The sequence below is a fragment of the Triticum aestivum genome, chromosome 1D (assembly GCF_018294505.1).
Source record: "Triticum aestivum cultivar Chinese Spring chromosome 1D, IWGSC CS RefSeq v2.1, whole genome shotgun sequence".
Taxonomy (NCBI): domain Eukaryota; kingdom Viridiplantae; phylum Streptophyta; class Magnoliopsida; order Poales; family Poaceae; genus Triticum; species Triticum aestivum.
In genome coordinates, this window is record NC_057796.1 from 92,238,002 (window position 1) to 92,310,090 (window position 72,089).

At 47.6% G+C, this 72,089-nt stretch overlaps 3 protein-coding genes across 3 annotated transcripts; 2 read left to right on the forward strand and 1 right to left on the reverse strand.

Moving 5' to 3' along the window:
• Positions 1–26,602: 26,602 nt before the first annotated feature.
• Positions 26,603–45,133, forward strand: LOC123180526 (bifunctional protein FolD 2). Its single transcript, XM_044592592.1, has 6 exons — positions 26,603–26,614; positions 42,643–42,764; positions 42,861–43,044; positions 44,201–44,358; positions 44,462–44,674; positions 44,760–45,133. Exons 2-6 carry the CDS (start codon positions 42,672–42,674, stop codon positions 44,988–44,990), a joined length of 879 nt encoding a protein of 292 aa, XP_044448527.1. The 5' UTR covers positions 26,603–26,614; positions 42,643–42,671; the 3' UTR covers positions 44,991–45,133.
• On the forward strand, positions 34,957–36,359 carry LOC123180527 (putative serpin-Z5). The gene is made up of 2 exons (XM_044592593.1): positions 34,957–35,471; positions 35,890–36,359. The coding sequence occupies exons 1-2, from the start codon at positions 35,070–35,072 to the stop codon at positions 36,181–36,183; spliced, it is 696 nt and encodes a 231-aa protein (XP_044448528.1). The 5' UTR covers positions 34,957–35,069; the 3' UTR covers positions 36,184–36,359.
• A 550-nt stretch (positions 45,134–45,683) lies between the features above and the next one.
• On the reverse strand, positions 45,684–49,772 carry LOC100270649 (histidine--tRNA ligase, cytoplasmic). The gene is made up of 6 exons (XM_044592591.1): positions 48,349–49,772; positions 48,008–48,187; positions 47,387–47,779; positions 47,009–47,290; positions 46,270–46,410; positions 45,684–46,193 (listed from the first exon to the last, which is right to left on the reverse strand). Exons 1-6 carry the CDS (start codon positions 49,705–49,707, stop codon positions 45,891–45,893), a joined length of 2,658 nt encoding a protein of 885 aa, XP_044448526.1. The 5' UTR covers positions 49,708–49,772; the 3' UTR covers positions 45,684–45,890.
• Positions 49,773–72,089: the final 22,317 nt, after the last annotated feature.

The following is a 72,089-nucleotide window of genomic DNA, read 5'->3' on the forward strand; positions in this document are numbered from 1 at the left end:
CTTTTATGTCATTCATGTGCCTCTTAGTGCAACCGGCGATATCCTTACACATCATTTTTCCAACTACATCATTTCTGTTTATGATGTGTGATACGTCTCCGTCGTATCTACTTTTCCAAACACTTTTGCCCTTGTTTTGGACTCTAACTTGCATGATTTGAATGGAACTAACCTAGACTGGCGCTGTTTCCAGCAGAATTGCCATGGTGTTATCTTTGTGCAGAAACAAAAGTTCTCGAAATGACCTGAAACTTCACGGAGATTATTTTTGGAAATAATAAAAAATACTAGCGAAAGAATCAAGGACAGGGGGCCCACACCCTTTCCACGAGGGTGGGGGGCGCGCCTACCCCCCTGGGCGCGCCCCCTGCCTCGTGGGCCCACTGGAGCTCCACCGACCTCAACTCCAACTCCATATATTCGTGTTAGGGGAGAAAGAAATCAGAGAGAAAGATTCATCGCGTTTTACGATACGGAGCCGCCGCCAAGCCCTAAACTCTCTCGGGAGGGCTGATCTGGAGTAAGTTCGGGGCTCCGGAGAGGGGAACCCGTCGCCGTCATCATCATAAACCATCCTCCATCACCAATTTCATGATGCTCACCGCCGTGCGTGAGTAATTCCATCGTAGGCTTGCTGGACGGTGATGGGTTGGATGAGATTTATCATGTAATCAAGTTAGATTTGTTATGGTTTGATCCCTAGTATCCACTATGTTCTGAGATTGATGTTGCTATGACTTTGCTATGCTTAATGCTTGTCACTAGGGCCCGAGTGCCATGATTTCAGATCTGAACCTATTATGTTTTCATGAATATATGTGAGTTCATGATCCTATCTTGCAAGTCTATAGTCACCTACTATGTGTTATGATCCGGCAACCCCGAAGTGACAATAATCGGGACCACTCCCGGTGATGACCATAGTTTGAGGAGTTCATGTATTCACTATGTGTTAATGCTTTGGTCCGGTACTCTATTAAAAGGAGACCTTAATATCCCTTAGTTTCCAATAGGACCCCGCTGCCACGGGAGGATAGGACAAAAGATGTCATGCAAGTTCTTTTCCATAAGCACGTATGACTATATTTGGAATACATGCCTACATTACATTGATGAATTGGAGCTAGTTCTGTGTCACCCTATGTTATGATTGTTACATGATGAACCACATCCGGCATAATTCTCCATCACCGATCCAATGCCTACGAGCTTTTCACATATTGTTCTCCGCTTATTTACTTTTCTGTTGCTACTGTTACAATCACTACAAAACCCAAAAATATTACTTTTGCTACCGTTACCGTTATTTCCATACTACTTTGCTACTAAATACTTTGCTGCAGATACTAAGTTATCCAGGTGTGGTTGAATTGACAACTCAACTGCTAATACTTGAGAATATTCTTTGGCTCCCCTAGTGTCGAATCAATAAATTTGGGTTGAATACTCTACCCTTGAAAACTGTTGTGATCCCTGTTGGGGATCGTAGCAGAAATTAAAAAATTTCTACGCATCACCAAGATCAATCTATGGAGTCATCTAGCAACGAGAGAGAGGAGTGCATCTACATACCCTTGTAGATCGCGAGCGGAAGCGTTCAAGTGAACGGGGTTGATGGAGTCGTACTCGTCGTGATCCAAATCACTGATGACCGAGCGCCGAACGGACGGCACCTCCGCGTTCAACACATGTACGGTTGGGAGAGACGTCTCCTCCTTCTTGATCCAGCAAGGGGGAAGGAGAGGTTGATTGAGATCCAGCAGCACGATGGCGTGGTGGTGGAAGCAGCGGGGATCTCGGCAGGGCTTCGCCAAGCTCAGCGAGAGGGAGAGGTGTCACGGGAGGGAGAGGGAGGCGCCAGGGGCTGTGGTGTGGCTGCCCTCCCTCCCCCCCCACTATATATAGGGGCCCTGGGGGGCGCCGGCCCCTGGGAGATCCAATCTCCAAGGGGGGACGGCGGCCAAGGGGGGTGGCTTCCCCCCCAAGCCAAGTGGGGCGCCCCCCACCCCTAGGGTTTCCAACCCTAGGCGCAGGGGGAGGCCCAAGGGGGGCGCACCAGCCCACCAGGGGCTGGTTCCCCTCCCACTTCAGCCCATGGGGCCCTCCGGGATAGGTGGCCCCACCCGGTGGACCCCCGGGACCCTTCCGGTGGTCCCGGTACAATACCGGTGACCCCCGAAACTTTCCCGGTGGCCGAAACTGGACTTCCTATATATAATTCTTCACCTCCGGACCATTCCGAAACTCCTCGTGATGTCCGGGATCTCATTCGGGACTCCGAACAACTTTCGGATTTCCGCATACTAATATCTCTACAACCCTAGCGTCACCGAACCTTAAGTGTGTAGACCCTACGGGTTCGGGAGACATGCAGACATGACCGAGACGACTCTCCGGTCAATAACCAACAGCGGGATCTGGATACCCATGTTGGCTCCCACATGTTCCTCGATGATCTCATCGGATGAACCACGATGTCGAGGATTCAATCAATCCCGTATACAATTCCCTTTGTCAATCGGTACGTTACTTGCCCGAGATTCGATCGTCGGTATCCCAATACCTTGTTCAATCTCGTTACCGGCAAGTCACTTTACTCGTACCGTAATGCATGATCCCGTGACCAAACACTTGGTCACATTGAGCTCATTATGATGATGAATTACCGAGTGGGCCCAGAGATACCTCTCCGTCATACGGAGTGACAAATCCCAGTCTCGATCCGTGTCAACCCAACAGACACTTTCAGAGATACCTGTAGTGTACCTTTATAGTCACCCAGTTACGTTGTGACGTTTGGTACACCCAAAGCACTCCTACGGCATCCGGGAGTTACATGATCTCATGGTCTAAGGAAATGATACTTGACATTGGAAAAGCTCTAGCAAACGAACTACACGATCTTTGTGCTATGCTTAGGATTGGGTCTTGTCCATCACATCATTCTCCTAATGATGTGATCCCGTTATCAATGACATCCAATGTCCATAGTCAGGAAACCATGACTATCTGTTGATCAACGAGCTAGTCAACTAGAGGCTCACTAGGGACATGTTGTGGTCTATGTATTCACACATGTATTACAATTTCCGGATAACACAATTATAGCATGAACAATAGACAATTATCATGAACAAGGAAATATTATAATAACCATTTTATTATTGCCTCTAGGGCATATTTCCAATAGTCTCCCACTTGCACTAGAGTCAATAATCTAGTTACATTGTGATGAATCGAACACCCATAGAGTTCTGGTGTTGATCATGTTTTGCTCTAGGGAGAGGTTTAGTCAACGGATCTGCTACATTCAGGTCCGTATGTACTTTACAAATATCTATGTCTCCATTTTGAACATTTTCATGAATGGAGTTGAAGCGACGCTTGATATGCCTGGTCTTCCTGTGAAACCTGGGCTCCTTGGCAAGGGCAATAGCTCCAGTGTTGTCACAGAAGAGAGTCATCGGGCCCGACGCATTGGGAATCACCCCTAGGTCGGTAATGAACTCCTTCATCCAGATTGCTTCTTGTGCTACCTCTGAGGCCGCCATGTACTCCGCTTCACATGTAGATCCCGCCATGACGCTTTGCTTGCAACTGCACCAGCTTACTACCCCACCATTCAAAATATACACGTATCCGGTTTGTGACTTAGAGTCATCTAGATCTGTGTCGAAGCTAGCGTCGACGTAACCCTTTACGACGAGCTCTTCGTCACCTCCATATACGAGAAACATATCCTTAGTCCTTTTCAGGTACTTCGGGATATTCTTGACCGCTGTCCAGTGTTCCATGCCGGGATTACTTTGGTACCTTCCTACCAAACTTACGGCAAGGTTTACATCAGGTCTGGTACACAGCTTGGCATACATAATAGACCCTATGGCCGAGGCATAGGGGACGACACTCATCTTTTCTCTATCTTCTGTCGTGGTCGGGCATTGAGCCGTGCTCAATTGCACACCTTGCAATACAGGCAAGAACCCCTTCTTGGACTGATCCATATTGAACTTCTTCAATATCTTGTCAAGGTACGTACTCTGTGAAAGACCAATGAGGCGTCTTGATCTATCTCTATAGATCTTGATGCCTAATATATAAGCAGCTTCTCCAAGGTCCTTCATTGAAAAACACTTATTCAAATAGGCCTTTATGCTTTCCAAGAATTCTATATCATTTCCCATCAACAGTATGTCATCTACATATAATATGAGAAATGCTACAGAGCTCCCACTCACTTTCTTGTAAACACAGGCTTCTCCATAAGTCTGTGTAAACCCAAACGCTTTGATCATCTCATCAAATCGAATGTTCCAACTCCGAGATGCTTGCACCAGCCCATAGATGGAGCGCTGGAGTTTGCATACCTTGTTAGCATTCTTAGGATCGACAAAACCTTCCGGCTGCATCATATACAATTCTTCCTTAAGAAATCCGTTAAGGAATGCCGTTTTGACGTCCATTTGCCATATCTCATGATCATAGAATGCGGCAATTGCTAACATGATTCGGACGGACTTCAGCTTTGCTACGGGTGAGAAAGTCTCATCGTAGTCAACCCCTTGAATTTGTCGATAACCCTTAGCGACAAGTCGAGCCTTATAGATGGTCACATTACCATCCGCGTCTGTCTTCTTCTTAAAGATCCATTTGTTTTCTATCGCTCGCCGATCATCGGGCAAGTCTGTCAAAGTCCACACTTTGTTTTCATACATGGATCCTATCTCGGATTGCATGGCTTCAAGCCATTTGTTGGAATCTGGGCCCGCCATTGCTTCTTCATAGTTCGAAGGTTCACCGTTGTCTAACAACATGATTTCCAGGACAGGGTTGCCATACCACTCTGGTGTGGAACGTGTCCTCGTGGACCTACGAAGTTCAGTAGTAACTTGATCCGAAGTACCTTGATCATCATCATTTGCTTCCTCTCTAGTCAGTGCAGGCACCACAGGAACATCTTCCTGAGCTGCGCTACTTTCCGGTTCAAGAGGTAGTACTTCATCAAGTTCCACTTTCCTCCCACTTACTTCTTTCGAGAGAAACTCTTTCTCCAGAAAGGACCCGTTCTTGGCAACAAAGATCTTGCCTTCGGATCTGAGGTAGAAGGTATACCCAATGGTTTCCTTAGGGTATCCTATGAAGACGCATTTTTCCGACTTGGGTTCGAGCTTTTGAGGTTGAAGTTTCTTGACATAAGCATCGCATCCCCAAACTTTTAGAAACGACAGCTTAGGTTTCTTCCCAAACCATAATTCATACGGTGTCGTCTCAACGGATTTAGACGGTGCCCTATTTAAAGTGAATGTAGCTGTCTCTAGAGCGTATCCCCAAAATGATAGCGGTAAATCGGTGAGTGACATCATAGATCGCACCATATCCAATAGAGTGCGATTACGACGTTCGGACACACTGTTACGCTGAGGTGTTCCAGGCGGCGTGAGTTGTGAAACTATTCCACATTTCCTTAAGTGTGTACCAAACTCGTGACTTAAATATTCTCCACCACGATCTGATCGTAAGAATTTTATTTTCCTGTCACGTTGATTCTCAACCTCACTCTGAAATTCCTTGAACTTTTCAAAGGTTTCAGACTTGTGTTTCATTAGGTAGACATACCCATATCTACTTAAATCATCAGTGAGAGTGAGAACATAACGATATCCTCCGCGAGCCTCAACACTCATTGGACCGCACACATCGGTATGTATGATTTCCAATAAGTTGGTTGCTCCCTCCATTGTTCCGGAGAACGGAGTCTTGGTCATCTTACCCATGAGGCATGGTTCGCACGTGTCAAATGATTCGTAATCAAGAGACTCCAAAAGTCCATATGCATGGAGCTTCTTCATGCGCTTGACACCAATGTGACCAAGGCGGCAGTGCCACAAGTATGTGGGACTATCGTTATCAACTTTACATCTTTTGGTATTCACACTATGAATATGTGTAACATCACGTTCGAGATTCATCAAGAATAAACCATTAACCAGCGGGGCATGACCATAAAACATATCTCTCATATAAATAGAACAACCATTATTCTCGGATTTAAATGAGTAGCCATCTCGAATTAAACGAGATCTAGATACAATGTTCATGCTCAAAGCTGGCACTAAATAACAATTATTGAGGTTTAAAACTAATCCCGTAGGTAAATGTAGAGGTAGCGTGCCGACGGCGATCACATCGACCTTGGAACCATTACCGACGCGCATCGTCACCTCGTCCTTCGCCAGTCTCCGCTTATTCCGCAGCTCCTGTTTTGAGTTACAAATATGAGCAACCGCACCGGTATCAAATACCCAGGAGCTACTACGAGTACTGGTAAGGTACACATCAATTACATGTATATCACATATACCTTTGGTGTTGCCGGCCTTCTTTCCGCTAAGTATTTGGGGCAGTTCCGCTTCCAGTGACCACTTCCCTTGCAATAAAAGCACTCAGTCTCAGGCTTGGGTCCATTCTTTGGCTTCTTCCCGGCAACTGGCTTACCGGGCGCGGCAACTCCCTTGCCGTCCTTCTTGAAGTTCTTCTTACCCTTGCCTTTCTTGAACTTAGTGGTTTTATTCACCATCAACACTTGATGTTCCTTTCTGATCTCCACCTCCGCTGATTTCAGCATTGAATATACCTCAGGAATGGTCTTTTCCATCCCCTGCATATTGAAGTTCATCACAAAGCTCTTGTAGCTTGGTGGAAGCGACTGAAGGATTCTGTCAATGACCGCGTCATCCAGGAGATTAACTCCCAGCTGAGTCAAGCGGTTGTGTAACCCAGACATTTTGAGTATGTGCTCACTGACAGAACTGTTTTCCTCCATCTTACAACTGAAGAACTTGTCGGAGACTTCATATCTCTCGACCCGGGCATGAGCTTGGAAAACCATTTTCAGCTCTTCGAACATCTCATATGCTCCGTGTTGCTCAAAACGCTTTTGGAGCCCCGGTTCTAAGCTGTAAAGCATGCCGCACTGAACGAGGGAGTAATCATCAGCACGTGACTGCCAAGCGTTCATAACGTCTTGGTTCTCTGGGATGGGTGCATCACCTAGCGGTGCTTTTAGGACATAATCTTTCTTGGCAGCTATGAGGATGATCCTCAGGTTCCGGACCCAGTCCGTATAGTTGCTGCCATCATCTTTCAGCTTGGTTTTCTCTAGGAACGCGTTGAAGTTGAGGGCAACGTGGGCCATTTGATCTACAAGACATATTGTAAAGATTTTAGACTAAGTTCATGATAATTAAGTTCATCTACTCAAATTATTCAATGAACTCCCACTCAGATAGACATCCCTCTAGTCATCTCAGTGAAACATGATCCGAGTCAACTAGGCCGTGTCCGATCATCACGTGAGACGGACTAGTCAACATGGGTGAACATCTTCATGTTGATCGTATCTTCTATACGACTCATGCTCGACCTTTCGGTCTTCCGTGTTCCGAGGCCATGTCTGTACATGCTAGGCTCGTCAAGTCAACCTAAGTGTATTGCGTGTGTAAATCTGGCTTACACCCGTTGTATTCGAACGTTAGAATCTATCACACCCGATCATCACGTGGTGCTTCGAAACAACGAACCTTCGCAACGGTGCACAGTTAGGGGGAACACTTTCTTGAAATTATTATAAGGGATCATCTTACTTACTACTGTCGTACTAAGCAAATAAGAAGCAAAACATGATAAACATCACATGCAATCAAATAGTGATATGATATGGCCAGTATCATATTGCTCCTTTGATCTCCATCTTCGGGGCGCCATGATCATCTTCGTCACCGGCATGACACCATGATCTCCATCATCATGATCTCCATCATCGTGTCTTCATGAAGTTGTCACGCCAACGATTACTTCTACTTCTATGGCTAACGTGTTTAGCAATAAAGTAAAGTAATTTACATGGCGTTATTCAATGACATGCAGGTCATACAAAAAATAAAGACAACTCCTATGGCTCCTGCCGGTTGTCATACTCATCGACATGCAAGTCGTGATTCCTATTACAAGAACATGATCAATCTCATACATCACATATATTTCATTCATCACATCCTTTTGGCCATATCACATCACAAGGCATATGCTGCAAAAACAAGTTAGACGTCCTCTAATAGTTGTTGCATGTTTTTACGTGGCTTCTATAGGTTTCTAGCAAGAACGTTTATTACCTACGTAAAACCACAACGTGATATGCCAATTTCTATTTACCCTTCATAAGGACCCTTTTCATCGAGTCCGATTCGACTAAAGTGGGAGAGACAGACACCCGCTAGCCACCTTATGCAACTAGTGCATGTCAGTCGGTGGAACCTGTCTCACGTAAGCGTACGTGTAAGGTCGGTCCGAGCCGCTTCATCCCACGATGCCGCCGAGTCAAGATAAGACTAGTAACGGCAAGTAAATTGACAGTATCGACGCCCACAACTGCTTTGTGTTCTACTCGTGCATAGAAACTACGCATAGACCTAGCTAATGATGCCACTGATGGGGATCGTAGCAGAAATTAAAAAATTTCTACGCATCACCAAGATCAATCTATGGAGTCATCTAGCAACGAGAGAGAGGAGTGCATCTACATACCCTTGTAGATCGCGAGCGGAAGCGTTCAATTGAACGGTGTTGATGGAGTCGTACTCGTCGTGATCCAAATCACCGATGACCGAGCGCCGAACGGACGGCACCTCCGCGTTCAACACACGTACGGTTGGGAGAGACGTCTCCTCCTTCTTGATCCAGCAAGGGGGAAGGAGAGGTTGATGGAGATCCAGCAGCACGACGGCATGGTGGTGGAAGCAGCGGGGATCTCGGCAGGGCTTCGCCAAGCTCAGCGAGAGGGAGAGGTGTCACGGGAGGGAGAGGGAGGCGCCAAGGGCTATGGTGTGGCTGCCCTCCCTCCCCCCACTATATATAGGGGCCCTGGGGGGCGCCGGCCCCTGGGAGATCCAATCTCCAAGGGGGGGCGGCGCCAAAGGGGGGTGGCTTCCCCCCCAAGCCAAGTGGGGCGCCCCCCACCCCTAGGGTTTCCAACCCTAGGCTTAGGGGGAGGCCCAAGGGGGCGCACCAGCCCACCAGGGGCTGGTTCCCCTCCCACTTTAGCCCATGGGGCCCTTCGGGATAGGTGGCCCCACCCGGTGGACCCCCGGGACCCTTCCGGTGGTCCCAGTACAATACCGGTGACCCCCGAAACTTTCCCGGTGGCCGAAACTGGACTTCCTATATATAATTCTTCACCTCCGGACCATTCAGGAACTCCTCATGACGTCCGGGATCTCATCTGGGACTCCGAACAACTTTCGGATTTCCGCATACTAATATCTCTACAACCCTAGCGTCACCGAACCTTAAGTGTGTAGACCCTACGGGTTCGGGAGACATGCAGACATGACCGAGACGACTCTCCGATCAATAACCAACAGCAGGATCTGGATACCCATGTTGGCTCCCACATGTTCCTCGATGATCTCATCGGATGAACCACGATGTCGAGGATTCAATGAATCCCGTATACAATTCCCTTTGTCAATCGGTACGTTACTTGCCCGAGATTCGATCGTCGGTATCCCAATACCTTGTTCAATCTCGTTACCGGCAAGTCACTTTACTCGTACCGTAATGCATGATCCCGTGACCAAACACTTGGTCACATTGAGCTCATTATGATGATGCATTACCGAGTGGGTCCAGAGATACCTCTCCGTCATACGGAGTGACAAATCCCAGTCTCGATCCGTGTCAACCCAACAGACACTTTCAGAGATACCTGTAGTGTACCTTTATAGTCACCCAGTTACGTTGTGACGTTTGGTACACCCAAAGCACTCCTACGGCATCCGGGAGTTACACGATCTCATGGTCTAAGGAAATGATACTTGACATTGGAAAAGCTCTAGCAAACGAACTACACGATCTTTGTGCTATGCTTAGGATTGGGTCTTGTCCATCACATCATTCTCCTAATGATGTGATCCCGTTATCAATGACATCCAATGTCCATAGTCAGGAAACCATGACTATCTGTTGATCAACGAGCTAGTCAACTAGAGGCTCACTAGGGACATGTTGTGGTCTATGTATTCACACATGTATTACGATTTCCGGATAACACAATTATAGCATGAACAATAGACAATTATCATGAACAAGGAAATATAATAATAACCATTTTATTATTGCCTCTAGGGCATAATAATAACCATTTTATACTTGTGGGTTATCAAGACTATTTTCTGGCGCCGTTGCCGAGGAGCATAGCTCTATTCTTTGAGTCACTTGGGATTTATATCTGCTGGTCACTATGAAGAACTTGAAAGACGCGAAAATAAAATTTTATCCCTCAACTACGAGGGGAGGTAAGGAACTGCCATCTAGCTCTGCACTTGATTCACCTTCTGTTTTGAGTAAGCTTGCAACACCTAAACCCGCTTCTGCTATTAATTTTTATATGTCGCATGTTATTGATGAAGCCACTTCTACTATGCATGATACTTATGATGAAACTACTTCTATGCCTGATACTACTGTGCCACTTGCTGAATTTCTTGATGAACAACTTGCTAGGGCTAGAGAGAATGAAATTATTGAACCTGCTAATATTGATGAAAGTTATGATGAAGATTCTCCCCCTAGATATGAATTGCCTGTTGTGCCCGAGGGCTATCTTATGGATGAAGAAATTGCTAGAGACTTTCTTGCTTGCAATGATAGGAGTGATCTTAAGAAATAATTAGCTAAGCTAAAACAAAAAACTCTGAATGCTAGAATGAAATATGATCCTGCTTATGCTATGAATTCTCTGTCGACCCTGATATAATTACTTTGGTTGAATCTGATCCCTTCTATGGCTATGAATCTGAAACTGTTGTGGCACGTCTTACTAAATTAAATGATATAGCCACCCTGTTCATTAATGATGAGAAACCCGCTATTACTATATCCTTAAAATATTTCCATTCTCATTAAAGGGTGATGCTAAGATATGGTTTAATTCTCTTGATCCTGGTTGTGTGCGTAGTCCCCAGGATATGATTTATTACTTCTCTGCTAAATATTTCCCTGCTCATAAGAAACAAGCTGCTTTAAGGGAAATATATAATTTTGTGCAAATTGAAGAAGAGAGTCTCCCACAAGCTTGGGGAGGCTTCTCCAATTACTTAATGCTTTGCCTGATCATCCTCTTAAGAAAAATGAAATACTTGATATCTTTTATAATGGACTAACCGATGCTTCCAGAGACCACCTGGATAGTTGTGCTGGTTCTGTTTTCAGGGAAAGAACACCATATGAAGCTGAAATTCTATTGAATAATATGTTGACCAATGAAAATAATTGGACACTTCCTGAGCCAACTCCTGACCTATCCTAAGCCAACTCCGAAGAAAAGGGGTGTTCTATTTCTCAGTCCTGAAGATATGCAAGAGGCAAAGAAATCTATGAAAGAAAAAGGTATAAAAGCTGAAGATGTTAAGAATTTACCTCCTGTTGAAGAAATACATGGTCTTAATTTACCGCCTGTTGAAGAAATACATGATTTTAATCCATTACCTATTGAAGAAGAAACGCATGGTCTTGATAACCCGACACAGGTAGTAAAGGTAAATTCTCTCTATAGATATGATAAAGCTGAAATCCCTCCTACTAAGTTTGCTAGCCAATGTTTGGATGAGTTTGATAACTTTATGATTAAGCAAGAAGATTTTAATGCTTATTTTGGTAGACAATTAAAACAAAATGCTTATATGATTGAACACTTGAGTGATTATATGTCCAGAGTTAGAGGTGAACTTAAACTCATTAGTAAACATGCTTCTATGGTTACCACTCAAGTAGAACAAGTACTTAAAGCTCATAATGATTTGCTCAATGAATTGAATAGTAAGAATAATGACTAGGCTGTTAGAGTGGCTACTAGAACTGGTAAAATGACTCAGGAACCTTTGTATCCTGAAGGCCATCCTAAGAGAATTGAGCTAGATTCTTAGAGAAATAATGTAGATGCACCTAGTCCTTCTAAAAAGAAGAAAAAGAAAAATGATAGGACTTTGCATGCTTCTAGTGAACCTGTTGTTGACACACCTGAGAATCCAAACGAAATTTCTATTTCTGATGCTGAAACACAATCTGGTAATGAACATGAACCTAGTGATAATGTTAATGATGATGTTCATATTGATGCTCAACCTAGCAATGACAATGATATAGAAATTGAACCTGCTGTTGATCTTGATAACCCACAATCAAAGAATCAACGTTATGATAAGAGAGACTTTGTTACTAGGAAGCACGGTAAAGAAAGAGAACCATGGGTTCAAAAACCCATGCCTTTTCCTCCCAAACCATCCAAGAAAAAGGATGATGAGGATTTGAGCGCTTTGCTGAAATGATTAGACCTATCTTTTTGCGTATGCGTTTGACTGATATGCTCAAAATGAATCCTTACGCTAAGTACATGAAAGAAATTGTTACAAATAAAAGAAAGATACCGGAAGCTGAAATTTCCACCATGCTTGCTAATTATACTTTTAAGGGTGGAATACCAAAGAAACTTAGGAGATCCAGGAGTACCCACTATACCATGCTCCATTAAAAGAAACTATGTTAGAACTGCTTTATGTGATCTTGGAGCCGGTGTTAGTGTTATGCCTCTCTCTTTATATCGTAGACTTGATTTGAATAAGTTGACACCTACTGAAATATCTTTGCAAATGGCTGATAAATCAACTGCTATACCTGTCGGTATTTGTGAGGATGTGCCTGTTGTGGTTGCAAACGTTACTATTTTAACGGACTTTGTTATTCTTGATATTCCCGAGGACGATAGTATGTCTATTATTCTTGGAAGACCCTTTTTGAATACTGCAGGGGTTGTTATTGATTGCAACAAAGGCAATGTCACTTTTCATGTTAATGGTAATGAGCATATGGTACACTTTCGGAGGAAACAACCTCAAGTTCATAGTATCAACTCTATTGGAAAAAGTCCGTCCATTATTTTTGGAGGTTTTGAATTTCCTCTTCCTACTGTCAAAAAGAGATATGATATTCTTATTATTGGGGACGTGCATATCCCCGTTGAGGTAACATAGTGTCATTCGAAATTTCTCCGGTTCCATGTTATTCGGAATGAGTTTGTTAACAAGACTTGATCAACCTTGTTAGTGGATTCCTTTTGATGAACATGAGATGGATGAAGTTAGAAAGCACAACCTTCTGTACCCTCCTTTTATTTTCTGTTATTTAGGTAAAATAAAGTAAAAATAGTATTTTCTGTCTGTTTTTTGAATTATCCGTGCAATAAAAAATATCCCGAAAATAAAAGTTCTCCAAATGCCTCGAAATTAAAATATGATTTTTTCTGGAATATTTGAGAATATATGGCACTGAGAACACATCAGGGGGAGCAAGCACCTGGCCGCGAGGGTCCAGGGCGCGCCCACCCCCTGGGCGCGTCCCCCTGCCTCGTGGGCCCATGGTGGCTCCCCTCCACTTATTCCTACACCCACACACTCCTTCTTCCTCCCAAAAAAATCACCAACCAGCTCAAGCACGAGTTCTAGCTCATTTTGCTGCGATTTTCGATCTCCTAGCTCAAAGCACCTCTCACAAAACTGCTTTGGGGGATTGTTTCTTGGTATGTGACTCCTCCAATGGTCCAATTAGTTTTTGTTCTAGTGCTTTATTCATTGCAAATTTGTGCTGCCTAGGTGACCATGTTCTTGAGCTTGCATGTCAAATTTATATGGTTCCAAGTAGTTCTAATGCATGATATAGTCTCTAGGCACTTGTGGGAGTAGTTGCTATCAATTTTGTTGAGTTTGGTTCACTTTTACTTGAAGTTACTAAAAAATTCAGAAATTTTCAGAAAATGATGAAGAGATTTTTGAGGGGCTCTTCGAGCCGAAACTCGAAGGATAAGCAAAGTGAAGAAGAAGAGAGGCCCAAATATAATCTGCCTCGCACCGCGGAAGTTCGGTCGTGTGAATGGCCTTGTGATGATTTCTTGAGAGCAGCCGGGATTTATGATGATTTTTATGAATTGGCTGAGAATGCAGGCCTCACCGACTTCCTCCGCGACCAACGCGAACAGTATCTCTTACTCACTAATACCTTTGTGCAAAATTTTCATTTCCATTCTAGGAGGTCACCACCTACGGTGGATTTTTATTTATATGATGAGTATAAGGAGATGACCCTTCGTGAATTCTGTGAGGTTTGCAAGTTACCTTTTCCGGGTTTCATAGAGGAACCACATCGTAACGATGTGGAGGGGTTTATTGATACAATTGCTGTAGGGGAAACGAGGAAGGTTTCCGATGCACGAATCACTAGCATACACTTTCCTGTTCTACGTTACTTTGCTATATTTGCTAGTAGGTGCTTAATTGGTCGCGGAAACTGTGGAAACCTGAGTGTCCCTGATATTATTATTTTGTTCCATGCCTTGTTTCATGATGACACATTTAGTATGGGCGCTATTGTTGCAAAGCGGTTAAATCTTAACCATACTAAGGGCCCTATCTTGGGAGGCATCTTCGCCTCGCGCCTCGCTGCATACTATAACATACCTATTAGGCATTATGAGAAAGAAGAAAAATTGTTGCCTACTTTTTCTAGACTATAAGAGTATGGTAGTGCATGATTTTATTGTTAAGAATAGGGAAAGGACGATTAAATACAAACTGTTATTTGATAAGAATCACCCTGAGACTATTACCTTGCCTGCTCCTTCCTTGTTTGATTTATCTGCAGGCAAGTATCTCGTTCCGCTGGCGGCCATCCACGCCTACCGGAACCCTACATCAGCTACAGAGCCAGAGCCGGAACCACAATTTGATCCTCCACGACAGTCTGATTACCAGTGGGATCCGGAGGTGATTGCCAACCAGTGGCAATCGAGGCTTCTTCTCAGTACGACCCCAACTATAACTTTGGATATCCGCCAGGCCAGCCGTGGCAATAGACCAACTTAGGCCAAAAGCCTAAGCTTGGGGGAGTACGTATTTCTCACCGACATTACATTTATGTTCACACACTCATTGCTAGATGTCGGTGCTCATACTTTTTCACTGTAATATCCATGCTAGTTTATTTTCTTTTTATGCTTTCTTCTTGTGTGTTTGAAAACCTTAAGAAAACCAAAAAAATTAGTTGTAGCTTTTAGCTAGTTTACTTTCTTGCTTGTAGTAGTAGTAATTAAAAGAAAACCCAAAAAGATTTCCTGTTCTTCTTTTGCTTGTTGGGAGCTTTCCCGTGTAAATAGTTTTATTTCTTTTCTTTTCTTTGGGGGTCGATAGGAGAAGACCATAATGAAATTTTTGAAGTGGCTCTTATATGCATTATTGTTGATTTAACCAAGACCCCATATTGCCTTGTCTTCTCCTGTTTATTGAATGCTTGCAGATTCCAGCTTAGTCCAATGCACGTGCACTATTATTATTATTCACATCGTTCGGTCGTGCAAGTGAAAGGCAATTATGACGATATATGATGAACTGATTGAGATGAGAGAAGCTGGTATGAACTCGACCTCTCTTGTTTTTGTAAATATGATTAGTTCATCGTTCCTGATTCAGCCTATTATGAATAAACATGTTTGCAATGACAATTAGAGATTATAGTTACTTATGCCATGCTTAATTAGCTAGGAGTTTATAATGGTTTACCTTGCGTGCCAACATGCTATTAAAATGGTTGTGATGTGGTATGATGGGGTGGTATCCTCCTTTGAATGATTCAAGTGACTTGACTTGGCACATGTTCACACATGTAGTTGAAACAAATCAACATAGCCTTCACGATATTTATGTTCATGGTGGATTATATCCTACTCATGCTTGCACTCAATGTTCATTAATTTTAATGCATGTTCATGACTGTTGTCGCTCTCTAGTTGGTCGCTTCCCAGTCTTTTGCTAGCCTTCACTTGTACTAAGCGGGAATACTGCTTGTGCATCCAATCCTTAAACCCCAAAGTTATTCCATATGAGTCCACTATACCTTCCTATATGCGGTATCTACCTGCCGTTCCAAGTAAATTTGTATGTGCCAAACTCTAAACCTTCAAATGAAATTCTGTTTTGTATGCTCGAATAGCTCATGTATCAACTAGGGTTGTCCGTATCTTCCATGTTAGGCGGGTTATTCTCAAGAGGAGTGGACTCCGCTCCTCACTCACGAGAAAATGGCTGGTCACCGGGATGCCCAGTCCCATGCTTTATGCAAATCAAATCAAAATAATTGCAAACAAAACTCCCCTGGGACTGTTGTTAGTTGGAGGCACTCGTTGTTTCGAGCAAGCCATGGATTGATGCTTGTTGGTGGAGGGGGAGTATAAACTTTACCATTCTGTTTGGGAACCGCCTATAATGTGTGTAGCATGGAAGATATCGCCATCTCTTGGTTGTTATGTTGACAATGAAAGTATGCCGCTCAAAATATTATTTATCTCTATTTCAAAACCGAGCTCTGGCACCTCTACAAATCCCTGCTTCCCTCTGCGAAGGGCCTATCTATTTACTTTTATGTTGAGTCATCACCCTCTTATTAAAAGGCACCAGCTGGAGAGCACCGCTGTCATTTGCATCCATTACTGTTAATTTATATTGGGTATGACTATGATTGGATCTCTTTTACCATGAATTACAATGTTTAGTCAGTCCTTGATCTTTAAAGGTGCTCTGCATTTATGTTTTGCGGTCTCAGAAAGGGCTAGCGAGATACCATCTTGTTATATCATATTATGATTGTTTTGAGAAAGTGTTGTCATCCGAGATTTATTATTATTGCTCGCTAGTTGATTATGCCATTGATATGAGTAAACATGAGACCTAAGAGTTATTGTGAATATGGTTAGTTCATAATCTTTGCTGAAAACTTGAATGCTGGCTTTACATATTTACAACAACAAGAGCAAACAGAGTTTGTAAAAGTTTTTCTTTATCACTTTCAGTTTATCAACTGAATTGCTTGAGGACAAGCAAAGGTTTAAGCTTGGGGGAGTTGATACGTCTCCGTCGTATCTACTTTTCCAAACACTTTTGCCCTTGTTTTGGACTCTAACTTGCATGATTTGAATGGAACTAACCCGGACTGACGCTGTTTTCAGCAGAATTGCCATGGTGTTATTTATGTGCAGAAACAAAAGTTCTTGGAATGACCTGAAACTTCACGGAGATTATTTTTGGAAATATAAAAAATACTGGCGAAAGAATCAAGGCCAGGGGGCCCACACCCTGTCCACGAGGGTGGGGGGCGCGCCCCGCCTGCCTCGTGGGCCCCCTGGAGCTCCACCGACCTCAACTCCAACTCATATATTCGTGTTCGGGAGAAAAAAATCAGAGAGAAAGATTCATCGCGTTTTACGATACGGAGCCGCCGCCAAGCCCTAAACTCTCTCGGGAGGGCTGATCTGGAGTCCGTTCGGGGCTCCGGAGAGGGGAATCCGTCGCCGTCGTCATCATCAACCATCCTCCATCACCAATTTCATGATGCTCACCGCCGTGCGTGAGTAATTCCATCGTAGGCTTGCTGGACGGTGATGGGTTGGATGAGATTTATCATGTAATCGAGTTAGTTTTGTTAGGGTTTGATCCCTAGTATCCACTATGTTCTGAGATTGATGTTGCTATGACTTTGCTATGCTTAATGCTTGTCACTAGGGCCCGAGTGCCATGATTTCAGATCTGAACCTATTATGTTTTCATGAATATATGTGAGTTCTTGATCCTATCTTGCAAGTCTATAGTCACCTACTATGTGTTATGATCCGGCAACCCCGAAGTGACAATAATCGGGACCACTCCCGGTGATGACCATAGTTTGAGGAGTTCATGTATTCACTATGTGTTAATGCTTTGGTCCGGTACTCTATTAAAAGGAGGCCTTAATATCCCTTAGTTTCCGCTAGGACCCCGCTGCCACGGGAGGGTAGGACAAAAGATGTCATGCAAGTTCTTTTCCATAAGCACGTATGACTATATTCGGAATACATGCCTACATTACATTGATGAATTGGAGCTAGTTCTGTGTCACCCTATGTTATGATTGTTACATGATGAACCGCATACGGCATAATTCTCCATCACCGATCCAATGCCTACGAGCTTTTCACATATTGTTCTCCGCTTATTTACTTTTCTGTTGCTACTGTTACAATCACTACAAAACCCAAAAATATTACTTTTGCTACCGTTACCGTTACTTCCATACTACTTTGCTACTAAATACTTTGTTGCAGATACTAAGTTATCCAGGTGTGGTTGAATTGACAACTCAACTGCTAATACTTTAGAATATTCTTTGGCTCCCCTTGTGTCGAATCAATAAATTTGGGTTGAATACTCTACCCTCGAAAACTGTTGCGATCCCCTATACTTGTGGGTTATCAATGTGAACTCTGCTTTTTCTTTCTTTTTTTTACTTGCAGGTCCTGTTCCCCATGTTCCAGGAACTTGCACCACACGACCCACACGACAAGTGTGGTCACCACTACGCGATTTGCCTTGACCTCAGTAACCAACGATTTGGGGTGCTTGATTCAGTGCGTTCAGAAGCTGCTAAAGACCTTACTACGCATGCTGAATACTTCATCAACAACCTCAAAGAGACATGGAACCGTCTCTACGAAAACTCAAAGGTCCAGACCAGACATTTTCCAATCGAGTACGTTGCGACTACGAAGCAAGGAAACGGGTAATTACTATCTTTTTTCATGTGTCCTCTACACCAATGCTAACCCTCGTGCCACATCTTTCATTGAAGTTTATGATTTCTTCTCTGTTTTCTTGAGTTCACCTGATTCTTTTGTTTTATAGGCACAACTGTGGCTTTCACACGTTGGAATACCTTGCTAAGTGGGAAGGTCGACGGGTCCCTGTCGTCACAGCTGCAATGGTCGTCGAGCTCCACAAAATTTACACACGGAACTGGTTGATGAACCAAGATTTCAACACATGGTCCAACGCACGAGAGTTTATAGAGGAAGCTGTCAAGAAAGCCACCAAGAAGTACAAGTGATCACGTGGTGCTCCATACCGAACGCCTACCTTACATTTTGTTGCCGAGGAATGTAAGGTATTACCTTGTTCTTTCAAAACTATGTCCGTGTAATATGCTACGACTGCATCTTCCTGTAGCCTAGTATATAGTGGTGGCGTGTGAGCGACAGTTGAAAAGTTTGTAATATATGTGTGGATGTGAACCTACTTAGGTGTGACAGCAGATACATTTGTGTGTTTTCTGTTGGGGATCGTAGCATAATTTTTATTTTTCCTACGCTCACCAAGATCCATCTATGGAGTATACTAGCAACGAGGGGAAAGGAGTGCATCTACATACCCTTGTAGATCGCGAGCGGAAGCGTTCCAATGAACGTGGATGACGGAGTCGTACTTGCCGTGATTCAAATCACCGATGACCGAGTGCCGAACGGACGGCACCTCCGCGTTCAACACACGTACGGTGCAGCGACGTCTCCTCCTTCTTGATCCAGCAAGGGGGAAGGAGAGGTTGATGGAGATCCAGCAGCACGACGGTGTGGTGGTGGATGTAGCGGGATGTCGGCAGGGCTTCGTCGAGCTTCTGCGAGAGAGAGAGAGAGGTGTAGCAGGGGAGGAGGGAGGCGCCCAAGGCTGTAATGTTGCTGCCCTCCCTCCCCCCCTTTATATAGGCCCCTGGGAGGGGGGGCGCCGGCCACAACCCATCTAGAGGGGGGGCGGCGGCCAAGGGGGGAGACTTGCCCCCCAAGGCAAGTGGGGCGCCCCCCACCCTAGGGTTTCCAACCCTAGGCGCAGGGGGAGGCCCATGGGGGGCGCCCCAGCCCACTAAGGGCTGGTTGCCCTCCCACTTCAGCCCATGGGGCCCTCCGGGATAGGTGGCCCCACCCGGTGGACCCCCGGGACCCTTCCGGTGGTCCCGGTACAATACCGATAACCCCCAAAACTTTCCCGGTGGCCGAAACTTGACTTCCTATATATAATTCTTCACCTCCGGACCATTCCGGAACTCCTCGTGACGTCCGGGATCTCATCCGGGACTCCGAACAACTTTCAGGTTTCCGCATACTCATATCTCTACAACCCTAGCGTCACCGAACCTTAAGTGTGTAGACCCTACGGGTTCGGGAGACATGCAGACATGACCGAGACGCCTCTCCGGTCAATAACCAACAGCGGGATCTGGATACCCATGTTGGCTCCCACATGTTCCACGATGATCTCATCGGATGAACCACGATGTCGAGGATTCAATCAATCCCATATACAATTCCCTTTATCAATCGGTATGTTACTTGCCCGAGATTCGATCGTCGGTATCCCAATACCTTGTTCAATCTCGTTACCGGCAAGTCTCTTTACTCGTACCGTAATGCATGATCCCGTGACTAACGCCTTAGTCACATTGAGCTCATTATGATGATGCATTACCGAGTGGGCCCAGAGATACCTCTCCGTCACACGGAGTGACAAATCCCAGTCTCGATCCGTGCCAACCCAACAGACACTTTCGGAGATACCCGTAGTGCACCTTTATAGTCACCCAGTTACGTTGTGACGTTTGGCACACCCAAAGTACTCCTACGGTATCCGGGAGTTGCACGATCTCATGGTCTAAGGAAAGATACTTGACATTGGAAAAGCTCTAGCAAACGAAACTACACGATCTTTTATGCTATGCTTAGGATTGGGTCTTGTCCATCACATCATTCTCCTAATGATGTGATCCCGTTATCAATGACATCCAATGTCCATAGTCAGGAAACCATGACTATCTGTTGATCAACGAGCTAGTCAACTAGAGGCTTACTAGGGACACGTTGTGGTCTATGTATTCACACATGTATTACGATTTCCGGATAACACAATTATAGCATGAACAATAGACAATTACCATGAACAAAGAAATATAATAATAACCATTTATTATTGCCTCTAGGGCATATTTCCAACAGTCTCCCACTTGCACTAGAGTCAATAATCTAGTTACATTGTGATGAATCGAACACCCATTGCGTCCTGGTGTTGATCATGTTTTGCCCTAGGGAGAGGTTTAGTCAACGGATCTGCTACATTCAGGTCCGTATGTACTTTACAAATATCTATGTCTCCATTTTGAACACTTTCACGAATGGAGTTGAAGCGACGCTTGATATGCCTGGTCTTCCTGTGAAACCTGGGCTCCTTCGCAAGGGCAATAGCTCCAGTGTTGTCACAGAAGAGAGTCATCGGGCCCGACGCATTGGGAATCACCCCTAGGTCGGTAATGAACTCCTTCATCCAGACTGCTTCCTGTGCTGCCTCCGAGGCTGCCATGTACTCCGCTTCACATGTAGATCCCGCCACGACGCTTTGCTTGCAACTGCACCAGCTTACTGCTCCTCCATTCAAAATATACACGTATCCGGTTTGTGACTTCGAGTCATCCAGATCTGTGTCGAAGCTAGCGTCGACGTAACCCTTTACGACGAGCTCTTCGTCACCTCCATAAACGAGAAACATATCCTTAGTCCTCTTCAGGTACTTCAGGATATTCTTGACCGCTGTCCAGTGTTCCATGCCGGGATTACTTTGGTACCTTCCTACCAAACTTACGGCAAGGTTTACATCAGGTCTGGTACACAGCATGGCATACATAATAGACCCTATGGCCGAGGCATAGGGGATGACACTCATCTTTTCTATATCTTCTGCCGTGGTCGGGCATTGAGCCGTGCTCAATTGCACACCTTGCAATACAGGCAAGAACCCCTTCTTGGACTGATCCATATTGAACTTCTTCAATATCTTGTCAAGGTATGTACTCTGTGAAAGACCAATGAGGCGTCTCGATCTATCTCTATAGATCTTGATGCCTAATATATAAGCAGCTTCTCCAAGGTCCTTCATTGAAAAACACTTATTCAAATAGGCCTTTATACTTTCCAAGAATTCTATATCATTTCCCATCAATAGTATGTCATCCACATATAATATGAGAAATGCTACAGAGCTCCCACTCACTTTCTTGTAAACACAGGCTTCTCCATAAGTCTGTGTAAACCCAAACGCTTTGATCATCTCATCAAAGCGAATGTTCCAACTCCGAGATGCTTGCACCAGCCCATAGATTGAGCGCTGGAGCTTGCATACTTTGTTAGCATTCTTAGGATCGACAAAACCTTCCGGCTGCATCATATACAACTCTTCCTTAAGGAAGCCGTTAAGGAATGCCGTTTTGACGTCCATCTGCCATATCTCATAATCATAGTATGCGGCAATTGCTAACATGATTCGGACGGACTTCAGCTTCGCTACGGGTGAGAAAGTCTCATCGTAGTCAACCCCTTGAACTTGTCGATAACCCTTAGCGACAAGTCGAGCCTTATAGATGGTCACATTACCATCCGCGTCTGTCTTCTTCTTAAAGATCCATTTGTTTTCTATGGCTCGCCGATCATCGGGCAAGTCAGTCAAAGTCCATACTTCGTTTTCATACATGGATCCTATCTCGGATTTCATGGCTTCTAGCCATTTGTCGGAATCCGGGCCCGCCATCGCTTCTTCATAGTTCGAAGGTTCACCGTTGTCTAACAACATGATTTCCAGGACAGGGTTGCCGTACCACTCTGGTGCGGAACGTGTCCTTGTGGACCTACGAAGTTCAGTAGTAACTTGATCCGAAGCTTCATGATCATCATCATTAACTTCCTCCCCAGTCGGTGTAGGCACCACAGGAACATCTTCCCGCGCTGCGCTACTTTCCGGTTCGGAAGGGGTGACTATCACCTCATCAAGTTCCACTTTCCTCCCACTCAATTCTTTCGAGAGAAACTCCTTCTCCAGAAAGGACCCGTTCTTGGCAACGAAGATCTTGCCTTCGGATCTGAGGTAGAAGGTATACCCAATAGTTTCCTTAGGGTATCCTATGAAGACGCATTTCTCCGACTTGGGTTCGAGCTTTTCAGGTTGAAGTTTCTTGACATAAGCATCGCATCCCCAAACTTTTAGAAACGACAGCTTAGGTTTCTTCCCAAACCATAATTCATACGGTGTCGTCTCAACGGATTTCGACGGAGCCCTATTTAAAGTGAATGCGGCAGTCTCTAAAGCATAGCCCCAAAATGAGAGCGGTAAATCGGTAAGAGACATCATAGATCGCACCATATCCAATAGAGTGCGATTACGACGTTCGGACACACCGTTTCTCTGAGGTGTTCCAGGCGGCGTGAGTTGTGAAACTATTCCACATTTCCTTAAGTGTGTACCAAACTCGTGACTTAAATATTCTCCACCACGATCTGATCGTAAGAATTTTATTTTCCTGTCACGTTGATTCTCAACCTCACTCTGAAATTCCTTGAACTTTTCAAAGGTTTCAGACTTGTGTTTCATTAGGTAGACATACCCATATCTACTTAAGTCATCAGTGAGAGTGAGAACATAACGATATCCTCCGCGAGCCTCAACACTCATTGGACCGCACACATCGGTATGTATGATTTCCAATAAGTTGGTTGCTCGCTCCATTGTTCCGGAGAACGGAGTCTTGGTCATCTTACCCATGAGGCATGGTTCGCACGTGTCAAATGATTCGTAATCAAGAGACTCCAAAAGTCCATCTGCATGGAGCTTCTTCATGCGCTTGACACCAATGTGACCAAGGCGGCAGTGCCACAAGTATGTGGGACTATCGTTATCAACTTTACATCTTTTGGTATTCACACTATGAATATGTGTAACATCACGTTCGAGATTCATCAAGAATAAACCATTAACCAGCGGGGCATGACCATAAAACATATCTCTCATATAAATAGAACAACCATTATTCTCGGATTTAAATGAGTAGCCATCTCGAATTAAACGAGATCCAGATACAATGTTCATGCTCAAAGCTGGCACTAAATAACAATTATTGAGGTTTAAAACTAATCCCGTAGGTAGATGCAGAGGTAGCGTGCCGACGGCGATCACATCGACCTTGGAACCATTCCCGACGCGCATCGTCACCTCGTCCTTCGCCAGTCTCCGTTTATTCCGTAGTTCCTGTTTTGAGTTACAAATATGAGCAACCGCACCGGTATCAAATACCCAGGAGCTACTACGAGTACTGGTAAGGTACACATCAATTACATGTATATCACATATACCTTTGGTGTTGCCGGCCTTCTTGTCCGCTAAGTATTTGGGGCAGTTCCGCTTCCAGTGACCACTTCCCTTGCAATAAAAGCACTCAGTCTCAGGCTTGGGTCCATTCTTTGACTTCTTCCCAGTAACTGGCTTACCGGGCGCGGCAACTCCCTTGCCGTCCTTCTTGAAGTTCTTCTTACCCTTGCCCTTCTTGAACTTAGTGGTTTTATTCACCATCAACACTTGATGTTCTTTTCTGATCTCCACCTCCGCTGATTTCAGCATTGAATATACCTCAGGAATGGTCTTTTCCATCCCCTGCATATTGAAGTTCATCACAAAGCTCTTGTAGCTTGGTGGAAGCGACTGAAGGATTCTGTCAATGACCGCGTCATCCGGGAGATTAACTCCCAGCTGAGACAAGCGGTTGTGCAACCCAGACATTCTGAGTATGTGCTCACTAACAGAACTATTCTCCTCCATTTTACAGCTGAAGAACTTGTCGGAGACTTCATATCTCTCGACCCGGGCATGAGCTTGGAAAACCATTTTCAGCTCCTCGAACATCTCATATGCTCCATGTTTCTCAAAACGCTTTTGGAGACCCGGTTCTAAGCTGTAAAGCATGCCGCACTGAACGAGGGAGTAATCATCAGCACGCTGCTGCCAAGCGTTCATAACGTCTTGGTTCTCTGGGATTGGTGCTTCACCTAGCGGTGCTTCTAGGACATAATCTTTCTTGGCTGCTATGAGGATGATCCTCAGGTTCCGGACCCAGTCCGTATAGTTGCTGCCATCATCTTTCAGCTTGGTTTTCTCTAGGAACGCGTTGAAATTGAGGACAACGTGGGCCATTTGATCTACAAGACATAGTGTAAAGATTTTAGACTAAGTTCATGATAATTAAGTTCATCTAATCAAATTATCAATGAACTCCCACTCAGATAGACATCCCTCTAGTCATCTAAGTGAAACATGATCCGAGTTAACTAGGCCGTGTCCGATCATCACGTGAGACGGACTAGTCAAGATCGGTGAACATCTCCATGTTGATCGTATCTTCTATACGACTCATGCTCGACCTTTCGGTCCTCCGTGTTCCGAGGCCATGTCTGTACATGCTAGGCTCGTCAAGTCAACCTAAGTGTATTGCGTGTGTTCCGAGGCCATGTCTGTACATGCTAGGCTCGTCAACACCCGTTGTATTCGAACGTTAGAATCTATCACACCCGATCATCACGTGGTGCTTCGAAACAACGAACCTTCGCAACGGTGCACAGTTAGGGGGAACACTTTTCTTGAAATTATCATAAGGGATCATCTTACTTACTACCGTCGTTCTAAGCAAATAAGATGCAAAACATGATAAACATCACATGCAATCAAATAGTGACATGATATGGCCAATATCATTATGCTCCTTTGATCTCCATCTTCGGGGCACCATGATCATCTTCGTCACCGGCATGACACCATGATCTCCATCATTGTGTCTTCATGAAGTCGTCACGCCAACGATTACTTCTACTTCTATGGCTAACGCGTTTAGCAACAAAGTAAAGTAATTTACATGGCGTTATTCAATGACACGCAGGTCATACAAAATAATAAAGACAACTCCTATGGCTCCTGCCGGTTGTCATACTCATCGACATGCAAGTCGTGATTCCTATTACAAGAATATGATCAATCTCATACATCACATATATCATTCATCACATCTTCTGGCCATATCACATCACATAGCACTTGCTGCAAAAACAAGTTAGACGTCCTCTAATTGTTGTTGCAAGTTTTTACGTGGTTTGTAGGTTTCTAGCAAGAACGTTTCTTACCTACGTATGACCACAACGTGATTTGCCAATTTCTATTTACCCTTCATAAGGACCCTTTTCATCGAATCCGTTCCGACTAAAGTAGGAGAGACAGACACCCGCTAGCCACCTTATGCAACTAGTGCATGTCAGTCGGTGGAACCTGTCTCACGTAAGCGTACGTGTAAGGTCGGTCCGGGCCGCTTCATCCTACAATACCGCCGAAACAAGATACGACTAGTAGCGGCAAGAAGAATTGGCAACATCAACGCCCACAACTGCTTTGTGTTCTACTCGTGCATAGTAACTACGCATTGGCCTGGCTCATGATGCCACTGTTGGGGATCGTAGCATAATTTTTATTTTTCCTACGCTCACCAAGATCCATCTATGGAGTATACTAGCAACGAGGGGAAAGGAGTGCATCTACATACCCTTGTAGATCGCGAGCGGAAGCGTTCCAATGAACGTGGATGACGGAGTCGTACTTGCCGTGATTCAAATCACCGATGACCGAGTGCCGAACGGACGGCACCTCCGCGTTCAACACACGTACGGTGCAGCGACGTCTCCTCCTTCTTGATCCAGCAAGGGGGAAGGAGAGGTTGATGGAGATCCAGCAGCACGACGGCGTGGTGGTGGATGTAGCGGGATGTCGGCAGGGCTTCGCCGAGCTTCTGCGAGAGAGAGAGAGAGGTGTAGCAGGGGAGGAGGGAGGCGCCCAAGGCTGTGTAATGTTGCTGCACTCCCTCCCCCCTTTATATAGGCCCCCTGGGAGGGGGGGCGCCAGCCACAACCCATCTAGAGGGGGGGCGGCGGCCAAGGGGGGAGACTTGCCCCCCAAGGCAAGTGGGGCGCGCCCCCCCCCCCTAGGGTTTCCAACCCTAGGCGCAGGGGGGAGGCCCATGGGGGGAGGCCCAGCCCACTAAGGGCTGGTTGCCCTCCCACTTCAGCCCATGGGGCCCTCCGGGATAGGTGGCCCCACCCGGTGGACCCCCGGGACCCTTCCGGTGGTCCCGGTACAATACCGATAACCCCCGAAACTTTCCCGGTGGCCGAAACTTGACTTCCTATATATAATTCTTCACCTCCGGACCATTCCAGAACTCCTCGTGACGTCCGGGATCTCATCCGGGACTCCGAACAACTTTCGGGTTTCCGCATACTCATATCTCTACAACCCTAGCGTCACCGAACCTTAAATGTGTAGACCCTACGGGTTCGGGAGACATGCAGACATGACCGAGACGCCTCTCCGGTCAATAACCAACAGCGGGATCTGGATACCCATGTTGGCTCCCACATGTTCCACGATGATCTCATCGGATGAACCACGATGTCGAGGATTCAATCAATCCCGTATACAATTCCCTTTGTCAATCGGTATGTTACTTGCCCGAGATTCGATCGTCGGTATCCCAATACCTTGTTCAATCTCGTTACCGGCAAGTCTCTTTACTCGTACCGTAATGCATGATCCCGTGACTAACGCCTTAGTCACATTGAGCTCATTATGATGATGCATTACCGAGTGGGCCCAGAGATACCTCTCCGTCACACGGAGTGACAAATCCCAGTCTCGATCCGTGCCAACCCAACAGACACTTTCGGAGATACCCGTAGTGCACCTTTATAGTCACCCAGTTACGTTGTGACGTTTGGCACACCCAAAGTACTCCTACGGTATCCGGGAGTTGCACGATCTCATGGTCTAAGGAATAGGTACTTGACATTGGAAAAGCTCTAGCAAACGAAACTACACGATCTTTTATGCTATGCTTAGGATTGGGTCTTGTCCATCACATCATTCTCCTAATGATGTGATCCCGTTATCAATGACATCCAATGTCCATAGTCAGGAAACCATGACTATCTGTTGATCAACGAGCTAGTCAACTAGAGGCTTACTAGGGACACGTTGTGGTCTATATATTCACACATGTATTACGATTTCGGGATAACACAATTATAGCATGAACAATAGACAATTACCATGAACAAAGAAATATAATAATAACCATTTATTATTGCCTCTAGGGCATATTTCCTACATTTTCAGTATTACTATGCGTTTGTGGTTTGGTAGTACCAGTTTGGTGTTTTGAATGCGTCTATGATGTCTAAAAACATGCAAATGTAGTTGATCAGTCATGGTTAGTGAAAGTTATCATTCTTTCTCGTTTGGCTTTTTGGGTTTTTTGCATTGCTAACTGTATCAGCTAGCATGATAGTTTGTACGCAGCCGTAACCTTACGGTTTTTGCATGTGATCGTTTCAACTTGTTTTCCATAGTTTGCACACAATACAATATGTGTGGACTAAAATGTGTTGACTGAACACGGAAATATACGCGATGGCAGACTCAGTATAAATAACATGGCATATTCAGTAGAACTAACATGGCAGATTTAGTAGAAAAGGCATGGCAGATTCAGTTGAAACAACATGGCAGATTCAGTAGAAAATACACGGCAGATTCAGATGAAAAGACATGGCAAATGCAGTACCACACACGTGGCAACTGCAGTCATTGATTCATGGCATTTCCTTTCAGATTCTGATGCCCCTCAAGATTCATTCTCCCATTTTTACAAATTTATAAGATCTAGCTTGCAAAATATGTCACCAACAGCCAAGTCACAGTGCTCCAATGTTGCTTACGGATTGCCCGCCCCTTTCTTGAATCTGCAATCCCGATTTGTATCTTATCTCTTTTGGACGCCCCTTTGTGATGGAACGGGGCGAGTTCCTGACCTTGGTTTGTGTGCTTGTTGTTCTAGATCCTACCTCCGAGTTTTCAGATGATGGCCCCGTGGACGAAGGTACGCTTGAGGTGCGGGGGAACCTGTGTAAGGCTTCCTCAGCTTTCCTCTTCTTGATCTCATCAAGCTCTCTTTTCAGGGCCTTCCTGTGTTTTTCTGCGACCCTTGCTGTCTCATCACTCTTGCACGCTTCATCAATTAGTTCAGCATAGTTCTTTGTCAACACAACGTGCCTCACGGCTTCCATGGTTGGCTCTGGTCTCTCGTCATGCACAGCCAAAAATGCATTTGATGTTTGCGGCGCCAATGCGTCGTCAGCGTCCCAAGTCCATCGCCGTCGTATGAAATGGCGGGGCATTCGTGTCACCGCGTTCATGTCCATTACTTTTAGTATGTGACAGCACACAATCCTGTCCCGTTCGAATTTGCAGCATTGGCAGTAGTATTCGCCTTCGCTTATCAAGGCCTTCACAAAGTAGTTCCTTCCTTTGTCTGGGTCTTCAGGTTCTGAATCCGACATGCCCAAGAGAGAACACACCTTGAACATATGTTCGTCCACCTGGTAAGCCGTGTACATGTTGGCACGCTTTATTTCTTCCTGGAATCTGCAAGTTTTGTGTGGTTTTGTTAAAATCTTGTGTGATGTTTTTTGTAGCACCTTATGTTGTTGTAGGCTGTAACGTAGGAAAGGCATCTAAAATGAATGATGGCTATGGCATCTGCATGATATTTTTTCACATGGCAAATGCATAACATTTTTAATTGGCATGTGCATTCCATACCATCATGGCCAATGGAAGTACAGTTCATTAAACATGGCAACTACAGTTCATTAAACATGGCAACTACAGTTGAGTAAACATGGTAACTGCAGTTGAGTAAACATGGCAACTGCAGTTCATTAAACATGACAACTGCAGTCATTAAACATGGCAACTGTAGTTGACTTTACATGGCAATTGTATAACATTTTTAATTGGCATTTGCATTCCATACCATCATGGCCAATGGAAGTACAGTTCGTTAAACATGGCAACTGTAGTTCATTAAACATGGCAACTGCAGTTGCGTAAACATGGCAACTACAGTTCATTAAACATGGCAACCGCAGTTCATTAAACATGGCAAGTGTAGTTCATTAAACATGGCAACTACTCTGTACATATCATGGTTGCTCTGTACTCAATGGCTACTTTCAAAATATCATCACTTTCAAATAAGCTTTTAAACTGCATTGCATTCTACATGGCACCTACTACCTTCATGCTTGTGCAAAGAAGACTGTAACACAACTGACTTACTTGTTAAAAATCTTGTTGGCATATGTCTTGCTCGTCTGCCTCTCCATTGGTAAATATGTTAGCAATTTAGGCTGCTTGAGCGCGGTGTTTGCTTCTTGCTGTAGCTCAGCTCCCAGTATTTTCTGTTGCAAAGCTGTGTACTGCTTGGCAAACTGGAGCAATGAGTTGCCAGGGCTCACGTACCGCTTCAAAACAGCATTGAACCCCTCGCTGCGCTGCGTAGTCTGCAGAAACGGGAAGAAACACTGCATGAAGTAGGCCGGCACCCAGTACATTCTCTTCTCCCACAGGCTAGCAAGCGTCTCGTTGTCTTGGACTTGATATGTTTCAATCATAGCCATCCAGCTCCTTTCAAACTCCTCCACTGTCAAGCTGTGGTCCACGCACAACTCGAATGCCTTGTGTAGCTCTGGACGGTCAGCAAAGAACGGTCATAGCGTCTCCTCAGCCTTCTTTATAATGTGCCACCTGCAGTGCCTGTGCACTGCCAACAGAAAGACCTCCTCTATGCCTACACGCATGCTAAAATCCTGGTCTGCTATTATGTTCATTGGAGCAAGTCCACCCATGCACTCCAAGAAGGTCTTGAATAGCCAAGTGTATCCATCCGTGTCTTCGTTCCGAACGAGCCCGCATCCGAACTGCAATGACTGATTGTGGTTATTTATTCCTATGAATGGAGCGCATGGCATCTTGTACATATTAGTGAGATATGTCGCGTCGAATGAAATGCAGTCTCGGAAATGTTTGTAGGCTCTTCTTGCAGCACCATCCACCCAATACATGTTCCTGACACGGTCCTCATCGTCCAATCTTATCCTGTAGAAGAAATCTGGATCTTCTTTCGCTTTCTCATCGAAGTAGGCTATCGTGGCTTCTATGTCAGCCAACCTGCTTTCTCTATGGTACTTTGCCTTTAGGTTTGTGACGTCTACTGGTATGTAGGGCATGCTACTCAGAGTCCCATTTTTGCTGTGGATGAGGGATAGTATCTGGACCATTCTTGATGGACCGACGTTACAATCATGTAGCAGCTTTATGAATTTCTTCTCGAGGGGGGTGAATCCTCTATGGGCGGTCAGAAATTTTACCAGGTCAAACTTCTTTATGAGTTCGTGGTTGTGCTCGTCAAAATATTCAGTGACCACCCAACGTGCTCCATCTACGTTCAGCTTACACCGGACAGGGCATTCCGTCTTGACAATGATACCTCTCTTTCGTTCCGGAACGACAGGCGCAACACCTTTACCCTTCTTGTTCCTTCGTGCCTTGTAGCACCTCATCTCACCTCTGCTATACTCGTTAGTTTTTTTTAATTTTCCTATGGTATTCGGTGTTGACCGCAAACTCATGGAACTTTGCATATGTCTGGTAGAATTCCTTTGCATCTTCAAACGAATCAAATCTCTGCCCAACATACGGTGGCTTAGGCACCATGATTTCTGATTGCCCATCTTCTGCATCGTCTTGTGCTTCGTCATTAGTTTTATCATTCACTTCAGTATCGGCGGCTGTTTCATCTGCTTGAGTGTTGCTTGTGCTGGTGTGCAAAGGTGTGCTTGTCGGCATTGCTGGAATGATTGCCATTTCCAACACTGACTCGGCATTGTTTGTGGCATGATTGTTGGCTGGCTGGTGGAACGCTTCTTCCGTGCGCTCAGAGCTTCCCGCAGTAGATGTCCCCGCGCCGCTGTTCATTGTAGTTGAAGGTCCTGCAATAAAAAAACAGGGACGAGCGTAAGCACTTTGCTTGAATGGCATGTTTATCGTAACGAAATTCATCAACTGCATGTGATTTGGCATGACATCATTCACACAGCAAGCCGTGAACCTACATATGGCCATGCATGGCAACTGTAGTTCTCCAGTCATGGTAGCTACAGTCCAACACACATGGCAACTACTGTTGCCAAGACATGGCAACCAGCGTCTTTTAACATCAAAACTTGGATTCTATATCCATGGCAGCTACAGTCCAACAAACATGGCAACTACTGCTGCAAATACATGGCAACCAGTATCTTCTAGCATGGAAACTTGGATTCTATAGCCATGGCAGCTACGGTCCAACATACATGGCAAATATTGTTGCCAAGACATGGCAACCAGCACCTTTTAGCATCAAAACTTGGATTCTAGGTACGAGCTCACTAGGACAAATGCGATCAATCATGAATGTTGCACACAATCATATAGCAATTGGCAAATTCTGAAGACAATAGATGACTTTTTGCCCGCTACCACTTTGTAGCATTTTTGTTTGTTTTTTCCACCACCACCGTGACAAATCCACTTTTCCTCCCATGCTTTTTTCCACAAAAGCAATGCACTACTGTTTTTCTGGTTCACATTTTTTTACCTTGTTGTGCCGCATGTGCTGATCGTATCTGGTTTGTCATTCCAATTTGATGTGCTCTATCTGCAATAGCGATGTCCTGCAACTGTGAAGCTTGCCATGAGACGTTTGCCGACGTGGTTCCACCGTAACAACCTGTGATCATGTTAGCAGTCGGTCAATGCATGGCAACTATAGTTTGTTCAACATTGCTCATGTAGCGGTGCATCCATGCCACACATTGTTTGTTCACACGTGTCGTCCACAGTTGTTTTAGACATCTGCAATCACATTTTATGACACATGGCAACTCCAGTTGTCCAGGCATGGCAACTGCAACTGTCAGGCATGGCAACTGCAGTTGTCATCTATGTTCCTTCTCCTAACTCACTGTCCACAACTTCACTTTATGGACTCACCTGTGTATGACGTCGATGGCAGGTACATGATTGCCGCCTGATGCCACGTGCTGCATGAAGGTCCTACATTTTTTCCGACATAACTCGTGAGTCTTTTGCTATCCTTTGCAAGTTTAATTTTCATGTCCACACCAGTATGTTTCTTTTCGTATGCGTTACCTTGATTTGCCACATTAGCTACTTGAAGTTGGTTGCCCGTACATTTGTCAGTGTTAGCGCCCTGTGACTGAACTTGCCATGGCGCCCTCCTGAATGTGTTTTGGTCATAAGAACCTACGAAAAATGACATTGTAGGACATAAGTAGAATGTCATCTTCATCGCCGCGGACATGGCAAATGTTCTTTTTTTGTTATCATGCATCGTACCGATGCCCGCGTACTGCTCTAGTAGTGGCAGCAACGGCCCTGCAGAAATGAGTTGACTATACTCTGTTGCATCCCAAGGAGGCGTTTCCGGCCTTTGAGAAAACCAAGGATCAGTGCCGTCTTCGTGATTCATTCTTCCGCGTTTTGTTTCTACCAGTGTGTTTTCAGTCACTGCATGAACAAGAACGCATCAACAATCCGCAAAAAATGCATTCTTTGTTGTTTGCACGTAGAATATAACACGGCAATCTTATCACATTTCCTGCATAGGCAACCAACACATCATGGCAAGTAGGACATGCACATCTACTCTCTTTTCTGAAATCTGGGTGCCAGCTATCATTTTGAAGCGATGGCAACAGCCACTAAAATAGGATGGCAAGCAACAAGATAACATGGTGGCAGTTAACGGCAACGATAGGTGGCAACTGATGTTAGACACAAGTGGCAATTATTTTTCCTACCTCCATATGCCAAATTTCTCCTTTCTCTCCCTATTTTTAGTGATTCCTATGCATCCTTCATTACCAACTACTCGCACCAAGCCAACCAAGAATCTTAGCTCAACTCTAGCATAGTACATGGCAGATGTGACGTATGTTGGTTGGCAAATGCGAATACACACAAATCCGTGGGGTGTTTTGCCCCGATAGCGTGGATCCAGTCGCCATCTTCGTTGGCAAATTTGCAATTTCAAATTTCTAGCCAGAAAAAGGACAAGAAACAGAAGGAGATCGGAGATTCACCTGTTTTTAGCTGGTCGTCTTGGGAGGGCGGGGTTGGGGGTGGTTAGCGGTGGGAAGGCGCTATGGATTTGCTCTGGTTGCCATGATGGAGGTAGGGGATCGAGAGGTAGGAGAAGACGGTGGCGGGTCGGCCTGGGGATCGAAAGGAGGCCGGGATGACTGGCATGCTGGGTCGTGCGGGCAGCGCGGTCGTTTGCCCGGACGTGTGGGCGATTTTGCCACACACCGGACGTGCGGCCTGTGACTGCGTGCGTCCGGACGCGGTCGTGCGGGTGGGATCGTCTCCGTACCACACAGGGCGTGCGGCACAACCACCCGATACACCACACGTGTGGCAGTTATCGGCGTCCTTAATTTATGATTCACTGATGACATCTATTTTATTTTTGTTTTTTGGCAAACATAAATAAATGTTTTGAGTGCTTGTAAGTTTTCATTATCATATCACATCTGTGGAAGTCGTGGCAAAAAATATAAAATCGGCGCTTCAAAAAGCTTTGGAAAGTTGCATCTTTGGAGCATTAATTTTGCTTTTTTTGCCATGACTTTCACAAATGTGATACCATGATGAAAACTGGCAAGCTCTCAAAACAGTTCTTAATGGTAGCCACAAAACAATTCAGATTTTTTTTCTACATAGTTTTTTATTTTACTGTTCATTCATGCTCATTTGAACCTGAGCTAAGAAACTCCATGCTCGTAAACACGGACAAAACTGATAGTATAGCCCCACCACGTAGCAGACCCATATTAAGAAACATCAGTGGACAGCAACGCAACCTGTCCTCGGCGCGGCGAAGCGCGCGTGATCCACGTACCTAACCATTCCACAGCCCGTTTGGTAAACACTTGGACAGGGGAATGGGAGTTTGCACAAGGATGTTTATGGAGGGATTAGTCATGGGAAGTAGATTTTTACTCCCATTCCCTTGTTTGGTATACGGTGAGCATTGGCGTGGGATAAAACTCTGCTCATGAATTAACAGGGTACCCCCTGAGAAGAAATAGGTGGGAATTGGCTTTCTCAACTCCCATTCCCCTTCCCACTTAAACTCTCATGCCCTCTAATCAAACAGTGGACTTTTAATCTCCTCACCCTTCAACTCCCATTCCCCATCTTGAATTCCCTCGAACCAAACACGCTGTAAAGAAAAGATTGATATACCTAACCTACAGTCCGTACAGTTCGTCCACTTTGCGCCGTGGCACGTACCTGCTCCCGATGGCCGCCGCCGACCCAGTCCGCGACGGGCAGACGGCCCTCGCGCTCCGCCTCGTCAAGCACCTCGCGGCCGCGGACGCGGACGCCGCCGCTAAGAACGTCGCGTTCTCGCCCGTATCCATCCACGCTGGCCTCGCGCTGGTGGCCGCGGGTGCGGGCGGCGCCACGCGGGCCCAGCTGCTCAGCTTCCTCGGCGCGCCGACGGCGGACGGCCTCGCTGCCTTCGGTCGCCTCGTCGCCGACCGCGTCCTGGCCGACAAGGCGGGCTCTGGCGGGCCGCGCGTGCTCTTCGGCGGCGGCGTCTGGATCGACGCCTCGCGCGGCGGGCTCAATGAGGCGTTCAAGGAGGTCGCCGCCAAGTCCTACAAGTCCGAGACCCGCACCGTCAGCTTCATCGATGAGGTTAGTAGAGGCGATTGTTTGTGCTCTGGAACCCTAACCTCCTACTCCAGCCAAATCTTTAGTAGAATTAATATGGATCAATACTCGAGGCAAATCTGTAGTAGAATTAATATGGATCTGTGGACAATCATGAACGGGATGTCGTTGAACATTTTTTTTCGACATGACAAATCCTAACAAACAAGGCAACAATCTTCTAGTTTTTATTTATTTTTCTTTGAGAACGTCTTCGAATTAATCTTAATCAAATCATTAGAAACAATCTTCTAAACTTATTTTTTCTTTGAGAACATGTTCTAATTAATGTTAATCAGCTGGCCATTGGGTGAAAGAAACGTGTGTTTACAGTTTCACGTAAACTTCTGCACATTTGGTATAAACTGAACTGAAATCATATTGATGGTTACTGTATGTTCAGCCGGAGGAAGCAGTGGAGACGATCAACCGCTGGGTGAAGAAGGCGACCAACAACCTCATCGACTCCATGATCTCACGCAGCGACATCACCGCCGACGCCAACCTCGTGCTCGCCAACGCGGTCTACTTCAAGGGCAGCTGGCTCAATCCCTTCAACGTTTGCCACACGTCATCGGGCAAATTCCACCGGCTTGATGGGAGCCACGTCGAGGCAGCGTTCATGTACGAGCTCAAGACCATGTCCATCTCGTGCATAGACGTTCCTACTCACTATGAAGGTAGTAACATAGTCTAGGGAAGTGTGTAAGTTACTAGCTTATGTTCTTGCCCATTGTGACCAGCCTTAGTAGGAGGAATCTAACATCCCACCTGAATTAACATGCAGAGAGCAGAGAAGAGATATGTAACAACCAGCTTCCTCAACTCCCTAACCTCCAACCAAAAAATGGATTAAATGTTTCGTACATCGTACCCCTCAATTTCTCATTTTGTGCCACTAATTCCCTCCAACCAAGCAAAGCCATAGGTGTAGTATAATCCAACAGTGTTGGCGCACACAAAAGCATATGAACTCAACAAACACGATACATTTTCGGAAGGAAAAAAATAGAGTGATCTGCTCGTGGTGGGAAGTTCATAACAAAAATAATGTTTCATGACAAAATCCTGAAACATCTAGAGAAAGAGTAAATTCACACAAAAATAAATGTGCAAATATGCATTTACCTTGAAGATGTATAGAGCATCAGAAGCAATACTGAAGTTGTCTGTCAAACAAAAAAGAATCAAATTTGGAGCTCAACATACTCAAAAAATAGCTCAAAGCTTTGGATTTTGACGTGCGAGCCCCAACTATGGGAACACATGGGTCTTTGATCGCCCATCACAATCTGGACCATGTTGCGGTCACTCGTTGCAACATAGACCATGTTGCGGTCACCTTTTTTTTAGACAAATGTTGCGATCACCTTCAGCTTGCATGACGTTGCAAAACACATGGGCCTTTGGTCACCCGTTGTGTTAGAGTTGTGTCGAATATTGTGTACAAGATAGGTTACAGTTGGACTTGTAGTTGTATAGTGTTTAGATATGATATGGAGTCGTGTCCTAGGAGAACTCTTGTATCCTAGGTCTCTCATATATAGCGGGGATAGACACACGATGTAACCTATGCCAACATAATAGCACAGGAACGGAAGGGGGAGCCGGCGGCGTGTGCCGGCGGCCTGTGCCGGCGCCCGGGTGGCCGGTGTGCGGTATTGTGATGGTGTCACGGGGAGGAGCGCCCGTAGTCAGGCCCCAGGGATGTAGCCATATCGGTGAACCTCGTTAACAAATCTTGGTGTCGTGCTCGTGTGATTGTTTGGTCCTCGAATGATCGACGGTATGCCTCGGATTTATTCTAACAAGTGGTATCAGAGCTAGGTTGATTGAAGGTTGCTGGATTGTTGATCTCGAGGAGAAGCGAAAGAATTCATGGAAGCAGTCGAGTTGGTCACGTGTAGCGACGGAAAGTTTCCACTTGCGGTGAAGATATTTTTGCTTGTGCTAGCGATTGGAAGCGGCGACGGCTTAATGTGCGACAGCAGCAGGCATCTAGGGCGCGCTTGGATGGGCTGGCAACGGGCCGGTCGGGTGCTTGTGGTAGCTTCAGGCAGCGTGGCCGACAAGGCTAGGATGTGGTCAGGTGCGAGCTGCAGGCACGGCGGCAGCCCTTGCGTGGTGTGCACGTGTGATTTGTTTTGGAAACAAAAGAAGACAGAGAGAGGCACGAGAGCAGATCGATTTGGCAGAATAATCCATCAGCGATACAACATTGAAATTAGCGGCAGGCTTTGACAAGTAGCACTTGCATCGGGTTGTGTCTGACGGCAAGCAGAACATCAAGGCAGCAGTCCATTGGTTTTTTGGTGAAGCATGAGTACTAGTACTGGAGCTCTCGTGAGGGGCAAATTGTGTTTATTGCTGCTTGCACACGCGTAAGTGTACTACAAGGAGTTTGGGCTTTGCTAAATGCACGCGGATTGCATGGCATAATTTCTCGAAGCTTGGATATATTTCTCTCGCAGGGCTAGCCATACAAAGAATCATGGCGCTAATGGGTACCGGATTTGAGGTGGAGAAGTTTGACAGGACTGGAAACCTTGGGTTATGGCAGACATGGGTGAAAGATTGTTGGTGTGACAGGGATGCTTGAAGGTGTTGCGGGAAGCCAAGCCAGCTAAGACGGAATTATCATGTGATGGATGGAAATTCACGGAAGACGATTTGGGAGCCTCGACCGTGTCATGTAGCCGGACAAGTTCGGCTGGGTCAGACTAGATAGTCTGACGGATCGACGTGTGTCGGTTGGAACAGAAGACAGTGGTAGGATCGGCGACATTGACATACGAGCGTGAAGCTGATAGTGACCGACTTCTGGGACGTGGAAACACGTGGCGCATGCCCGAGGCTTGTGCGGCTTCGACAAGACTATGGCGCGGGATTGATTCAAGATGGTGTATACATGGAGCTTGAAGTCGATGAGGCGCGTGGGTGGACTGATCATCTACCATGGAGTTGTTGGAAATATGCCCTAGAGGCAATAATAAAATGGTTATTATTGTATTTCCTTGTTCATGATAATTGTCTATTGTTCATGCTATAATTGTATTAACTGGAAACCGTAATACATGTGTGAATACATAGACCACAACATGTCCCTAGTAAGCCTCTAGTTGACTAGCTCGTTGACCAATAGATGGTTATGGTTTCCTGACCATGGACATTGGATGTTATTGATAACGGGATCACATCATTAGGAGAATGATGTGATGGACAAGACCCAATCCTAAGCATAGCACAAGATCGTGTAGTTCGTTTGTAAGAGCTTTTCTAATGTCAAGTATCGTTTCCTTAGACCATGAGATTGTGCAACTCCCGGATACCGTAGGAATGCTTTGGGTGTACCAAACGTCACAACGTAACTGGGTGGCTATAAAGGTGCACTACAGGTATCTCCGAAAGTGTCTGTTGGGTTGGCACGAATCGAGACTGGGATTTGTCACTCCGTATGACGGAGAGGTATCTCTGTGCCCACTCGGTAATGCATCATCATAATGAGCTCAATGTGACTAATGAGTTAGCCACGGGGTCATGCGTTACGAAACGAGTAAAGAGACTTGCCGGTAACAAGATTGAACGAGGTATTGGGATACCGACGATCGAATCTCGGGCAAGTAACATACCAATGGACAAAGGGAATTGTATACGGGATTGATTGAATCCCCGACATCGTGGTTCATCCGATGAGATCATCGTGGAACATGTGGGAGCCAATATGGGTATCCAGATCCCGTTATTGGTTATTGGCCGGAGAGGTGTCTCGGTCATGTCTGCATGGTTCCCGAACCCGTAGGGTCTACACACTTAAGGTTCGGTGACGCTAGAGTTGTTATGGGAAATAGTATGTGGTTACCGAAGGTTGTTCGGAGTCCCGGATGAGATCCCGGACGTCACGAGGAGTTCCGGAATGGTCCGAAGACGAAGATTTATATATGGGAAGTCCTTATTCTGTCGCCGGAAGTGTTCGGGGGTATATCGGTATTGTACCGGGGCCACCGAAAGGGTTCCGGGGGTCCACCGGGAGGGTCCACCTGCCCCGGAGGGCCCTATGGGCCGAATATAGAGGGGAACCAGCCCCTAGGTGGGTTGGGCGCCAAACCCCCTAGGGCCCATGCGCCTAGGGTTGGGGGGAAACCCTAAAGGGGGCGCCCCCCTTGGCTTGGGGGGCAAGCCTCCCCCCCTTGGCCGCCGCCCCCCCTCTAGATCCATCTGGAGGGGGCCGGCCCCCTCTCCCTTGCCCCTATAAATAGAGGGGGGTGGGAGGGCAGCCGCACCCCTGACAAGGCGCAGCCCTCTCCTCCTCCAACTCCTCCTCCTCCGTAGTGCTTAGCGAAGCTCTGCCAGAGAACCACAAGCTCCATTGCCACCATGCCGTCGTGCTGCTGGAGTTCTCCCTCAACTTCTCCTCTCCCCTTACTGGATCAAGAAGGAGGAGACGTCCCCGGGCTGTACGTGTGTTGAACGCGGAGGCGCCGTCCGTTCGGCGCTAGATCGGATCTTCTGCGATTTGAATCGCCGTGAGTACGACTCCATCAACCGCGTTCTTGTAACGCTTCCGCTTAGCGATCTTCAAGGCTATGAAGATGCACTCCCTCTCTCTCGTTGCTAGCATCTCCTAGATTGATCTTGGTGACACGTAGGAAAATTTTGAATTATTGCTACGTTCCCCAACAGGAGTCATGTTGAAGGTGGAGCTGGATTGAGGGGCTACGGCGTAAGTGCACAGAGAGTCGAAGCCTATTCGGCAGTGGGGAAAAAGCGAGGGACACGTAGCTCGGACTGGAGCCCAGTAGTCTGATGGAAGCGTGAAACTCGTCATCGGTCGATGATGATCGGTGGTACTCTGCAGTGGGGGTTGAGTGGTGTGGGTTCGTGACCCTTGAGACTCGACCGAGACAGCGGAGGCTCGACGCGGTAATAGCGGTGAGGCGTGTGGTATGCACGGGGCATGGAGACGGGCCAGGGCTCTAGTGGTCATACATGTGGTGAGACAACTGCGAATTTGACTCGGTATGACTACAAGCAATGGTGAAATTCCTTCAAGTTTCAGACATGGCGGTCAAGAAAGGAGCAGTGATGTTGAGTTCAGGTAACTTTTATGTGTGACACCCAATATGTGAGTTGTTCACTTTCACGCAGGTCAGTGATCGGTGTGTGATGGCGTTGACGGATACTCTGGAAGTTGGGAGCACGGACTAGAGTAACAAGGAACTTAATTTTGCTCGCGTGTTGACTGTGGTCAAGAAAAGAAGGGACTACAAGTTACAGGTGGAGTCACATGGAGTCTTTGGAGTAGCAGCGGTGCTCATGGGATAAGCTCAAGTTCAATGTACATGGAAGTTTGACGCATTGACGAATTCAAGGTGGTGAAGAATATTCGCCAAGGTGAAGTTTGTTAGAGTTGTGTCGAATATTGTGTACAAGGTAGGTTACAGTTGGACTTGTAGTTGTATTGTGTTTAGATATGATATGGAGTCGTGTCCTAGTAGGACACTTGTATCCTAGGTCTCTCATATATAGCGGGGATAGACACACAATGTAACATATGCCAACATAATAGCACAGGCACGCAAGGGGGAGCCGGCGGCGTGTGCCGGCGCCCGGGTGGCCGGTGTGCGGTATTGTGATGGTGTCACGGGGAGGAGCGCCCATAGTCAGGCCCCGGGGATGTAGCCATATCGGTGAACCTCGTTAACAAATCTCGGTGTCGTGCTTGTGTGATTGCTTGGTCCTCGGATGATCGACGGTATGCCTTGGATTTATTCTAACACATTGCAACATGGACCACGATGCGCTCACCTCCAGTTTGCATGACGTTGCAAAATACATGTGGCTTTTGTCACCCATTGCAACATGGACCATGTTGCGGTCGCCTCCAGTTTGCATGACGTTTCAGAACACGTGGGCCTCTGCAAAACACCGTTCACGCGTGGTGAGGGCACGTTGCCACCGCAAAATAAGCAATGTTGCAACCCCCAACGACCTCTACAACCATCATGCATCGGCGAGCACCCTTACAGCACTGATAGACACACGTGCGGCTTCGACGAGATCCCACTTGCAACACTAGCAGCAGGTAACATGCTTGCATCACCCTCAAGCAACACTGGTCGACGATTTCGCATAGCATTCGTCGCCTCTCACCAGCACCTCTTACCAGCAGTGTGTGCAAGAGTTCCACTACCGAGTGAGAGAGAACAAGGAGGGAAGGTGCATGATTCTTGGGAGCACCAGTTCATCGAAGGGGATGGCGCTCCGAGGAGAAAGAGGCAACGCTCCCCGAAAGGAAGGGGCGCTTGGGGAGAGAGGGGCAAAGGGGATCGAAAGGAAGGAGGCGGGAGGCTCAGCTGGGCCGGGAAGATAAGATAAAAAGGGCATAAGCGATGTGTTTGTCCCACGGGGACACATGGAGTAAGGGGAAGGAGACAGATGATACGTGAGAATCAGTTGGTCTAAAAGAAGCATTTTCCTAAATAAATTTGTTGTTTTTTGTGTATACATGGGTTGTATATGCGTTGGACGCTCACAGCAAATCTATGGGTTCACTTCATATTATTTTTTAAGAACAACATTCTGTTAACTTCAATTGAGAAATTTTTCTGCTTTTGTATTGTATAATATTCTGTCACATGCTTCATATGTTTTATTTTTTTAAAATTACAAATCGAAAGCACTTTACATTTACTTTAGCATTAGGTTCTAGTTATTTTATTTTATTTTATTTTATGAAACACAGTACAGAAGCATGGCCCAGGGCCTATTTACGTAGAAAGCCCAATTAGAAATAACCATGTAGGTAGTAGGCTCAGAATTATCTAACCCACACACCACTGGAATACTATATACTCCCTCCATTCCAAAATATAGTGCGCCCACGCTTTCTAAGGTCCAACTTTAACCATAAATTTAACCAACGAGACCGACTGCGGCGCAAGAAAAAATTATATAATCGAAAACTTCTTTCGAATACGAATTTACTGGTATAATTTTTGCTCCCGTCACAATCCGTCTCATTGGCTAAATTTATGGTTAAAGTTGAAGCATGGGAATAGAGAAAACACTATATTTTGGAACGGATGGAGTACTGTATATTAGCCTTAAAAACAACAGAAAACAGCACTCGAATCTCAGTCGTCGTCGCTGCAAGGAGAGAGAGAGAGAGAATCTAGTGCTACCCCAATGGCGCAAATCATCGACGGCAAGGCCATCGCCGCCGAAATCAGGCGCGAGATCGGCGCCGAGGTCGCCGTGCTCTCGTCCGCCCACAACATCGTGAGCCCCTATCCCACCCGACGCCGCAGCTGGACCAATCGACCAGCTGTGGATTGGGATAATGTCCGTGACGCTGATTTTTTCCTTCTGTCGCAGGTGCCGGGGCTGGCGGTGGTGATCGTGGGGAGCAGGAAGGACTCGCAGACGTACGTGCAGATGAAGCGCAAGGCCTGCGCCGAGGTCGGCATCCGCTCCTTCGACGTCGACCTCCCCGAGGACATCTCCGAGGCCGCGCTCGTCGCCGAGGTCCACCGCCTCAACGCCGACCCCGCCGTCCACGGTATCTCCTCCGCAGTCGAATCGGATATACAGTAATCTTCCTTTCGTGGTACTGGGAGAACATGGATGCTGCGTTTGGCACTGTAATTCACTCCTGTGTCAGTCTGCTTGTGCCGTAGATGCAGTCATTCCTAGCTGGTTTGTTCAGATGAATTTGGAGATGGTTAAATTCGGTCCTGGTTGCACTCGAGATCACGCCTTTGTGGCTGGGATGCCATTCGTTTACTGCTTGGGATTGCCTGGCCGGATTTGCTCTTCAGTTGACTTAGCGTGAAAGGATAGAGAAGTCTGATCCTGTTTATTCGTGTATAGTTCAATCCTTTGAAATGGAACGTTGTTTACTGGGCGACACTCTGTTTTCAGGCGTCCTGGGTCCCAAATTTTAGCCCGGAATGGCATCAGTACTCACCATTATGTGTGTTTTCTTTCCCAATTTCTGAGAGATTTGCTTGATTGGGAATATAATTCTGAACTGGAACATTGTTTCACGGGGTGATACACTTTGGTTGTTCTTAAGTTGTTTCAGGCGTGGCGGAGCCCAAAATTTTGGCCCAGAATAGCATCAGTACTCATCATCTTGTGTGTTATGTTCCCCAGTTTCTGAGGGATTAGCTTTGATTGGGAATGTAACTTTAAGTGGTCGCTTCACTGGATTAGGCATGGACTTTAGTTATTTCAAGTCACCTGTGAAGAGAATGACATGCCCTAGTTCACATCAGCACAATGACTACTATTTGGGGGAATTATTGCTTCGCTGATGGTTGGAATTTCTGTTGGGCGCATGCTTGTAAATCATGCATTCATGTTAGTGCCTAGTTAGTTTTGTTCTCATGCTCTTGGGCCATAGGAGATTTGTTACCTGACTTCGATCACCATCTCTAGCTTCTGGCACAAGCCATCAGTTTCCTTAGAGAGCAAATATGAAGCTATAGGGCACAAAATGGAGCTTTGGTCGATCAGGTTGTCTTTTTGAAATGTGGTTGCCAGTTTCTTAAATTTTCAGATAAGTACTATTTTGATATGATTTACTTCGTTGCTAGAATGTTGCTTTGCTAGCTCTAGGCTCTACGCTTCTACAGTCTGATATTTGGAATTCTTATTCCTACATGTAGCAAAGCTTGTATACTGACTCTATTGAGTATTTCCTTTTGCACCAGGAATTCTTGTTCAGCTTCCATTGCCCAAGCATATCAACGAAGAAAATATCTTAAACCAGATCTCCATTGAGAAAGATGTCGACGGCTTTCATCCTTTGAACATTGGCAAGCTCGCAATGAAAGGCAGAGATCCACTGTTCGTACCTTGCACGCCAAAGGTATCGATTGCAACACTTGAGCACGGCATTTCTCAACACTGGTTTGACTGCAGTTTTCATTTGTAACATCTTTGCCTTCGTGTCTTTGTTCACTTATATGAAGGGATGCATGGAGCTCCTGTCACGAAGTGGCGTCACTGTAAAAGGAAAACACGCAGTTGTGGTTGGGCGTAGCAACATCGTGGGTTTACCAGTATCCCTTCTCCTGCTGAAAGCGGACGCGACCGTGTCGATCGTGCATTCACGGACCCCAAATCCCGAAACAATTGTCCGTCAAGCAGACATTGTCATTGCAGCAGCTGGCCAGGCCATGATGGTACATTATTCTGCGGCGATAAGCCCACCCTATTTTATGGTGTTGCTTGCCTTAATTCTGACTGCTGTGTTCTCTTGGCTGTTAGATCAAGGGAGACTGGATCAAACCAGGCGCGGCGGTCATAGACGTCGGGACAAACTCCATCGACGACCCAACCAGGAAGTCTGGGTACAGACTCGTTGGCGATGTGGATTTCTCGGAGGCGAGCAAGGTCGCGGGTCACCTGACTCCGGTCCCCGGAGGCGTCGGGCCGATGACCGTGGCGATGTTGCTGAAGAACACGGTGGACGGCGCCAAGAGGGGTATAGTCAGCTGATTTGCTGCGTGATTTGGTATGTGGGGATGATGTTGTAACTGGGTGCCTAGACTAAAATCGGTTCCCCATTTTGTCATGTCTTGCGCTATTTCGAGATCAATAAACGACGCTCAGTCGCTCACCAGTTGGGGTGTCCTTTTTTTTTGGCAAACTAAAACCCTGCTTTGGCTGGCGCTCTTCCCTACATACGCAGTCGCCGCTGTCGAGGCAGGGACGAAGCAAATCCAGATGCGCTCGAGATAGAATAGGTGTGGCCTCTGAGCACCTCTCTGCTCAGCAACCACACACCGAAGCCTGAAGAAACCACGGGAGCTGATTAACCCCTTGCACGGGCACAAGGCACCGCACGTGGATAAGGCGATTTGGCGGTGGTGGCCGCCTGGCCGGTGGTACGTTCGGCTGGGGAAAAAGAAGAAGGTGGGGTTGAAGAAGGGCTGCTGACCGTTGGATCAGTATCCGATGTCCCAAATGAATTGACTGACCCTAAAACAATTTTCAATCAATTTACCTGTAGCCTATCACCACTGTACCAAAATATAAGACGCTTTTTCAGTTCAATTTAAAGTGCAAACATTACTACTGCCTCTGTACCAAAATATAAGACATTTTTGCAGTTCAATTTAAACTGCAAAAACGTCTAATTTGCAGTCTAATATTTTGGTATGGAGGGAGTAGATCCGAAGCTATCTGTACTGTAAGTTTGGAATTCAGGGATTTCATTCCACCAAGCACTCAACATACAAGGCAACAGTTCAAACAATTTGTGATCATCAGTATTAAATCAAGGAGCCGCACCGTCTTGTGTACACATCTCAGCATCAGCAAAATGGATGCACAAGAAAACCAACAACGATGTATCGCCCAGTCACACACATTCTACATCTTTCGAAGATTTCATCTCTAAGGGTTAGATAATCTCTGCTTCAGCACCTCAACGAAATCTTTCCTTGGAACCTCCTCTTCCTGGTTAGCCCTAATGTCCTTCAGTTTCACCTTCCCGTCCCTCAACTCGGACTCGCCGACCAGCACCATCCACGGGATGCCTGTCTGCGTCGCATACTTTATGTGGTTCTGCACCCTGGTGGTGAGCTTGAACTCTGCCTTTATCCCAGCACTCCACAGCTCGTTCACAAGCTCGGCGGCCAATATGAGGTCCTTGCCCAGAATCGACACCAAAACCTCCGTCTCGGTGGCCCGGATCACCTGCGATTCAAGGGCCAAGATCAGTTTTGCTACATTGCTGCAACAAAGACGTAATGATAGGGGCATTAAGAAATACCTGGTTCTTTTCTTTCTCCTGTTGCTCCATGATAGCAAAAACTCTTTCTATTCCAAGGCTGACGCCAACAGCAGGGACTTGCTTGTTGCTGAACATGCCGACAAGCTTGTCGTACCTGCCACCAGCAGCAATAGAGCCAACCTATAGAGAAACATTGTGAGCACAGGAATCAGCAAAAGGTTGTTCGCTTAGTTAGGAAAGGTACTTGCCATGCTTAAACACGATGAAGAAAATTCAGATATAGATCATTGTACAGTAAGCCAAATATAATGTACTCCCTCCGTCCCAAAATAAGTGTCTCAACTTTAGTGTACAAAGTTGAGACACTTATTTTGGGGCGGAGGAAGTACATGAGGAAAAGGAAATGTAAAATATGCTTTGAGATCTCTGAATCAAATGGGTCAAGCAATGGGTCTTAAAAAGGTGATTGATTGAAAGCACTGGATTATAAAACAAAGCCCAAACCATAATTAAAGTTTTCAGATATAAATCAATGTACAGTAAACCAATTGTAGTGTTACAGCAGACAAAAGGTAACGTAGAATATGCTTTCAGATGATAAATGCGATGGTACATGTCAGAAACCAGTATATCAAGCAACGAATCTTCAAATGGTGATTAATAGAAAACACTGGCAATACAAAACGATGCCTAGTACATAGGAATATGATTGCAAACAAATGACTAAGTGAGAACACAGGTAACAAGTGAGGCGCAGATGTGAATGAAGATTCCAAACCTGTGTGACGCCCTTGAACACAGCTTCATATATCACACCAGTGTAGTAATCAAGGCCTCTAGCAAGGCTTAAATCAAAACTTATCCTGTCAAGGGCATTCGCTTTTTCTAGAGCTTTGAATAATATCTCCAGCTCATTTAATGCAACAACAGACCCCTCGTTCTCCATGAACTTGCTGCCCTCCTTTCGCAACTCTAGCAAAACTTCTAGTGGAGGTCCTTTTGTCTTCACTAAACTGCCAATATTTTCAGCGGTTTCATTTGATACACCTTTCTCTTCCACCTAAGTCAGCGTAAGAACAATTAGGACTATGACAAATATATCAACATCAAGATTACATCAACATATAAAAGCAAAAAAGGGAGTTTGGATGCTCACCAGTTCTTTTTTCACCTCTTCAAAGGTTAGTTTGTCTAGCTTGTCAATACTTGAGCAAACTGTTCTGAATTTCTCAGCAGGCACACCACAGATCTCCAACATTCCATCAAGTAACTTTCTGTGATTTAACTTTATCTCATAGACGCCAATATCCAACTTATCCAGTAATTCAGTCAAAACTTTGACAACCTCGAAATCTGGTTCCATAGGCTCATATACTCCGGCAATGTCGAAGTCACACTGGTAGAATTCTCGATATCTTCCCTTTGAAGGGTTATCTCTCCTGTATACTTTGGCTATCTGGTATCTCTTGATGGCACTTATGTTATTCATGGCAACATAACGGGCAAATGGAACAGTCAGATCATAGCGCAACGAACAAAGCTCACCACCCTGCAGGTTATTCGATGGTAAGACTTCATATAAAATATTACTAAGAGTGTAATATAAGGAATATACTGCGACAAAGGACCAACCAAATTGTTGAATACTAACAATTCCCCTTAACCTTGCTTGAATAATTTATATAACAAACCAGCACATGACAACTGAACAAGTTCTGGTATCCCAGTGTGCTACACTCCTACTAACGTTAAGTACAAAAAGACATAAAAACTTTACCTGATCAGCAAGGTCATATACCAACTTGGAGTCTTCACCATATTTGCCCATCAAGGTTTCTCTCAACTCGAATACAGGGGTATCAAGTGCAACACCACCGTGCATCTTAAATACACTTGTAATTATTGAAAACGCGCGCTCCCTTATGGCCATTTGCTCTCTCCCAAAGTCACGTGTTCCCTAGCGAGAGTAAGGATAAGCATTTAGATAGAGAAATAGTAAAAAATTGACTGGTTATTAGGATGTTTCTGAAATCAACTCAACAGAAACAATTGAAGCAGAAAGACAACACAAGACAACATAAATGTAGCATCCAAATGTGCAAACAAAATGATAATTACCTTGGGAATTTTAGGCAATCTTCCTACTTCATTGCTCTCCACAATCTCCTTGACTTTCTCCACAAGGGAGTCCAATTTGGGGCACTTAGGATCAAACAACAGAGACAGCTCAATTCCCCAATCTGCAATCAACGCAGAATTCACACAAGCAACGGCTTTTCCATCTGTAGCATGCTCCCTAAGCAGAGCGAGTACAGCAGAAGTTCCCTTCCCCAACGTTTTCTTCTTGCTTTTCCTGTCACCCTTCACTTTCTCCCCACCAGCTTGTGCCTTCTCCGCTGAACTGCCAGCTTCATTCTTCCCACCAGCTTGAGGCTTCTCAATTGAACTGTCCATTTCAATCACAGCCATCGCGACAGCTGCCTCCCATGCAAGGAAGTCCCTAAACTTGAGCAAGTAGTTGTACACCTCCCGCAATACCGACACCGCATCTGAATCAACCATAACTTTATCGAGCATCCCCTTCAAATCATCAACATTAACGCCACCGGCAAGCTTCTCCCGGAGCTCGGCCTCAGCAATGCTCCCTGCACAGAACCTTGCGCGAGCGACGCTCTGTTTGCACATTGCATTCAACGACCTTGCAAGCTGTGTCGCCAGTACCACCAACGCCTCCTCCTTCCCCTCACCCGTTCCACTAGCATCCCTCTTCCCCAGCTTCACTGGAGCATTAAGCTCAACCCTCACCTTCTTGTGCAGTGCGCGCACAGACTCGCGGAGAGCTCCGTTGACAGCAGGCACCTTGGCAAACATGGCCGCAGAGGCGTCTCCACCGTTGCCCACTAGCTTGGACCCCAATAAGAGCATCTTGATATCAGCGCCCACATCAGCCTCGTCCTTGTCGGAGAGGCCGTCGCCGGACGCGGGCACGTCGAACGCCGTGGCGCCCCCCCGCGCGGCCTCACATGACAGCGCCGCGAGGGCGTCGGCGACACGGGCAAGAGGGGTGGCGCAGCAGTCGATCAATGCGGCGAAGGCGACGGCCACCGGCGCGGACGCCGCGGCGACGGCGGCCTCGTCGCGGGTGGCGGGTGGCAGCGCCGCTGCGAGCTCGAGCGACCCGGCGAGGGCGTTGGCCGTCGCGGCGGTGACGAGCGCGGAGGAGGAGTCATTCGCCGTCAGGAGGAGCTTGTTGAGAAGCACCGCCGCGGCCGCGCGGGACTCGTGCGGCGCCAAATCCAGGTCCCGGAGCGATCCAGGGGTCTCCTGCGGGGAGGGGGCGCGGCTGGAGAGCCTCTGGAGCGCGGAGGCGTCGATGACGGGGTCGGCGAGGCCGACGGAGAGCGCGTAGACGGCGGCGGGGGTGAGCACGGCGCCCTTGCCCGCGAGCGTCACGGCGGCGGCGGCGGGAGTAGCCATGGCAGATGGAAAACCCTAGAGCAAGAGGGAAAAGGGACGGTGATCCAGTGGACGTGCTTGAGTCAAATCAAAACCCAAAAACAAGCATGTCTACGAGGGGTACAAAAAATTAATGGGGCGTCAAAAAAGATGATAAAAACGTGACCGCCAAGATTTTGCCGTTAAAAAGAGTGACCGCCAAGACACGCAGGGGTACACAGAATTGTCAAAAGGTAAGACCAGAGTGGTAGTATAGCATAAACAATTTTCAGGAAATTCAGATACAGTACTATTATTTCTCAGAAATATTAGTAGTACAACGTATTGTCTCTTAAATTAATTATCTTGGTCATGAAATCGCTGGCACATCCTATTATGTATCATGCGTGTGATTGTTAATAAGAGAATACAAAGGTAAATGATGTTGAAAAATCGAATATTTAATGCAAAAAAATTATACTCCCTCCGGTTTTTAAATACAATGTCACTACCTCACTATCATCTCCACTCCTAAAGGGGCCTTGGTAGTCTCGCCTTACAACCCAACACCTTTATATCGAGCATCTTAGATGCGTCCTTTCGCTCAAGCGCAACCAATTTAGGCAGGTCTATTTGACACGTGCATTAACTCAGTCAAATCAGCAGTCTCCCAAAACAATGCCATGAATTAACCCATTCAAATCAATCTCAACTAAATCTAAACTTTCTTCCCTTTCACTACTCATACATAAATCAAATCAAATCTTAACAAATATCAACTATAATCAAAGTTGGTCATCCCATTTGACGCGTGTGCGTGTTTTTGTTTTTAATTTTTTTTCTCTTTCATTTTTTGGTTTCTTTTTTTCTGTTTCATTTTTTCTATGACCAACCTATTATTTTGTGCTCGACATACTATAGCAATATACACAGAGACCTATACACCATGGTAAGTTGGTAGTGTCACTTTCATTCCTATTAAATCACCCTCTATCCCAACAATTTACTAAATTTGGTTTTTAGCCCAGTGGTCTACTTACTATGATTTTGATCTACCCAATTTAATAATATTGTTATGAAAAGTAATCAATCATGATTTATCTCTAATCAATCTTTAAAGACCAAATCTATAGAAAGGAATCAATGTTTGATAACACTAAGCAACATTTACTAAAAGGAATCAATGTTTGATAACGTCGCCTCCACTCCAGTTAATCCTCCTCCACCGTTTTTTATTCCACCAATATATTTGACCAGAGTTTAGCCCACGATCTATTTAAACTGATTTTATCTACCAAATCAGATCAATATTTGGTATGTTTGGTAAGGAATAAATCATGGTCAATCTCTAATCAATTTCTAAAGACAAAATCTCTACTATTAATTTGTAATCAAATCAATCTTTTGTATATTTGGTAACATTTTTATGGGCAGGAATAAATCACGGTCAATCTCTAATCAATTTCTAAAGACCAAATCTCTACTGTTAAAGTGAGTTGATGAGTTGTATCGTGGTACGTCAAATTTCCTCTCCCTCGACCCCCCCCCCTCACCCTAAGTGTACCCCGTTGCCATCAGTGAGCGAAAAAAGAAACGTTTCAACAACAAGAAGAAAACTTCCCTGCTTCACGTCTGCCCCCTTTCGCTCACCCCCTCGGTTCAACGTTGTTGTCGCTACCGATTCAACACCGCTGTCGCCGACAAGGATAGAGCAGCACAAGGAGGGGATCCAGTCCAATCCCTCTCTTCCCCCTCATCCCTCGTCATGGCTTCGGCCACCACCGTCGGCCCGTGGGATTTCAGCTGGCCAGCCCAAGAGGCACCCCACGAACCCACCCCCCGCTGCTAACATCTGAAGGCGATTTGTCGCCCTTGTCTCTTGCTATTGGCCTGCCATGGCGGCGGCGATCACTGGCTTGGTTAGAACACGAGTTAGCTGATTTTTATGATAGGAATGATGGGTGAGAGTGAGCAGGATGGGGTTGGGGCTGGTCTGCTCAATTACGGTTGTCTGGGCGGAATAATTTTCTTAATTTAGAAAATGTGGCAAATTGCATTTCATTATAGATAGTGCATCAAGTTAGCAAATTGCATGGGCGAGCGATTCATTTTTTTCATCAAGTCGTACAAGTTTTAGTTGGGATACAAGGGTAAATTCATTGGTTGGATGCTTCAAGAGTTAATAACGGACACAGTGACATGTCAGTTTCATGCCCAACAACGGACATCATATTTTTGTTTCGTGGTAATGCACGACATTCAACTGTATTTTACAACGTGGCAATGGATCTGGAGACATCGAACCTGCCTTATTTGGCTCGGGGCGTCACAGGCGGTGACGGCTCCTCCCCCTTGATGGTGGTGGCGGGTCAGCATGAACACGGGAGGATAAGATCAGGGCGAAGAGCTTGACGGGTGGTGGGGGACTCCTCCTTGGCGATCCCTGGGGAAGTACTGTGTGAAGGACAGAGGGTGCCATGGAGAAGGTGAGGTGGGGTGTCATCCGTTTTTAAAGGAGAGGGCTCCAGCAAGAAATGTCCCGCTACAGTGGGAAACCGAGTGGGAAAGGAAGGGATTGGCGGGAAAAGGGAAGGGTGCATTGTTGGGTGATATTATTGTGTTCGGACCATGTGTTGGAGATAACGTGCCAGATGTCCGGACAACCACATTTCCCCCTCACATATGGGCTAGATTTGAGGGAGCCTGGACTAACCACACAACTGAATTTTGGGGAGGCCGTTGGGTGCCCGTTTGATGTCCGAACATGACGACGTATGAAAGAGAAATGAGCATGAGCTTCGATCTTGGAGACGCCCTTAATCATTTGTTTGATTCATTTATATGCATTATAACTTGTAGCAACATACGGGCATTCTACTAGCAGAGGCACCACATGCAACATGCTAAATTAGCCCGGAACACAAGAGGTCTATTACACAATTAGTCCTACTATTTATTTGTTTCTTTTTTTCCTGGTATGTGAAAAATGAGAGAGTGGTATCACTCTTATAAAAGTTGTTGGAGTACCCACCTCTTGGGGGCATCCGCACTCGAGGGCACCTCGCGTCGTTGTCTGCCTGGCGCCCTCCTCGTTATCCGATTGGGCATGGGCATTCGTCACCGAGCTAACAGCCTTATGGTCCACGCGCGAAGCCGCCTCGTCTGGCGGCCCTTGCCCTTACCCTATGTGTATCGTTTCATGGGGGATAGGCATTTTTCACACAGGGAGCCAGCCCAGTTTGTGCCAGCTCATGTGCTGGTTTGGGCAACTGATGTTCGGCCACCAAGCAGAGGAGGTCATCTTTCTTGGACCCCACCCGGCTATCCCGCTTAACATATGTATGGTTGTTTGGGTCGGTGCGTTGGGGATGTTGTGGAGCGAGCCAATGAATTCACCGCCAATGAAAACGCTCACCACATCACTACATGGTCCAGAACATCCACATCACCACTGACATGGTGCTCCATCACAAGATTTGGCTCCAAGAAAATAGTTCCAACGAAGTAATGACACCAGGGCACCACCATCAAACACGATTTTCACCGGGAGACAATATCTTGAGGTTAAGAGAGGTGTCAAATCCCTTCGGTGACGCCTCCAACAAGAAAAAACACACCCAAAGGCATCATTCGCCATTTATCCCGACCAAAGTCGAGCATGGATTTTGTCGGGAGAACCGAGCACCTATGTTGGGGATGACGTTCCCAACACACCACCACCACACCGAAGCCAGCACAAGCATTGTACCGCAAAGCACTATCCAGAGCATCACCGACGGTGCAAGCCTAAGAACAAGGCCTAGATCGACACCATCACAGTCCACAGTCCGACAACTCGTCGGGAGTCACCACATACCCATCAAGCAAACCAGCCACCAATAATTATCACTACCTCCATCCTGTTTATTAGTTCCCTTTGTATTTTGGGTCAAACTTTGTACTTTGATTTAACTACCAAAAAGTAAGTTTTATACCACAAAAATGGTACCACTAAAAATCTCTTTCTAATATGAATCCAACAATGTAAATTTTGTGACATACAACTTATATTTTGTTAGTCAAATCTACGGCCAAAATTTGACACAAATACGAAGGGGGCCAATAAACCTAGACAGAGGTAGTTGTTGGGGAACGCAGTAATTTCAAAAAAATTCCTACGCACATGCAAGATCTATCTAGGAGATGCATAGCAATGAGAGGGGAGAGTGTGTCCACGTACCCTCGTAGGCCGAAAGCGGAAGAGTTATGACAACGCGGTTGATGTAGTTGTACGTCTTCACGATCCGACCGATCCTAGCACTGAAGGTACGGCACCTCCGCGATCTGCACACGTTCAGCTCGGTGATGTCCCACGAACTCTAAATCCAGCTGAGGTCGAGGGAGAGTTTCGTCAGCATGACGGCGTGATGACGGTGATGATGAAGCTACCGGCGTAGGGCTTCGCCTAAGCACTGCAACGATATGACCGAGGTGGAAATCTGTGGAGGGGGGCACCGCACACGACTAAACAATCAACTTGTGTGTCTATGGGGTGCCCCCTCCCGCGTATATAAAGGAATGGAGGAGAGGAGAGGAGGGCCGGCCCTCTCATGGCGTGCCCAAGGGAGGAGTTCTACTCCCAGTAGGAGTAGGTTTCCCCCCTTCCTTAGTTGGAGTAGGAGAAGAAGGAAGAAGGAGAAGGAGAGAAGGAAAGGGGGGCCGGCCCCCACCCAATTCGGATTGGGCTTGGGGGGCGCCCTCCACCTGACCGCCTCCTCCTCTCTCCCACTAAGGCCCATTAAGGCCCAATGACTCCCCGGGGGGTTCCGGTAACCTCCCGGTACTCCGGAAAATGCCCGAACTCATCTGGAACCATTCCGGAAAATGCCCGAACTCGCCGGTACTTCTTCATGAAGTTGTAAGCCGAATGGATTGCTGCCATAAACTGGGCCAGAGCTGGGTACCCGAGGATGGCGTTGTACGGGAGGCCGATGCGGGCGATGTCGAAGTCGACCAGCTCGGTGCGGTAATTGCCGCGCGCGCGAAGGTGACAGGAAGGCGGATCTGCCCCAGGGAGTGGGCGGTGCCGCCGCCAACTCCTGAGAAAGGCTTGCTGAGGTAGAGCCGCTCGAGTGGTACGTGAAGGAGGCCGAAGGCCTCCATGGAGAGCACGTTAAGGCCGGCGCCGCCGTCGATGAGGGTCTTGGTGATGGCCACGTTGCAGATGGTGGGAGTGCAAAGCATTGGGAGCATACCCGAGCTGGCGGTGGAGACGGGGTGATCCCCTGAGTCGGAGGTGAGGTCGGCCTCGGGCGCGGCCCAGCCCGGTGGAGCCCCCTGGCGCTTGGAAGTGGCGCCGATCTGGCGAAGGAACAACTTGATGTGACGATCCGAGGGCGGTGCTTGCGAGCCGCCGAGAAGGGCCGCGACCGCGTGGGGTGCCGGTGCCGTGAAGCGCGCGACGAAGAGATTGCGCAGCTCCTCCCAAGATGCCACTGTGGATCCGGGGAGGTTGAGCAGCCAGGTGCGCGGCACGCCGGTCAGGGCCATGGGAAGCCAGTTGGCCATGACCTTGTCGTCGCCCCCGGCCTTGAGGACGGCTTCCTCGTACGCTAGCAGGAAAGCCACCGGATCCGCCACGCCGTCGTAACGCGGTGGCATCTCCGGCTTGAACTTGGGTGGCCACTACACCCGTCGCAAGGCGGGAGCAAGGGCCCGGAGCCCCCTGGCTCCGTCTCTGGCATTGGTCGCGGGAGCGGCAAGCGCTGCGCTTGCCATGGGGGCGGAGCGCGGTGGTGGCGTAGAGCGGATCGATAGAAGGAAAACTCCGACGCACCCCTACCTGGCGCGCCAAATGTCGGATTTCGGTTTCTAGCAAAACCCTTAAGGTTCGAACACTGGGGTGCGCGCGAAGATCTCCCCCTTACCGATCGCGCCCTCACACGCTTCACGATCTCTAGGCTAAGCACGATGAACCCTCAAGACACGAGACACAAGATTTATACTGGTTCGGGCCACCGTTGTGGTGTAATACCCTACTCCAGTGTGGTGGTGGTGGATTGCCTCTTGGGCTGAGGATGAACAGTACAAGGGGAAGAATAGCCTCCTGAGGTGAGGTGTTCTTGTGCTTGGTGGGTGTGAGGATCGCTCGAATGAGTTCTGGTAGGTGAGGATCCGATGCCCTCTACTGTGGTGGCTAACCCTATTTATAGAGGCCCTGGTCCTCTTCCCAAATATTGAGCGGGAAGGGAGCCAACAATGGCCAATTTGAAAGGGGACAACTAGTATAGCTTATCCTGACAAAAGTAGTCTTCGCCTGCCAAAGGCTCTGGTGGTGACGCCGTCTTGGGCTCCACGGTGACCTCCAGAAGCAAACTTCAATTAAAGAGGGGCGAGCCAACTACGGAAAGCAAATGAAAAGCCGCGTCCGGCACCTAGTCTAGTCTTCAGGTCTTCTCACCAGCGCGGAGCTAAGTGCTGCCACTAGGACGTGGGAGGGAGCCCCAGAGGCCCGAGGGCGGCTCTCCTGAGACTCCGGGGCGTGTACAACCCCACTCATTATTACGTGAGAGTGTCACAAGCGGAGACCTTCACAGGCACTGGGCCTTCTTCACAGGCGCTAGGCCTTTCTTCATGGGTAGAACTTCCGGAGGTGCTGGATGTTCCAGGCGTTCTGGACGGGGATCCCGTCCTACGTCTCCAGGCGCGCGGCGCCAGGCCTGGAGACATGGGCGACCCGAAATGGGCCCTCCCACATGGGTGAGAGCTTATGCAACCCTTCCCTGGAGAGCACCCGCCTTAGGACGAGGTCACCCACCTCGAGCGTCCTGGAGCGGATGTTGCGGCAGTGGTACCGCCGCAGCGCCTGCTGATACCTTGCCGCTCGTAGCGCGGCTTCACGGCGGTGTTCCTCCCCCAGCACGAGGTCCATCCCCCACATGGCGTCCTGCTGCGCCTCATCGAACGCCAGGACCCGCGCGGAGCGATGTTTGACCTCGTGAGGGAGAACCGCTTCTGCTCCGTAGACGAGGAAGAACGGGGTCTCACCCGTTGGCTTGGTGGCGGTGGTGTGGATGGACCACAGCACGGACTGGAGCTCGTCGTGCCAGCCCCTGCCGCAGGCCTTGAGCTTCTTCTTGAAGGTCCTGGTCTTGAGGCCCCTCGGGACCTCTGCGTTGGCGCGTTCGGCCTGACCATTGCTCCTGGGGTGCGCCACCGAAGCGTAGCAGATCTGCGTTCCAAGGTTAGCACAATATGTCTTGAAGAGATTACTAGTGAACTGCGAGCCGTTAAAGGTGATGATGTGGTTGGGGACCCCGAAACGGCTCACGAGACCCCTGATGAACTTGACCGCGGAGCCAGCTGGGATGGTGCGGACGGCCTCCACCTCCGCCCACTTGGTGAACTTGTCGATGGCGACATAGAGGTAGCGGTAGCCCCCAGGCGCTCGAGGGAATGGGCCCAAGATGTCCAGCCCCCAGTCCGCGAATGGCCATGAGAGTGGGATGGTCTGGAGGCCCTGAGCCGGCTGATGAATCTGCTTGGCGTGGAACTGGCAGGCCTCGCAGGACCTCACCAGCTCAGTCGCGTCGCTGAGTGCCGTGGGCCAGTAGAATCCACTACGAAACACCTTGCCGACGAGGGTCTGCGACGACGAGTGGTGCCCGCAATCCCCGCCGTGTATGTCGGTCAGCGGCTCTCTTCCTTGCTCCCTGGAGATGCAACGTAGGGAAACGTCATTTGGCCGTAGTACGCCGTGGCTTGTCGGGCTACACGCTCCATGTCCTCCTCCTCTTCCGGCAGCATCCCTTGCGTCAGGTATTCCTTGAACTCCTTGATCCAGCACCCCTCCTGAGGTTTGAGCGCCAAGAGCAACCACGCTCTCGAGGTCGGGCCGCAGGCCGGGGCTCCTGAGGCAGGTGGTTGAGGGAGCTCCTCATGAGGCAGCGCTGTTCTTGAGAGCGGCGGCGTTGCTGATGGCTTGAAGAGCCGCTCCTCAAAGACGCCAGGCTCTTGGGGTAGCCGCTTGGATGCTCTTATGGTGATGTCGTCGGCTTCCTTGTTGGTGCCACGGGGCACATGCTGTAATTCCAGACCCGAGAACTGCTTCTCCATCTTGCGCACCTCCGCGAGGTATGCCTCCATGTGCTCGTCCTTTGGCTCATATACCTTGTTGGAGAAGTTGACGAGGAGCTGCGAGTCGCCCTTGATGGTGAGACGCCTCACTCCCAGGGCCACCGCAGCCCTGAGGCCAGCTATGAGGCCCTCGTACTCTGCTATGTTATTGGAGACCTTCTCGCCCTGTTGGAAGCAGAGTTGCACGGCGTAGTAGAGCTTGTCCTGGGTGGGTGAGATGAGCACCGCTCCAGCCCCCGTGCCCTGGCGTGAGAATGCGCCGTCGAAGTACATGACCCTGCCGTCCGGCGCTTCGCTTCCTGGAGACAGGGATTGGTCCTCGCCATCTTCGAGCTCTGGGGCGTCGGTCCATTCCGCAACAAAGTCTGCGAGCATAGCCCCCTTGATGACCCTAGTCGTGCTGAACTCCAAGTCAAACGCTTGCAGCTCGATATTCGATTCAGGGACTCGTCCCGCAACATTGGGGCTCCTGAGCACTCTTTCCAGTGGGTAAGCCAAGACGACCTTGATGGGATGACCCTGGAAGTAGTGGCGCATCTTGCGCGAGGCCACCAGGAGCGCGAGTAGGATCTTCTGAGGCATGGGGTATCGTGCCCTCGCATCCCGCAACACTGTGCTAACGAAATACACCAGGTGCTCGACGAGGGCAGGAGAGCTGACGGAGCCCTCGGCTTCCGAGGGTTGAGGTGTCTCTTCGGGGTCTTCGGCTTCAGGGGCTTGGTGGTCTGCCGAAGCAGTCGCTACTGCAGGATCTTCGCCTTAGTGCCGCGCCGCTCCGCCCGGCCCGGTGGTTCCACTTGACGGGCCCTTAACCTGGCGCTCTTCTCTGAGGGCTACCAGTGCTGCGCTGGCGGAGTAGGGTGTGGCAGACAGGTAGAGCACCAAGGGCTCGAGGGGTCGAGGCGCTACCATCACTGGAGGGCTGGTTAGGTATCTCTTGAGGTCTTGGAATGCTTGGTCGGCCTCCGGAGTCCACTCGAATGGGCCCTTCTTCTTCATTAGCTTGAAGAACAGTAGGGCACGCTCTCCCGGCTTGGAGATAAAGCGCCCCAACGCAGTCACACGACCGGCAAGCTTCTGCATCTCTTTGAGGGTCTGGGGTGGGCTCATGTCTTCGATTGCCTTGACCTTTTCTAGGTTCGCCTCGATCCCTCTGGGGGATACGAGAAAACCCAGTAGCTTGCCGGAAGGGACAACGAACACGCACTTCTCCGGGTTGAGTCGCAAGTTCACCTGGCGCAGGCTTGAGAAGGTCTCCTCCAGGTCTTGGATCAAGGTTCTCGCCTCCCGAGACTTCACCACAATGTCGTCGACGGAGGCCTCCGCGTTTCTCCCGAGCTGCCGCCCTAAGGCGATGTGCATCAGCCGCTGAAAGGTCGCTCCCGCGTTGCGCAGTCCGAAAGGCATGCAAGTATAGCAGTACACCCCACACGGGGTCAGGAAGGCGGTCTTCTCCACATCTTCTACCGCCATCTTGATCTGGTGGTAGCCCGAGAACGCATCCAGGAAGCACAGCAAATCGCACTCGGCGGTGGAGTCGACGATCTGGTCAATGCGTGGAAGCGGGAACGGATCTTGGGGGCAGGCCTTGTTGAGGTTGGTGAAGTCGACACACATGCGCTCCTTCCCGCCTTTCTTTGGCACAACAACGGGGTTCGCCAACCACTCGGGGTACCGAACCTCGCGAATGGCACCCGCGGCCTCCAGCTTGCGGGTTTCTTGGACGATGAAGGCCTGCTTCTCCGTGGACTGTCGACTCGCCCGCTGCTTCACGGGGCGCACATTGGGGCACACTTTTAAGTGATGCTCAATCACCTCTCTCGGGACCCCCACCAGCTGTTTGGGTTCCCATGCGAATATCTCCTTGTTTGCGTGCAAGAACTTCACCAACGCTTCCTCCCGGTCAGGGTCGAGGTCGGCACCTATGGTAAAGGTGGCTCCTGAGGACCCGTCCTTATCGACCGGAACCTGCTTGGTTTCTGCCTTGTCTTGGGTGAACAGCTGCTTCTTCTTGGTTGGTGCGGCTCCCTTGGCCTCGGAGGCGCCCGCGCCGGTGAGCTGTGCCACCGCGGCGGTCTTGAGGGCAAGCTTGAGTGCCACCAGGGCCTCCTTGGTGTCCCCCTCGATGGTGAGGATGCCCTTGCTCCCAGGCATCTTCATGAGGTTGTAAGCCGGATGGGTTCCTGCCATAAACTGGGCCAAAGCTGGGTACCCGAGGATGGCGTTGTATGGGAGGCTGATGCGGGCGATGTCAAAGCCGACCAGCTCGGTGCGGTAATTATCGCGCGTGCCGAAGGTGACAGGAAGGCGGATCTGCCCCAGGGAGTGGGCGGTGCCGCCGCCAACTCCTGAGAAAGGCTTGTTGAGGCGGAGCCGCTCGAGTGGTACGTGAAGGAGGCCGAAGGCCTCCACGGAGAGCACGTTAAGGCCGGCGCCGCTGTCGATGAGGGTCTTGGTGACGGCCACGTTGTAGATGGTGGGAGTGCAAAGCATTGGGAGCATAACCGAGCTGGTGGTGGAGACGGGGTGATCCCCTGAGTCGAAGGTGAGGTCGGCCTCGGGCGTGGCCCAGCCCGGTGGAGCCCCCGGGCGCTTGGAAGTGGCGCCGATCTGGCGAAGGAACGGCTTGATGTGACGATCCGAGGGCGATGCTTGCGAGCCGCCGAGGAGGGCCGCGACCGCGTGGGGTGCCGGTGCCGCGAAGCGCGCGACGAAGAGATCGCGCAGCTCCTCCCAAGATGTCGCTGTGGATCCGGGGAGGTTGAGCAGCTAGGCGCGCGGCACGCCGGTCAGGGCCATGGGAAGCCAGTTGGCCATGACCTTGTCGTCACCCCCGGCCTTGAGGACGGCTTCCTCGTATGCTAGCAGGAAAGCCACCGGATCCGCCACGCCGTCGTAACGCGGTGGCATCTCCGGCTTGAACTTGGGTGGCCACTGCACCCGCCGCAAGGCGGGAGCAAGGGCCTGGAGCCCCTGGCTCCGTCGCTGGCATCGGTCGCGGGAGCGGGAAGCGCTGCGCTTGCCATGGGGGCGGAGCGCAGCGGCGGCGTAGAGCGGATCGACGGAAGGAAAACTCCGGCGCACCTCTACCTGGCGCGCCAAATGTCGTATTTCGGGTTTTGGCAAAACTCTTAAGGTTCGAACACTGGGGGTGCGCGCGAAGATCTCCCCCTTACCGATCACGCCCTCACACGCTTCACGATCTCTAGGCTAAGCACGATGAACCCTCAAGACACGAGACACAAGATTTATACTGGTTTGGGCCACCGTTGTGGTGTAATACCCTACTCCAGTGTGGTGGTGGTGGATTGCCTCTTGGGCCGAGGATGAACAGTACAAGGGGAAGAACAGCCTCCTGAGGTGAGGTGTTCTTGTGCTTGGTGGGTGTGAGGATCACTCGAGTGAGTTCTGGTAGGTGAGGATCCGATGCCCTCTACTGTGGTGGCTAACCCTATTTATAGAGGCCCTGGTCCTCTTCCCAAATATTGAGCGGGAAGGGAGCCAACAACGGCCAATTTGAAAGGGGGCAGCTAGTACAGCTTATCCTGACAAAATTAGTCTTCGCCTGCCAAAGGCTCTGGTGGTGACGTCGTCTTGGGCTCCACAGTGACCTCCGTCTTGTCGTCCTGCTGGTCTTGGTCTCGTTGCACCGATATGGAAACCTTTGCCTGATGCCTCGGAACTCCTCGCCTGCGCTTGCCTCCTTAACACCAAAGAGGAAGCAAGGACACTGTGCGCGCTGGTGCCCGCCTGGCGCCCGCCTGGCCTTGGTCGTCATGGCTCACGTCATGAGAACCTCACGAGGTTTGCCTTGCCTTGATCTCTCCGCCCCTCGCGAGCCAGCCTGGTGAGGCCGCTCCTGAGGAGGTCTTGTGTCGTCCGCCTCGTGAGGCTTGGCCCCTCGCGAGGATCTTGAGTGCTTGCTGGTGAAGATGCACCGGACGGGCCCGCTGGTGGAGCCACGCCGTGGGCCGCAGGCAGGCAAGTCTGGGGACCCCCGTTCCCAGAACACCGACAACGAGGAATCTTGAAATGGTCGAGACATAAAGATCAATATATTGGACGATTATATTTGGACATGGGAATGGTTTCGGGTGAGATCGGGCATATACTGGAGTACCGGGAGGTTATCGGAACCCCTCGGGAGGTATATGGGCCTTATTGGGCCATAGTGGGAGAGAGGAGAAGGGAGCAAAGGAGGGGGCGCCCCCCAAGCCCAATCCGAATTGGGAAGGGGGCCGGCCCCCCTTTCCTTCCTCCTTCCTCCCCCTTCCTTCTCTCCTAATCCAACTAGGGAAGGGGGGAATCCTACTCCCTGTGGGAGTAGGACTCCCCTTGGGGCGCACCTAGGAGGCCGGCCTCCTCCCCCTCCTCAACTCCTTTATATACGGGGGAGGGGGGCACCCCATAGACATACAAGTTGATCCTTGATCTCTTAGCCATGTGCGGTGCCCCCCTCCATCATAATCCACCTCGGTCATATCGTCGTAGTGCTTAGGCGAAGCCCTGCGCCGGTAGCTTCATCATCACCGTCATCACGCCGTCATGCTGACAAAGCTCGTCCCCGACACTCTACTGGATCGTGAGTTCGTGGGACGTCACCGAGCCGAACGTGTGCAGATCGCGGAGGTGTCGTACCTTCAGTGCTAGGATCGGTCGATTGTGAAGACGTACGACTACATCAACCGCGTTGTCATAACGCTTCTGCTTACGGTCTACAAGGGTACGTAGACAACACTCTCCCCTCGTTGCTATGCATCACCATGATCTTGCGTGTGCGTAGGAATTTTTTTGAAATTACTACATTCCCAACAGTGGCATCTGAGCCAGGTTTATGCGCAGATGTATTATGCACGAGTAGAACACAAGTGAGTTGTGGGCGATAATAGTCATACTGCTTACCAGCATGTCGTACTTTGATTCAGCGGTATTGTTGGATGAAGCAGCCCAGACCGACATTACGCGTACGCTTACGCGAGACTGGTTCTACCAACATGCTTCACACACAGGTGGCTGGCGGGTGTCAGTTTCTCCAACTTTAGTTGAATCGAGTGTGGCTACGCCCGGTCCTTGTGAAGGTTAAAACAGCAAATACTTGACGAAAAATTGTTGTGGTTTTGATGCGTAGGTAAGAACGGTTCTTGCTCAGCCCGTAGCAGCCACGTAAAACTTGCAACTACAAAGTAGAGGACGTCTAACTTGTTTTTGCAGGGCATGTTGTGATGTGATATGGTCAAGGCATGATGCTAAATTTTATTGTATGAGATGATCATGTTTTGTAACGGAGTTATCGGCAACTGGCAGGAGCCATATGGTTGTCGCTTTATTGTATGAAATGCAATCGCCATGTAATTGCTTTACTTTATCACTAAGCGGTAGCGATAGTCGTAGAAGCAATAGTTGGCGAGACGACAACAATGCTACGATGGAGATCAAGGTGTTGCGCCGGTGACGATGGTGATCATGACGGTGCTTTGGAGCTGGAGATCAAAGGCACAATATGATGATGGCCATATCATATCACTTATATTGATTGCATGTGATGTTTATCTTTTATGCATCTTATTTTTCTTAGTTCGGCGGTAGCATTATAAGATGATCTCTCACTAAATTTCAAGGTACAAGTGTTCTCCTGAGTATGCACCGTTGCGAAAGTTCGTCGTGCCGAGACACCATGTGATGATCGGGTGTGATAAGCTCTACATTCACATACAATGGGTGCAAGCCAGTTTTGCACATGCATAATACTCGGGTTAAACTTGACGAGCCTAGCATATGCAGATATGGCCTCGGAACACTGAGACCGAAAGGTCGAGCGTGAATCATATAGTAGATATGATCAACATAGTGATGTTCACCATTGAAAACTACTCCATCTCACGTGATGATCGGACATGGTTTAGTTGATATGGATCACGTGATCACTTAGATGATTAGAGGGATGTCTATCTAAGTGGGAGTTCTTAAGTAATTTGATTAATTGAACTTTAATTTATCATGAACTTAGTACCTGATAGTATTTTGCATGTCTATGTTGTTGCAGATAGATGGCCCGTGTTGTTGTTCCGTTGAATTTTAATGCGTTCCTAGAGAAAGCTAAGTTGAAAGATGATGGTAGCAACTACATGGACTGGGTCCGTAACTTGAGGATTATCCTCATTGCTGCACAGAAGAATTACGTCCTGGAAGCACCGCTAGGTGCCAAACCCGCTGCAGGAGCAACGCCAGATGTTATGAACGTCTGGCAGAGCAAAACTGATGACTACTCGATAGTTCAGTGTGCCATGCTTTACGGCTTAGAACCGGGACTTCAACAACGTTTTGAACGTCATGGAGCATATGAGATGTTCCAGGAGTTGAAGTTAATATTTCAAGCAAATGCCGGATTGAGAGATATGAAGTCTCCAATAAGTTCTACAGCTGCAAGATGGAGGAGAATAGTTCTGTCAGTGAGCATATACTCAAAATGTCTGGGTATAACAATCACTTGATTCAACTGGGAGTTAATCTTCCGGATGATAGTGTCATTGAAAGAATTCTTCAATCACTGCCACCAAGCTACAAGAGCTTCGTGATGAACTATAACATGCAAGGGATGGATAAGACAATTCCCGAGCTCTTCGCAATGCTAAAGGCTGCGGAGGTAGAAATCAAGAAGGAGCATCAAGTGTTGATGGTCAACAAGACCACCAGTTTCAAGAAAAAGGGTAAAGGGAAGAAGGGGAACTTCAAGAAGAACGAGCAAGCAAGTTGCTGCTCAAGTGAAGAAGCCCAAGTCTGGACCTAAGCCTGAGACTGAGTGCTTCTACTGCAAAGGGACTGGTCACTGGAAGCGGAACTGCCCCAAGTATTTGGCGGATAAGAAGGATGGCAAGGTGAACAAAGGTATATGTGATATACATGTTATTGATGTGTACCTTACTAATGCTCGCAGTAGCACCTGGGTATTTGATACTGGTTCTGTTGCTAATATTTGCAACTCGAAACAGGGACTACGGATTAAGCGAAGATTGGCTAAGGACGAGGTGACGATGCGCGTGGGAAATGGTTCCAAAGTCGATGTGATCGCGGTCGGCACGCTACCTCTACATCTACCTTCGGGATTAGTTTTAGACCTGAATAATTGTTATTTGGTGCCAGCGTTGAGCATGAACATTATATCTGGATCTTGTTTGATGCGAGACGGTTATTCATTTAAATCAGAGAATAATGGTTGTTCTATTTATATGAGTAATATCTTTTATGGTCATGCACCCTTGAAGGGTGGTCTATTTATATTGAATCTCGATAGTAGTGATACACATATTCATAATATTGAAGCCAAAAGATGCAGAGTTGATAATGATAGTGCAACTTATTTGTGGCACTGCCGTTTAGGTCATATTGGTGTAAAGCGCATGAAGAAACTCCATTCTGATGGACTTTTGGAATCACTTGATTATGAATCACTTGGTACTTGCGAACCATGCCTCATGGGCAAGATGACTAAAACGCCGTTCTCCGGAACAATGGAGCGAGCAACAGATTTGTTGGAAATCATACATACTGATGTATGTGGTCCAATGAATGTTGAGGCTCGCGGCGGGTATCATTATTTTCTCACCTTCACAGATGATTTGAGCAGATATGGGTATATCTACTTGATGAAACATAAGTCTGAAACATTTGAAAAGTTCAAAGAATTTCAGAGTGAAGTGGAAAATCATCGTAACAAGAAAATAAAGTTTCTACGATCTGATCGTGGAGGAGAATATTTGAGTTACGAGTTTGGTCTTCATTTGAAACAATGCGGAATAGTTTCGCAACTCACGCCACCCGGAACACCACAGCGTAATGGTGTGTCCGAACGTCGTAATCGTACTTTACTAGATATGGTGCGATCTATGATGTCTCTGACTGATTTACCGCTATCGTTTTGGGGTTATGCTTTAGAGACGGCTGCATTCACGTTAAATAGGGCACCATCTAAATCCGTTGAGATGACACCTTATGAACTATGGTTTGGCAAGAAACAAAAGTTGTCGTTTCTTAAAGTTTGGGGCTGCGATGCTTATGTGAAAAAGCTTCAACCTGATAAGCTCGAACCCAAATCGGAGAAACATGTCTTCCTAGGATACCCAAAAGAGACTGTTGGGTACACCTTCTATCATAGATCCGAAAGCAAGATATTCGTTGCTAAGAATGGATCCTTTCTAGAGAAGGAGTTTCTCTCAAAAAAAGTGAGTGGGAGGAAAGTAGAACTTATGAGGTAACTGTACCTGCTCCCTTATTGGAAAGTAGTTCATCACAGAAATCTGTTCCTGTGACTCCTACACCAATTAGTGAGGAAGCTAATGATGATGATCATATAACTTCTGATCAAGTTACTACTGAACCTCGTAGGTCAACTAGAGTAAGATCCGCACCAGAGTGGTACGGTAATCCTGTTCTGGAGGTCATGTTACTTGACCATGACGAGCCTACGAACTATGAGGAAGCGATGATGAGCCCAGATTCCGCAAAATGGCTTGAGGCCATGAAATCTGAGATGGGATCCATGTATGAGAACAAAGTGTGGACTTTGGTTGACTTGCCCGATGATCGGCAAGCCATCAAGAATAAATGGATCTTCAAGAAGAAGATAGACGCTGACAGTAATATTACTGTCTACAAAGCTCGACTTGTTGCGAAAAGTTTTTGACAAGTTCAAGGAGTTGACTACGATGAGACCTTCTCACCCGTAGTGATGCTTAAGTCCGTCCGAATCATGTTAGCAATTGCCGCATTTTATGATTATGAAATTTGGCAAATGGATGTAAAGACTGCATTCCTGAATGGATTTCTGGAAGAAGAGTTGTATATGATGCAACCTGAAGGTTTTATCGATCCAAAGGATGCTAACAAAGTGTGCAAGCTCCAGCGATCCATTTATGGACTGGTGTAAGCATCTCGAAGTTGGAGTAAACGTTTTGATAGTATGATCAAAGCATATGGTTTTATACAGACTTTTGGAGAAGCCTGTATTTACAAGAAAGTGAGTGGGAGCTCTGTAGCATTTCTAATATTATATGTGGACGACATATTGTTGATTGGAAATGGTATAGAATTTCTGGATAGCATAAAAGGATACTTGAATAAGAGTTTTTCAATGAAAGACCTCGGTGAAGCTGCTTATATATTGGGCATCAAGATCTATAGAGATAGATCAAGACGCTTATTTGGACTTTCACAAAGCACATACCTTGATAAAGTTTTGAAGAAGTTCAAAATGGATCAAGCAAAGAAAGGGTTCTTGCGTGTGTTACAAGGTATGAAGTTGAGTCAGACTCAATGCCCAACCACTATAGAAGATAGAGAGAAAATGAAAAGTGTTCCCTATGCTTCAGCCATAGGCTCTATCATGTATGCAATGCTGTGTACCAGACCTGATGTGTGCCTTGCTATTAGTTTAGCAGGGAGGTACCAAAGTAATCCAGGAGTGGATCACTGGACAGTGGTCAAGAACATCCTGAAATACCTGAAAAGGACTAAGGATATGTTTCTCGTTTATGGAGGTGACAAAGAGCTCGTCGTAAATGGTTACGTCGATGCAAGCTTTGACACTGATCCGAGTGACTCTAGTCACAAACTGGATACGTGTTTATATTGAATGGTGGAGCTGTCAGTTGGTGCAGTTCTAAGCAAAGCGTCGTGGCGGGATCTACGTGTGAAGCGGAGAAGATAGCTGCTTCGGAAGCAGCAAATGAAGGAGTCTGGATGAAGGAGTTCATATCCGATCTAGGTGTCATACCTAGTGCATCGGGTCCAATGAAAATCTTTTGTGACAATACTGGTGCAATTGCCTTGGCAAAGGAATCCAGATTTCACAAGAGAACCAAGCACATCAAGAGACGCTTCAATTCCATCCGCGATCAAGTCAAGGAGGGAGACATAGAGATTTGCAAGATACATACGGATCTGAATGTTGCAGACCCGTTGACTAAGCCTCTCTCACGAGCAAAACATGATCAGTACCAAGACTCCATGGGTGTTAGAAATTAGAATCATTACTGTGTAATCTAGATTATTGACTCTAGTGCAAGTGGGTGACTGAAGGAAATATGCCCTAGAAGCAATAATAAGTTGTTATTTATATTTCCTTATATCATGATAAATGTTTATTATTCATGCTAGAATTGTATTAACCGGAAACTTAGTACATGTGTGAATACATAGACAAACAGAGTGTCACTAGTATGCGTCTACTTGACTAGCTCGTTGAATCAAAGATGGTTATGTTTCCTAACCATAGACATGAGTTGTCATTTGATTAACGGGATCACATAATTGGAGAATGATGTGATTGACTTGACCCATTCCGTTAGCTTAGCATTTGATCGTTTAGTATATTGCTATTGCTTTCTTCATGACTTATACATGTTCCTATGACTATGAGATGATGCAACTCCCGAATACCGGAGGAACACTTTGTGTGCTACCAAACGTCACAACGTAACTGGGTGATTATAAAGGTGCTCTACAGGTGTCTCCAATGGTACTTGTTGAGTTGGCATAGATCAAGATTAGGATTTGTCACTCCGATTGTCGGAGAGGTATCTCTAGGCCCTCTCGGTATGCACATCACTATAAGCCTTGCAAGCAATGTGAACAATGAGTTAGTTGCGGGATGATGCATTACGGAACGAGTAAAGAGACTTGCCGGTAACGAGATTGAACTAGGTATTGAGATACCGATGATCGAATCTCGGGCAAGTAACATACCCATGACAAAGGGAACAACGTATGTTGTTATGCGGTTTGACCAATAAAGATCTTCGTAGAATATGTAGGAACCAATATGAGCATCCAGGTTCCGCTATTGGTTATTGACCGGAGATGATTCTTGGTCATGTCTACATAGTTCTCGAACCCGTAGGGTCCCCACGCTTAACGTTAGGTGACAATCGGTATTATGAGTTTATGTGTTTTGATGTACCGAAGGTAGTTCGGAGTCCCAGATATGATCACGGACATGATGAGGAGTCTCGAAATGGTTGAGACATAAAGATCGATATATTGGACGATTATATTTGGACATCGGAATGGTTCCAGGTGAGATCGGGCATATACCGGAGTACCGGGAGGTTACCGGAACCACCCGGGAGGTATATGGGCCTTATTGGGCGATAGTGGGAGAGAGGAGAAGGGAGCAAAGGATGGGGCGCCCCCCCAAGCCCAATCCGAATTGGGAACTGGGCCGGCCCCCTTTCCTTCCTCCTTCCTCCCGCTTCCTTCTCTCCTAATCCAACTAGGGAAGGGGGGATCCTACTCCCACTACTAGAAAAAGGCCTACTAATGGCGCACCTAATCTGGCCATTAATGGCGCATCAGTGGTGCGCCATTAGTAGCACGCCATTAGTATATTTTACTAATGGCGCACCACTGGTGCGCCATTAGTATCTGGTATACTAATGGCGCACCCCAGATGCGCCATTAGTATATACTACAGTGCGCCATTAGTATGCCTCCCAGGGGGCCATGTATACCAAGTGCTTTGGCATACTAATGGCGCACTGCAGATGGATGCGCCATTAGTAACTTCGGCATACTAATGGCGCACTGTTTAGTGATGCGCCATTAGTATCCTTTGGCATACTAATGGCGCACTGTGATGTGATGCGCCATTAGTATGAATATTAGGTTTTTTTTATTTTTTTATTTTCTGTTTTTTGCACAGGTTACAAAATGTATAATTGGACAAAATATAGACAGCACACATCAACAATAGATTCATCGAATACAATAAAAGATTAGTCTCCGAATACAATTCATCATATTAGTCTCCGAATTGAAAAGACCGAACAAAATGTATAAGTATGAATCATTATATTACAAGTCTCGAGACCGCGAGTTTGTCTTCACATTACAAGTCGATATCGATCATCTAAACTACCATCACATAGAAGAGAGCTGCGGTCATCACGATGAGCATCATCACGATGAAACTCGTCTTCATCCGGTTCCTCCAACGCTCCCTCCCCTCTCCCGCTAGATAGCGGGCGTATCTAGATTCGGCCTCGGCCCTAGTGGCGTACCCTTTGTAACTGTTACCGCTGAATCGGTGAACCTGTCTCCGACACTCCTCCCAGTCGTCGTAGACTCCGGGAACCTTACCCTTGTACACAACATACCACGGCATCGCTATGCAGTAGCCAAACGAAACGTTAGTACCAATTCACAGACAATACATAAGCAATATATAAGTATGCAACAGAACGATCGGAAGAGAAAAGCAAGACATTAATAGCATCGATTACATCTAAGTTGAAGGACTCTCGAAACCAAAGAGACATACTACAAGTTCATTAAAGTTTAATTACAACATGAGCCAATCGATGTTTCAGAACTAGACACAGCATCACTGCTTTCGACTGGACTCAAGGGACCGGAGCGTGGATGAAGCCGCCGTCTATCGTGGGAGTCATGAAACCACGGGCGTTGTCAGCCTGCATTTGTAGGATTGTGTCGATGTCATTGTTGGACGGTTGATTTCTGAGGTAGAACTGCCCCGAGGTACGAAGGACATCTTGATGGATGATTTCCGCAAACTCCGACTGGATGCGAAAGAATTCTTGTCTGATGTCCGCGTCCTGGATTGCCGACACGCTCGCGGCCCAATCTTTGAGTCTACTCGGTAGCAGTAGTTGATGATGGTCCCGTACGATCGCCCGCATGTGATGGATGGCGTAGTAGGCACCCTTCTGACCGCCAGGCGGCTGCTTGACGCAGCAGAACGTCGTGTTGTGGGAGAACACGTGCTTGCCGTACTTACGAATAGGCCTGGTGAAGGTGCCTCCAGATTTGACGTAGCCGGGGAGAACATCATCAAGAACCTTCTTGACATTTGTGTAGTCTACGTTCGACTGACGGTCCGGGTCGAAATACGTGGCCATGGAATATTTGGGGCTTAGGAGGATGAGCGTGCAATGTGTGTCACTGCAGAAAACACGGAATGTTAAAAGAAAAACGATCGAAATCTAAGAATTCATATGTTACGGGGCGGTTGAGGGGAGGACTTACTCGGGAAAGTAAGGCACGAGGAAGTTGTCCTTATCTTGGTTTGCCAGAATGACGCCTTCGAGGTAAGAACTCGCGACTTGCCGGTCCCCAGCGCTGCCCAAGATCTTGGCACGCATGTAGAAGGGGTCGACTATCACGATGTCCGGGGTCTTGTCGCGAATGATCCGCATCTCCATACTCAGCGAAAATAGCCGAACGAAGGTGTAGTGCAGCGGATGAAGGTTCAACATAGCGTGGATGTCATCAAACCGCAGGACGATCGTACCCCCGATGGAGTTATCCACAAAGCCCTTGCCCTCTGGCACCTTGGCCGCGAAAACCGGGTATGCCACATCCTTCTCTCGGAGACGCCGCTTCTCCAAAGAAAGCACACTGTCATGCAGACTCCGCATAGCACCGGTTGCAGCATCGAGCATATTTCTCGGTAGCATCGGCCTACCCGCCACATGCACCCTCCTCGAGATATCCGCACTTGAAGGTGGCCCGTCCTGAGCACGGATCGTACTCGGTGCCGGCTGGCCCGCACCCTTGTTAGTCTTTCTTTTGCGTGCCTTCTTCTTGATCTCCTGTAATGGGACCGAGTTCTGCTCACAGACCGCCTTCTTGAGTGTGTTGGGGCTGATCATATTTCGCACCTCGCCTATCTGAGGCTCGGTGAAGTCGGCAGCTGGAGGCGTCTCCTGAGAGCTGAACTGCAGACGACGCCTGTTGCAACTTGGCTTCTCCGCGGTACCAGCTAGATCGCACACGTCTTTTGTTGGGTTGGGTTCTTGAGAAGGAGGCCCCATGAAGTCGCCACCATCCCCATGATCGGCAAAGTACTGATCGACGTTGGCAAATGTATCGTCGTCGTCGTCGTTCTGATCCTGTGCCATATGCATGTTTGGATCCAGTGGCATAGGGATGTCCGGCACCGTTGCGGCGGTCTTGCCATGGGGCCGACTTGGCGCCGGCACGACTGGCGGTGTTGTCTTTGGGGTGGTGTCCCCCGCCCCCAAACGAATCTGGCTCTTCGGCCAAAGCAGGGGCCAGCTCAGGCAGGCGCTGAGGTTCATCACGTCATCATCGTCGGCCCCCATTGGTCGAATCGGAGGTAACACCTCGTCGCAGCCTGGCAGCACCCGAACCAGTTGAACCCTAAACAAGTTGGGTGGCATCTGGGTACCGTGGAACAAGGGGTTGCCCGGTTGAACGATTTTGCCCTTGGCGACATCGACCAACTCGTTGTTCACGAAGTGCAGGAGAGTGCACGGAACGTCGGCGGCGCCCTG

Coding starts and splice junctions, on each gene's coding strand:
- LOC123180526 (XM_044592592.1), top strand. CDS start 42,672: ATGGCGCAAATCATCGACGGCAAGGCCATCGCCGCCGAAATCAGGCGC. Junction 42,765..42,860: donor TCTCGTCCGCCCACAACATC/GTGAGCCCCTAT, acceptor CTTCTGTCGCAG/GTGCCGGGGCTGGCGGTGGT. Junction 44,675..44,759: donor CAGCTGGCCAGGCCATGATG/GTACATTATTCT, acceptor CTTGGCTGTTAG/ATCAAGGGAGACTGGATCAA.
- LOC100270649 (XM_044592591.1), bottom strand. CDS start 49,707: ATGGCTACTCCCGCCGCCGCCGCCGTGACGCTCGCGGGCAAGGGCGCC. Junction 48,188..48,348: donor GATTGCCTAAAATTCCCAAG/GTAATTATCATT, acceptor TACTCTCGCTAG/GGAACACGTGACTTTGGGAG. Junction 47,780..48,007: donor TATATGACCTTGCTGATCAG/GTAAAGTTTTTA, acceptor AATAACCTGCAG/GGTGGTGAGCTTTGTTCGTT.
- LOC123180527 (XM_044592593.1), top strand. CDS start 35,070: ATGGCCGCCGCCGACCCAGTCCGCGACGGGCAGACGGCCCTCGCGCTC. Junction 35,472..35,889: donor CCGTCAGCTTCATCGATGAG/GTTAGTAGAGGC, acceptor CTGTATGTTCAG/CCGGAGGAAGCAGTGGAGAC.